Source organism: Natator depressus, chromosome 1 (assembly GCF_965152275.1).
Source record: "Natator depressus isolate rNatDep1 chromosome 1, rNatDep2.hap1, whole genome shotgun sequence".
NCBI lineage: Eukaryota > Metazoa > Chordata > Testudines > Cheloniidae > Natator > Natator depressus.
The window spans coordinates 4,893,878-4,965,966 of record NC_134234.1 but is presented as its reverse complement, the minus strand read 5'-3'; the positions used below and the strand labels follow the sequence as shown (position 1 = coordinate 4,965,966).

General features: G+C 44.3%; 3 protein-coding genes across 3 annotated transcripts; 1 reads left to right on the top strand and 2 right to left on the bottom strand.

The window, feature by feature from the left end:
• Positions 1-13,970: 13,970 nt before the first annotated feature.
• On the top strand, positions 13,971-14,945 carry LOC141977079 (olfactory receptor 52P1-like). Its single transcript, XM_074938403.1, has one exon. It carries the CDS (start codon positions 14,007-14,009, stop codon positions 14,943-14,945), a length of 939 nt encoding a protein of 312 aa, XP_074794504.1. The 5' UTR covers positions 13,971-14,006.
• Positions 14,946-31,509: 16,564 nt separating this feature from the next.
• LOC141977023 (olfactory receptor 52E2-like) lies at positions 31,510-32,448 on the bottom strand. Its single transcript, XM_074938266.1, has one exon. It carries the CDS (start codon positions 32,446-32,448, stop codon positions 31,510-31,512), a length of 939 nt encoding a protein of 312 aa, XP_074794367.1.
• Positions 32,449-47,281: 14,833 nt separating this feature from the next.
• Positions 47,282-48,211, bottom strand: LOC141981027 (olfactory receptor 52P1-like). Its single transcript, XM_074942843.1, has one exon. The coding sequence runs from the start codon at positions 48,209-48,211 to the stop codon at positions 47,282-47,284; it is 930 nt and encodes a 309-aa protein (XP_074798944.1).
• Positions 48,212-72,089: the final 23,878 nt, after the last annotated feature.

Sequence of the window (72,089 nt, the reverse complement as noted above, 5' to 3'; positions counted from 1 at the left end):
CAGGAAACTGTGGAAACTTTCTGGAATTAAGCAATTTGCTTTCATAGTATGAGGAATCATTAAAAGAAAACAGTAACAAAAACAAACAAAAAAACCCAGAGTGGGTTCTCTCAGTCTCACAAGCCAGTCAACTCAAAACAAGTTTTTACAAATTGCTGCTGATATTGTGAAAAGCAGACTAGTTCTAAAAGTTCAGGGGAATGGGTTTTGTAGTTTTCTTTTTGAAGAAGAAGAATGCAATTTTAGAGTTGAAGAAATGACAGTCTCTCTTCAGAGACTCAGAAACTCTGGAAAGAAAGGAACAATTCCTAGGATTTCTTGATTGTTCTGAATGAGGGGATGCCGGTGACATCTATCGTAATATTAAGCAGTTCTCACAAGAATCTGGGACTGCAAACTTGCTGGTAGTAGCACAGTGGTATGATGGGGCCGCTGTCGTGGCCGGTCCTATAAGTGGAGTAGAGCAAAAAATGCTGCAAGGTCACCCCACTGCCACATATGTGTGTATATGTGTATATACATATACACACACACTGTGCAGCTCATAAATTAAATTAGTTGAGGCCTGCAAAGTAAACTGGACAGCAAAAGGCTCTTTTACACTCTAGAGGGCTTGTTTACCTTCTTTGCACAGCCTGGCGCACACCATGCTTACTTAGAGGGCCAGAAGATGCTTGGAGTGAAACTGGAATTGTCTAGTTTAAGTGACAGAAGATGGGCATGCAGATGGAACAATGCATCTGCTGTAAAAAAAACTCCATGAGAGCACTTCTCAGCCGTTTGTTGGTACTGTAAGAGCGTCCCTTTATCGAAGCATTTGGTTTGTTAAAGAATGGGCAGAAAATAGATTTGGCTGCATGCTTCATGGGTTTTTACTATGTTTTTAGTATGATTCACATAACACACAAACCTCTGCAGACACGAGACTCGACACTGTCTCAGGACTGCAGTGTACAGCAGGGAACTGTCACAGCATTAGAGAGTATTCAAACCAGCACTCATTGAAATCTGGAAGGAAGCAGAAAAGTTCTGTTAGCATCAAGAAGAAGGTCAGGGAAAGTGTGGGACTCTTATCGAATGGGGGAGGCAACCTTGTGACAGATGATATTAATCAATGTTTGTTTCCTCGGTCATCACAGACAAGATCAACTCCCAGACTGTTGCCCTAGGCAACACAGTATGGGGAGGACGATTTAGAAAAGCTGGACATGCACAAGTCCATCGGTCCACATCTAAAGCATCCGAGGGTGCTGAGGAAGTTGGCTGATGTAATTGCAGAGCCATTATCTTTGAATATTCGTGGCAATTGGCTGAGGTCCCGGATGATTGGAAAAAGGCAAATATAGTGCTCATCTTTCAAAAAGGGAAGAAGGAGAATTGGGGGATCTACAAATCTGTCAGCCCCACCTCAGTCATTGGAAAAATCATGGAGCAGGTCCTCAAGGAATCCATTTTGAAGCAGTTGGAGGAGAGGAAGGTGATCAGGGACAGTCAACATGGATTCACCGAGGGCAAGTCATGTCTGACCAACCTGATTGCCTTCTATGAGGAGATAACTGGCTCTGTGGATATGGGGAAAGCAGTGAACGTGATATATCTTGACTTTAGCAAAGCTTTTGAGATGGTCTCCCACAGTATCCTTGCCAGTTAGTTAAAAAAGTATGGATTAGATTAATGGACATAAGATGGACAGAAAACTGTCTAGATCATCAGGCTCAATGGGTGGTGATCAATGCCTTGATGCCTAGATGATGGGATGGATTTTGCCCTCAACAAGTTCGCAGATGTCACTAAGCTGAGGAGAGAGGTAGATCCACTAGAGGGTAGGGATAGGGTCCAGAGTGACCTAGAAAAGTTGGAGGATTGGACCAAAAGAAAGCTGATAAAGTTCAACAAGGATAAGTGCAGAATCCTGCACTTAGGATGGAAGAATCCCATGCACTGCTATAGGCTGGGGACAGACTGGCTAAGCAGCAGTTCTGCAGAAAAGGACCTGGGGATTACAGTGGATGAGAAGCTGGAGATGAGTCAGCAGTGTGCCCTTGTTGCCAAGACGGCTAAAGACATATTGGGCTACATTAGTAGGACCATTGCCAGCAGATGAAGGGACTGTGCCCCTCTATTTGGCACTGGTGAGGCCACATCTGGAGTACTTGGCCCCCCACTGCAGAAGGGATGTGGACAAATTGGAGAGAGCCCAGCAGAGGGCAATGGAAATAATTAGGCGGATGGGGCTGTGATGTTGAACCCCATAATGCTTCATAGAAATATGCTTATGAGTGTAAATATGACATAATTGGAATATGTTTTATGCCAGATATGCCATGTAACATATCTTTGCAAGGTTATGATCTACTGAATATATTCATCCTATTTGTATCCATGCATCAGTTTTATACCTGAATTTATGAGCGTTTTGGGCCGCACACTACAAGAAGGATGTGGAAAAATTGGAAAACGTCCAGTGGAGGGCAACAAAAATGATTAGGGGACTGGAACACATGACGTATGAGGAGAGGCTGAAGGAACTGGGATTGTTTAGTCTGTGGAAGAGAAGAATGGGGGGTGGGATTGGATAGCTGCTTTCAACTACCTGAAAGGGGGTTCCAAAGAGGATGGATCTAGACTATTCTCAGTGGTAGATGATGACAGAACAAGAAGTAATGGTCTCAAGTGGCAGTGGGGGAGGTTTAGGTTGGATATTAGGAAAAACTTTTTCACTAGGTGGGTGGTGAAACACTGGAATGTGTTATCTAGGGAGGTGGTGGAATCTCCTTCCTTAGATATTTTTAAGGTCAGGCTTGACAAAGCCCTGTCTGGGACGATTTAGTTGGGGATTGGTCCTGCTTTGAGCAGGGGGTTGGACTAGATGACCTCCTGAGGTCCCTTCCAACCCTGATATTCTATGATTCTATGATGCAGGGAACCCAGGTCGCTCCTCTACTCCAGGTTCCAGCCCAGGGCCCTGTGGATTGCAGCTGTCTATAGTGTCGCCTTGAACAGCTGTGTGACAGCTACAACTCCCTGGGCCACTTCCTTATGACCTCCTCCCAGCACCTTCTTTATCCTCAGTGCAGGATTTTCTTCCTTGATAAAATTTGTACTCCTCTGTCCTCTAGCAGCACATCCTCTCACTCGCAGCTCCTTACATGCCCCCTCAGCAAGTGAAGTGATGTCCTTTTAAAACCAGGTGCCCTGATTAACCTCCCCATCTTAATTGATTCTAGTAGCTTCTTAAATGCTCCAGGTGTCCTAATTAGCCTGCCTGCCTTAATTGGTTCCAGCAAGCTCCTGATTGTTCTGGAACAGCCCCCGTAATCTTAGTCAGGGAAAAGGGGCCTGCTTAATTTGGGGCTAAGGTACTTACCTTCGAGCACTCTCCTGTAGCCATCTGGCCTGGCCCTGTCACATATTTCCCCCTTCTGCTCAACACCAGGGGGTTTTGCAATGTCATAAATATAAAAGGAATGATAACCACCTTTCTGTATACAGTGCGATAAAACCCCTTCTGGTCAGAGGCAAAACCCTTTCACCTGTAAAGGGTTAAGAAGCTAAGGTAACCTCACTGGCACCTGACCCAAAATGGACAATGAGGGGACAAGATACTTTCAAATCTGGAGGTGGGGAACAAAGGCTTTGTCTGGCTGTGTGATGCCTTTGCCGAGAACAGATCAGGAATTCAGCCTTACAACTCCTGTAAAGTTAGTAAGTAATCTACCTAGAAATGTGTTAGATTTTCTTTTGTTTAATGGATTGTAAAATAAGCTGTGCTGGAGAGAATGTATATTCCTGTTTTTGTGTCTTTTTTCTAACTTAAGGTTTTTCCTCAGTGGAAACGCCGTCCCCAAATGTATGAGCGTAGCTTTTCCAGAGCATAGACAATGGTGCAACATTCCTTTTCACTGATTGACCAGTGGCTTTCCTTCTCAGATAGTTTCTTGATGAGAAACACTACAGGATGGAACTCTTGATTCGGTCCTTCCTGCATTAAGACTGCTCCCACACCACGCTCGGACACATTTGTGGTTACTAGGAACGGTTTCTCAAAGTCTGGATCCCTTAGCACAGGGTCAGACATGAGTGTCGCTTTAAGCTGGTTAAAGGCCTTCTGACACTCTTCAGTCCACAAAACTGCATTTGGCTGTTTCTTTTTGGTTAGGTCTGCCAGTGGGGTGGTGATTTGGCTGTATTGCGGTACAAATCTCCTGTAATATCCGGCCAAACCTAAGAAGGATTGGACCTGTTTCTTTGACTTTGGGACAGGCCACTTTTGGATAGCATCCATTTTGGCCTGTAGAGAGTTGATAGTTCCTTGACCCACCTGGTGTCCAACGTAAGTCACTCTATTTAGGCTATTTCACACTTCTTAGCTTTAACAGTTAGTCCTGCCTGCCTTATGCGCTCAAAGACTTTTTGTAGATATTCCAGGTGTTCTGCCCAGAAATCCGAAAATATGGCCAAATTGTAAAGGTAGGCAACTGCATATTCTCCCAAACCCTCTAGGAGACCATCTACAAGTTTTTGGAAGGTGGCAGGTGCATTCCGCAGCCCGAAAGGGAGCACATTAAATTCATACAGCCCGACATGTGTGACGAAGGCTCTCCTTTCCTTGGCGGATTCATCTAGCGGTACCTGCCAGTACCCCTTGGTTAAGTCCAAGGTAGAGATAAACTGGGCCTGTCCCAGTTTCTCCAAGAGTTCATCTGTGTGTGGCATTGGATAGTTGTCTGGGTGAGTTACAGCATTTAGCTTATGATAGTTCATGCAAAAATGTATCTCCTCATCCGGTTTGGGAACTAGAACCACTGGAGATGTCCATGCACTGCCAGAGGGGTGGATTACACCCATCTGTAGCATATTCTGGATCTCCCGTTCTATAGCAGTTTTAGCTTGAGGAGACACCCGGTAAGGTTGGACTTTAATTGCGTGAGCATTACCTGTGTCAATGGAATGGTATGCCCGTTCAGTCAGTCCTGGGGTGGCTGAGAACGTTGGCGCGTAGCTAGTGCACAGCTCCTGGATCTGCTGTTGCTGCATACGCCTAAGGGTCATGGAGAGGTTCACCTCTTCCACGCCACCATCACTTTCCCCTTCGCAGTAGATACCTTCTGGGCACTCAGCGTCATCTCCTCCCTGGGCTGTAAACTGACAAACCTTTAATTCTCTGGAATAAAGGGGCTTTAGAGAATTAATATGCTACACCTTAGGCTTTCGGTTGGAGGTGGGGAATGCTATGAGATAATTAACAGCTCCCAGGCAATCTTGGACTGTGAATGGCCCTTCCCACGATGCTTCCATTTTATGGGCCTGGAGCACCTTTGAGACCACGACCTGGTCCCCTACTTTGAAGGACCACTCTCTGGCATGTTTATCATACCAGGCTTTTTGCTCTTTTTGAGCATCCTGTAGGTTTTCTTTAGCAAGGGCTAAAGAGGTTCGGAGGGTGTTTTGTAGGTTGGTTACAAAGTCCAGAATGTTAGTACCTGGAGAAGGTGTAAACCCCTCCCATTGCTGCTTCACCAACTGTAATGGCCCCTTAACCTCGTGGCCATATAGAAGTTCAAATGGTGAAAACCCTAAACTGGGATGCGGTACAGCTCTGTAGGCAAAGAGCATCTGCTTCAACACTAGGTCCCAATCACTGGAGTGTTCATTTACGAATTTAAGTATCATGGCCCCAAAGTTCCATTAAACTTCTCCACCAGGCCATTTGTTTGATGATGGCAAGGGGTGGCAACCAAGTGATTCACCGCATGAGCTTCCCAAAGGCTTTCCATGGTTTCTGCCAGGAAATTAGTTCCTGGATCTATAAGGATGTTGGAGGGCCAACCTACCCTGGCAAAAATGTCTGTTAGTGCCTGGCAGACACCTTTAGCCCTAGTATTGCTTAGAGCTACTGCTTCTGGCCATCGGGTGGCAAAATCCATGAAAGTCAGGATGTACTGCTTTCCTCTGGGTGTCTTTTTCGGAAAAGGACCCAGAATATCCATTACGCTATCCCGCTTTAACTGCCATTACCACCACATCCAATATAGAAAGAAATAAGAAAATATTTACAAAACACTCTGAATAAAAAACACTCTGTGCTCTTAAAACATGACTTTTCTTGCTTTAAGTTTTGAAAATTCAGTCACTAGTTCTTTTAGATCCAGTTTTCCAGCTATTTCATGCTCTATTGGCATTGTGCAAGTCCAACAAGTCTCTCTTGCACCATTGTTGAACGCAGAGATGTTTTTCTCAATTTTAACTTTGAGAAGCTACGTTCCCCACTAGCTATGGAAACTGGCAAAATCAAGAGAATGCATAGAGCTGTAAACATGTTTGGAAAGCTGTCTGTGAGTTTATTTTCACAAACAAATTCAGTACTTCTTCAGGAGTGGAATGTTTCTTACATCATCTTGAAAAAGCCTGAAGCTCACTGCACAAATATGTAGCATCAATGTCTTTTGAATTTTCCTGAGTCAATGCAGACACCAGTTTTATACAAAATTCTCTTATCTGTTTTGCTGTTTTCTTTTGCAAGCTGTGGGTATCATGTAGAAAGCCAAATATTGACTCTAGCTGCTGCATCTGTTGAAATCTTTCATCAACTGAGTGAATAGCAGTATCAAGGACTGTGAAGTAGAAATTCACTTTGAATCTTTGTTTTGGGTTCTGAATGGGTGTGTCTCATCTTTCATATCAAAACTGCTGTTTCTTTTGCCGAATGCAAATTGGCTCTGGTTCAAATTTTGTTGGAAAGTCTGTTTCTTCAGCAAGCTCGAGAGAATCTGCCAGTGTTCTTTTGAACCCGTCATCACTTCTGAATTCCTCCAGAATATTTTTAGTTTGCTGCAGTTTTTGAATAGCAGAATGTGTGTTCAACTTCTTTTTCTGAAGCTGCTTACTATTGAGGTTAATCTCAAAAAGGACATTATACCACCAAATGAGTGAAGTCACAAATTTGAACTTGAAAAGACCATTTTCAAGAGCTTCTGCATCTGAATGTGCCATATTGCCAGATGATCCAGTAAAGGTAGGGAAAGAGCCCACATGGAGACGCCTTCCCCCAAAACATCCCCCCAAGCCCTACACCCCCTTTCCTGGGGAAGGCTTGATAAGAATCTTCACCAATTTGTACAGGTGATCACAGACCCAAACCCTGGGATCTTAAGGACAATGAAAAATCAATCAGGTTCTTAAAAGAAGAATTTTAATTAAATAAAAGGTAAAAGAATCACCTCTGTAAAATCAGGATGGTAAATACCTTACAGGGTAATCAGATTCAAAACATAGTGTGACAAAGTTCCTGCTCTACCTTGGTAGGTCTTGGACTTACTGGCGGATTTGCTCACCTTGGAGCTTCACTGCAGCCCTCAGCTTGGCCGTTTTTCTGAACCCACAGTGCAGGTCTACTCCTCCTGTGTCTGACCAGGAGTTGGGAGGATTTGGGGGGAACCCAGGCCTGCCCTCTACTCTGGGTTCCAGCCCAGGGCCCTGTGGAATGCAGCTGTCTGGAGTGCCTCCTGGAACAGCTGTGTGACAGATACAACTCCCTGGGCTACTTATCCATGGCCTCCTCCCAACACCTTCTTTATCCTCACCATAGGACCTTCCTCCTGGTGTCTGATAATGCTTGTACTCCTCAGTCCTCCAACAGTCCATGTTCTCACTCTCAGTTCCTAGTGCCTCTTGCTCCCAGCTCCTCACACACACACCACAGACTGAAGTGAGCTCCTTTATAAAAACCCAGGTGCCCTGATTAGCCTGCCTTAATTGATTCTAGCAGCTTCTTGATTGGCTGCAGGTGTTCTAACCAGCCTCCCTTAATTGTCTCCAGAAGGTTCCTGATTGTTCTGCAACCTTCCCTGTTACCTTACTCAGGGAAAAGGGACCTACTTAGCCTGGGGCTAATATATCTGCCTTTTTTTACTCTCCTATCGCCATCTGGCCCTACCCTGTCACACTAGAGAATCCCTTAAGTTACAAAAAGACATAAAAACAGGAATATACATCCCATCCAGCACAGCTTATTTTACCAGCCATTAAACAAAAGGAAATCTAACGCATTTCTAGCTAGATTACTTACTAACTTATTAGGAGTTGTCAGGCTGAATTCCTGTTCTCTTCCTGACAAAAGCATCACACAGCCGGACAAACCCTTTGTTACCCCCCTCCAGATTTAAAAGTATTTTGTCCCCTCATTGGCCATTTTGGATCAGGTGCCAGCTAGGTTAGCTTAGCTTCTTAACCCTTTACAGGTGAAAGGGTTTTGCCTCTGGCCAGGAGGAATTTTATCGCACTGTATACAGAAAGGTGGTTACCCTTCCCTTTATATTTATGACAGGGTGTGGCATCATCTAATGTCTTCACTTTCACAAAAAGAAAAGGAGTACTTGTGGCACCTTAGAGACTAACCAATTTATTTGAGCATAAGCTTTCGTGAGCTTCATCGGATGCATACTGTGGAAAGTGTAGAAGATCTTTTTATACACACAAAGCATGAAAAAATACCTCCCCCCACCCCACTCTCCTGCTGGTAATAGCTTATCTAAAGTGATCACTCTCCTTACAAGGTGTATGATAATCAAGTTGGACCATTTCCGGCACAAATCCAGGTTTTCTCCTCACCCCCCACCCCCACACACAAACCCACTCTCCTGTTGTAATAGCTTATCTAAAGTGATCACTCTCCTTACAATGTGTATGATAATCAAGGTGGGCCATTTCCAGCACAAATCCAGGGTTTAACAAGAACGTCTGGGGGGGGGGGGTAGGAATAAACAAGGGGAAATAGGTTAGCTTGCATAATGACTTAGCCACTCCCAGTCTCTATTCAAACCTAAGTTAATTGTATCAAATTTGCAAATGAATTCCAATTCAACAGTCTCTCGCTGGAGTCTGGTTTTGAAGTTTTTTTGTTGTAATATGGCAACTTTCATGTCTGTAATCACGTGACCAGAGAGATTGAAGTGTTCTCCGACTGGTTTATGAATGTTATAATTCTTGACATCTGATTTGTGTCCATCTATTCTTTTACGTAGAGACTGTCCAGTTTGACCAATGTACATGGCAGAGGGGCATTGTTGGCACATGATGGCATATAGCACATTGGTGGATGTGCAGGTGAATGAGCCTCTGATAGTGTGGCTGATGTTATTAGGCCCTGTGATGGTGTCCCCTGAATAGATATGTGGGCACAGTTGGCAACGGGCTTTGTTGCAAGGATAGGTTCCTGGGTTAGTGGTTCTGTTGTGTGGTATGTGGTTGCTGGTGAGTATTTGCTTCAGGTTGGGGGGCTGTCTGTAGGCAAGGACTGGCCTGTCTCCCAAGATTTGTGAGATTGTTGGGTCATCCTTCAGGATAGGTTGTAGATCCTTAATAATGTGTTGGAGGGGTTTAAGTTGGGGGCTGAAGGTGACGGCTAGTGGCGTTCTGTTATTTTCTTTGTTAGGCCTGTCCTGTAGTAGGTGACTTCTGGGAACTCTTCTGGCTCTATCAATCTGTTTCTTCAGTTCCGCAGGTGGGTATTGTAGTTGTAATTCGCATTTGCTAATTACAACTACATTATAATTGTAGCATTTGCTCCAGCCCCTCAGACAGAGACAAACACCTACAAGATCTCTATCATGCATTCTTACAACTATAATACCCACTTGCGTAATCTTGTATCTTGTATATTAGGCTCAGTTTCCAGTTTTGTTACTTGCTAGGTTATCGGCATTGATTTGTTTCCTATCATTTTTAGTTAAACTTATTTTTTACTTTTTCAAAATCAGTGTGCCTTTGGGTGAACATCTCAGCTTCATTAACACAGGCTAGTGGCAAATCCTTCCCATATCAAGGGGTGGGCAAACTCTATGTACAGATTCCTATGGAGTGCAAGACAGTATAATTTTGGATTTATACTCAGTGGAGGGTGTGAGCCTGGGGAGGTAGGAAATTGGCTATCTGATGTTTGTACTTTGGTTGCATATGTAAGCCCTCGGATAGCTCTGGTTAGGTGTTACAGGGCCTGGAAAGGCTTAATTAGCCGAGTGAAAAAGGGCCATCCAAGCTGAGTGGTTAACGGGGTGCAGCAGTTCCCACAGCTCCCAGACTGCCTCCCCGGGATGAGTACCCATCACATTCATACCTCCTGGTGCTCAAATTAGGGCCCCAGGCACCTATGAGGCAAGCATGTGGGGGCGACTGTAGCTCAAAGAAAAGATCCAGATATTGCAGTTGTTTGATTCCTTTACCACTGTGTTCTCACCCCAGCAAGTCACATCTACTTAAAATAACACCATACTGAAATGACCCCAGGACAACTGATCAGGGAAACTCCATGGTTGTTCCCTCATAAAATGTGGGATACTCCAGGTCATTTTGCCCATGGGAGTGGTCAAGGAATCACACAATGAGTAGAGAAGTCCCATAGTATGAGTTTTCACGAAGGATAACACAAGCCGTTTCTGAATCAATTTCAGAAATATCAACACAGTATTGAAATTTCATGCTACCTGTTGCGGAGAGTGGATGAACTATTGGAAGAGTTTGAGCAGCGAGATATATATCCACTTCAGAGTTCACAAAGGGATACTCGCAAATATCTTTGATGCAAGAATTCAGAGAGAATTTTTTTTTCCATACCCTTCAACTTGCATCAATTCAGGATCACATCATTTTTCCTCCACATGGTGGCAGTGACTTTTCAGAGGCTAATGCAATGTACATTACAACTGCATGGGCGGTTGGAGTGGGATGTTGCTACAATCAATTGAATATGTTCCTTTTTTGCCCATATCTTGTGGCAGCATTCCCAAGCATAGTGCAGATGGAAGTACATTAAATACAGAAAAGAAAGCCATTGTCAATTGCTTGGCTCAACAGTTTGCAAGACTCAGTTTGCCTTGACAATCTGAGCCCTTGTTTTTGGCAAATTATTTATTCACTCCCAGGGGAGGCTCTCAGGCTGATGTTCTCCAGGGTCTAATTTTTTCTCAAGCCACTGCTCTCGGAGCCAAGGGAATTGCCTGTGAGTCCTGCCAACCTGAGAGTCCCCAGGGACTGTACAGGGAAATCATAAAGGTGGCTGTCCAGCAAGGTGAGTATCATACGTGAGACTCTGCTTTTCTGTTGCCAGAAGGTGATTTCCTCTCTCTGAGGAGTGGGACTGCGGTAAGTTGTCTGTTTCTACATTAAAGTTAGTGCTTAGGGCTCACAGGTTCAAGTCAAGAACCATCTGGGCAGAAATTCACTAGCACAGTGACTTGAACTATTTAGTATTGTCAAAAACACCAAGAGTTTTATCTGGTAAAATTGGAATTTCAAAAATATTGGAAATAGTTTAGACAAATATTTGATTTTAAGATCAGTTCCTTGTCGCCTCTGGTGTCCTTCTATCTGTCTCAATAGTTTCTTTTGTGTGTGTGTGTATGAGGATGGGGGGCTGAGCCGTTAGGTAGTACAGCCAAAGCCTTTGCAGTGGGTATCTGTGTTACCAGAGGGATCACAACAAGAATGGGCCACACACTGGCAAGTTTCTTCTCTGACATTCTATCTGCACAGGGTCATTGCAGATTGACACTGGCCTCTCTGAGAGAAATATCAGGGCCCATGTGTTTCACAATCTCCATCTTTCATGCCTGGTCTCGGAATGCCAAGTAAACTGGGAGTTTCCTTCAGACACTTTCACCACCCTAACAGAATAGCAGGATCCAAAGCCATGATTTTCATAGCTCGGAGCCAAACGTTTAACACCAAGAGTGAATCTGGTCCCATTGAAATCAATGGAAAAAGGTTCAAAGCAATCAGAATAACCATTTTTTCAAGGAGGAGAGGGGTCTTCCCGCTCTTTAGCCCTGCATCTCTGGGTCTGGAGAGGACAAGAAGCTCCAAAAGGCAGTACAAATAAAAACATGTTTCTGGCATAGAGGAAACCAGGCAGCATTGGAAATCTCACTAGGAGAGGTCCAGAAATGCACAGTGCCGTGGGGAAGTGGTGGAATGTGCAGTACCCAGATCACAGTGTCACAGAGTCCTAAAATTGGGTGAAATAGAGAATGCACACCCTGCCTAATGCACAGACCAAAAAGGCATAACGAGGCCTCCTGGGGTGGGGGGTGTCTCAGACTGTAACGGAACGTGGACCACACCATAGCAGACTGTCTCTGACACCGTCCCCCATCCAGACCATCCTTCCTCGCCTGGGCAACCCAGCTACAGCCTTGTGGAAACATCAGCAATTGCCAACATGGAAAAGCAGCCTCAGGAAGCTATGTCTGGGTTTCTAACAGGTTGCAATATGGTAAAGTTTGTGTCATTTTGAGGCAGAGTTACTCATGCTGGCTCATTTTAGTTTCCACGTCGTCTCTCCCTCCCGCTGGGTCTGTCCCTCTCTCCTTCCCTGCACAGGCTGAGCTGCTGCTGGGGTTCCCTTCACCCCCAGAAAGGCAGTTCAGGCTGATCTCCCCTTCTTCCCAGGTGCAGGCAGACACTGAGTTTAACCTCGTCTGAGGAGATATTTCTGTGAGCTGTCGCTATGGGGTCTGGCACCTGGTTTTGATCCTGTGTGATGAGTACCAATCTGTGGCATGGTGGGAAGTTGTGGGGGTGAGAAACATACATGAACAAGTGGCCATCACGGAGATTCTGGGGCAGGGAGTGAGATGTACCTGGGCAGGCAGGCGGTAATGAGCATTACGGGGGCAGGGAACAGGCTGTACACAGAGAAGCGGGCTGTGCTGGGGGTTGCTGCTTCTATCTCCCATCATACTCTGACCCCCTGTCCGTACTCTCCTTCCCCATCCCAGGGTGCCCCAATTCCAAAAGCACGCTGGTCGCCAGTGTCTTCTCCATGTTCCCCAGTCATCCCTGGCTCCCACAACCTCCAAGCCACCCCATGCTCCCCACAGCTCTTCCTTTACAGGGGGTGAGGTGTCGCCAGTCACACCTTCTCCACTGGCTGTGGGGTAATCAATGACTGTGTCTCTCCGGTGAGAAACCTCACAGAGTGGCAAATACCAGCACACCTGAGCTACTGATCTAGGTGCAGAACAGGAACAAATCACAAGCTGAGAATTATGCACACTATATAATGAGAGTGAGAATCTCTGGGACAAAGGAGGGCCTAGATAAATACAGGTGCCACGTGCAGGAGCCATTGGCAGCACTCAGAGACAGTGGGCCGCTGGAACACACACGTTAAACCCAGGATGTTCTGTGACCATTTGCTAGCCAGTCATTCATGGTGAGAGTTGTACATACATTCCACTGTGCAGAGATTTAATTTGGTCAAATCATTATTTTTCTCCCCAAAAACGTTCATCCATGCAGTACGCCATGGGATCCCTCAGGCTCCTGAAACGCACACCTAGTGTAACATTTTCAAGGCACCATGGTCACATGAGAATTTCTCCCCTTAGGATAAGTTCAACAGGGTCATGAATAGTAAAAATGCTTTCTGCACGCTCAGGCATGAGCTTGCAGGCAAAATGTCTCCAGCTGACTCCTGGGGAGAGGTCTGTATATTCCCAATGTCTTCTAGATCTTGTGTTATGAGACCCCAATCAATATTTTATAGACTTTTCTCATGTCCCTTTTTATTAATATCCTTTGTAAAGTAACAATCCCAGTCTCTCAATCTCTCTCCATACAAGAGTTTCCTCAGGCTCAGGTCCCTGTCCTGCATTCACACAGTAAAATTAGAACCTTGTGAAGTGTTTGAGGAGTTCAACTTTTCCCGTGAATGGGCATACACTCTGAAGTTATTGACATTAAAATTCATCTGCTATCCTGCTGCCTATTCACCTGGCTTGGTTAGCTCCTTCTGGGGACTTCTCTGGATTTGACTATGACCTACATAATCTGGTGCCATCTGCAAATGTTGCCACCTCACTGCTCATCCCCTTTCTAGATTGTTAATAACTATAAAACATTTACCATACCAACTGTTGTATAAAGTGTGTAACCCCCCCTCACTGTGCTTCTCTCCCTTCACAGGCACCTTGAGCATTTCTGAGGTTGATCGACACATTGATGATTTCATGGCAACTTTCAACTTCACCACATCTGACCGTTCAATATTCATCCTAATGGGTATCCCTGGTCTGGAAGCTGGACACATCTGGATTTCCATCCCTTTCTCTACTTCCTACCTTATCAGTCTTTTCGGAAATATTATGCTTCTTTTTGTTGTAAGTAAAGAGCAGACCCTCCACAAGCCAATGTACCTGCTAATCTGCCTGCTCGCACTCACAGACATCGCCACATCTACCTTCGTCGTGCCAAAGGCACTGTGTATATTTTGGTTCAATTTGAAAGGCATTACAGTGGGTGGTTGTCTCACCCAGATGTTCTTACTTCACACGGTTTCTTTTATGCAGTCAGCCATTCTCGTGATAATGGCCTTTGATCGCTATGTTGCCATATGTAACCCTTTGCGATATGCCACCATCCTCACCAATGCACGAATAGCTAAGCTCGGGCTCGTGGGTTTGATCAGATCTGTTATCTGCATGCTGCCTCTGCCCCTGCTCCTGAGCAGGTTGCCATTCTGTGCCAACCGCAGTATCCTCCAAACACACTGCGAGCACATGGCTGTGGTGAAGATATCATGTGGGGACATCACAGTGAACAGGATGTATAGTTTTGTTATAGTGTTTGTGGTCATTGGGATCGACCTGACACTCATTGCTCTGTCCTACAGTCTGATCATCAGGGCCATCCTCAGAATCTCCTCCAAGAGAGCCCACCAGAAAGCCCTCAACACCTGCACAGCCCACATCTGTGTGATGCTGATGATGTATACTCCTGGCTTCCTCACCAGCCTGACTCACAGGTTTGGTCATGGCATCGCTCCCCATGTTCACATCATCTTGGCCAACCTCTATTTGCTCCTCCCTCCCATGCTGAACCCAATCATTTATGGGATCAAAACCAAAGAGCTTCATGACAAAGTGGGCAAATACACCTGCAGAAGGTGATCAGCGCGGGCCACTGACTTTAAACCTGTGTGACAAGAGGGGGAAAGGATATCTCCTCATTAATGAAGGGTGTTATGTCCCAGTTTGGCTGAGTTCCGTAGCCCATTGGGAGAGTTTGCCTTTGTCATATTCACTGCTACTGTAGCCCAGCTCTATTATATTCACTGCTTTGCATTATATTCTGTTTTTCATTAGATTCAGTAGTAATGCAAGAAACTGACAGACCACTATCCTGTAAGATATTAGCTTTAACCAGTTATCATAAGTCTTGAGGCCTATGATCTTTAAATAAGCTTTGTAGAGACTAACAGTCCAATGGAAAACCTTGAATATTTGGGAAGCTGAAAATAGAGGTTAAGGGCCTCAGTACATCTGTAGGTGTAATGTGTTTGAGACAGACACTGTTTTGTGTGGCCTATAGGGAGGGGATTTACAGAATAAATCATCATCATCATTCCTGGTGAGGCTGACCAAGGGGAAGACTCTGACGAAGAGGGTGACCTATGCTGGAAACAGCCAATTTTGCATGGTAACCAATCAAAAAGGTACTAATATGGTCCCTTGGAGTGTACTTTCACAGACGCAAATTTGTTTTACTCCTATTGTGATATTATTTGTGGCACCTTAGAGACTAACCAATTTATTTGAGCATATAGCTCACAGCTGTAGCTCACGGAAGCTTATGCTCAAATAAATTGGTTAGTCTCTAGGGTGCCACAAATAATATCACAATAGGATGTAGCATTAAATTTAGAAGCTGTGACACTGGGAGACCATCCTTTCAAAACATCAAACCAATGATGGACTGTCAATTCTTCTCCTTCTTTCCCCAGGTTTAATGTTTGACCATTGTGCATCAGAATGTTGATTTTTCCCAGCTGAGCAGACTTAGATAGATAAATCTTTTGCATATTGCCTGTTTTTTTTCACTTTTATCGATCAATTTTCCCCGCTGTTCGCAATGTATCCCCAAATCAAAGGACCAATCTACATCTTTTGGTTCCCAGATAATGTCCTTTTATGGAAATAGAAGTCCTCAGTAAATAATCCCATTAATAATTACCTCTGTTACATTACATTTACATGATTCAATTGGGCCTTTTTCTGTCACACTTCCTCAAAATACATGTTTCTCAGTGGTTACCACACAAATACACCCATTGCCTAAATGACACACTCTTGTGCCACCAGAGGCTAAATATTCCATGGTACATTGTCCACTTGAATGATTCAAACGGCATCCCTCTAGGGACCACATTAGTTCTGGACACACCCATTTACTTCGTCCCCACTCTTCACAATGTTTCCTGAATTTTCCTAATTTAAAATCCTTTTCTTCTTGAATCATGTGTCCCACTTATTTCTTTTTGCAATAACTCTCCATTAATACTTTTTGGCAACACCCAGGCCATTATTGGTTTTCTTTGCTTCCTTGTGTTGTGTAACAGCATTCTGCCTTCCCACTCTCCCCTCAAGGGTGGTTTTATTCCAATTAAATTCCATATATTTCTTCTTTCCTACAATTCGTTGATTCCATATATGAGGATCTTTGAACCACTCAAAAGGCCACTGCCCATTATTTAACAGATTAACCATTCTCTCTATGTAATATAGCCCATAAATTGACATCTGTACACATCACATTGCTGGCACAGTTCCACTGTCAATCTCAGACACACCAAATATATTCACATTTAGAGATGTTGTGAAGGTTTGGGCTTGTTTGAATTGGAGTTCCCCACTTCTTATAACTTGTTCCGATAATGCACAAAAATTGGGCGTCACATCTTTCTGTACAGCCCTCAAAAATCTTACCCAAAGCTGACAGTTTCCCTTGTAAGTCTCAATATCAAATGAGTTTAAAACTCCAGCGCCAATGCCACCTACAATATATTCCCCTTTACCTCTTTTATTTTGTATTATACCATCTCCCCACTGTTGTTGCCATGCTTGTGATAGAGGTGCGGCATATGGCATACGCTCCGGATGTTGTGCACTTATATTTACTTGCGCTCTCTCCAACCCAATTATTTGATACACAATAGCTGGGGCTTCAATTACTTCTCCCCTCCATTACTTCTTGTCTGCCATGATTCCTGGTGCAATCTTGTTTACTGGGATCTGGTAATAAACATAAAAACTTGACTTATCCCTGAAAATATATTCCCCAATTAATTTTACTGAAGCAACTCAATCTTATCATCATGGAAGGATTTACCAATACCCCACATTCCCATAAACGGAGAGCCGTTGACTCATTCCGTCTGATGTATTACCCAATTCTTGTTCATTAGTCACATCTAGGGTGACTGTATCAAATCCCAAACTCAAAAAGGTACAGTTCAGAATACTCATATTCAGATTGTTCTCATAATAACTAAAGGAATGTTATTTAATCTTTAGGACACAACTTTAATTGTGATGTGTGGACTCACTTTCCCTTTTCACCCCTGTTAATCTTCACTACAGTAGGTGAAATTTTATCCAGGATGGAAAAAGGTCCAACCCATCTAGACTCCAGAACATGATTTTTCTCTATTAATTTCAAATACATTATTCTATCTCCTATTTTTTCATAATTTGCTGTCCTGAGCCACATAAGAATCCATGTAGTCTCTTGCTTTTTCAATAGTGGCATTCAGTTTTAATTCAATTTTCTTAAGTTCTATCAGTAACTCCCTTACCCATTGAATAATTGACACCTCTTCTTCTTCTGGATAAAATAAAGGGTTCCACAATCTCATAGCTCTTCCAAAAAGAATTTGATAAGGGTGGTAACCAGTACCCAATCAATCACTACTTCAGATGGCTGCTAACACCACTGGTAATTTATCATCCCAATCTTTGCCAGTTTCTTACACTACTTTGCGTAGAGCTTGTTTAATAGTTCAATTCTTTCTTTCTACTGTCTCTGATGATTGAGGATGATAGGGGATATGTAGTTGTTCTTTTACTCGATGAAGCTTTTAATAAATGTTTAATAAACTTCTCCTATAAAATGTGGCCCAGTATCTGATTCAATTATTTTTGAAGTCCTATATCTACTAAACACTACTTCCCACAACTTCTCAGGAATAGTCTCTGCACTATGATTTCTGGTGGGAATTGCCTCCACCCATCCAGAAAAGAATCTACTGTCACTAATAAATACTGATTTCCCCTTTGGATCTTAGGCAATTTATCAATATAATCATCCTGTATTGTACTCAATGGCCCCACAATTCTTTGGTGCAACAAGGGTCCCGAATTTGGTTGTCTATTCCATTTGCTGCTCATCTTATGCAGTTTTTAACAAAGTTTTCTATGTCCCCTTGCACATTAGACCATATTCCAAATTGTTTTACCTTAAAGAGATTATTCTCTATTCCTTGAGGGCCAGAGAGTGACACAAGTTAATAATCTCCTCTCTTTGAAGTTTGTAAGATGTCCCTTATCTCCCCTCTTTTCTTATTCTTTCCTCAGGTTTAACCTCCTGTTTTATGGCTTGAGCGCTAGTAACTACCATAACTCCCAAAGGTTCCTTTGCTGCTAATTTAGCTAAAGCATCCGCTTTATCGTTCCAATATTTTTCATTTCATTCTTGCTTTTTTTCACACATCACAAGCTGCTGGTCTGTGGCTGTTAATCTTCTAGACTTGTATGCTACTGGTATCAACTTCCTGTCAGTGTCTTGTATTAATACCACCGCTAGACCCTGTAGGGTCCCTGACAACTTAATCACAAATGGCTTATCTGTCTCAGGGAATTTCAATGCTGGAGCCTGCATCAAGGCTTGTTTTAAATTACAGAAAGCTTTTTCTTCTTCAGGCCCCCACTTCCATTCTACCTTATTTTTTTAGTAAATGACACAAAGGTCCTGTGATAATGATGAAATTCCAGACGTGTTTCCTTCAATAGTTGATCCTCCCAGCGTCACCCTCAATGCATGAGAATTCTCTGGCCTTAGTAAATTCATGAATGGTTTCACCTTTTGTTGATCTACCTGAATTCCTTATTCCCCTAGGGTCACCCCCCCCCAAATAATTCACTCTCCTATGCACTAGTTGGGCTTTCTCTCTAATAGCCTTGAACCCATTTCCTGTATGAGTCTCAACCCTTTTCTAGTCCGCTCAGTCACTTCCTCTTCAGTGTCCCCTCACACTAATATAGCATCTTCATATGAGGTGGCATTCTCTCGATACTCTTAGGATAATCCAGCATTTGCACCAGATGTAGGTGCATAAAAGGCAGAGCACAATGCAGGCCCTGGGGAATTTTTTTAAATAAGTATTGTTGTCCTTTAAAAGTAAGCATAAAGAGGGCCCAGTAATGAGGATGCAAGGGAATGGCAAAAAAAAAAAAAAAAAAAAAAAAAAAATTGCCAAATCTGTGATAAAATGTGGCTCCTTATCTGATTCTTCACCGCTAGTCCCTGGAGCCAATAGTGGCTCCCACTGACCCTAAGTGCATCTCCCTAAATTCCCTCTAAGAGAGGGGGCCCCTTCCTTCAGAGATCTATACTGCCTGCCGGCAGGGGGACACAACAAGCCCCTTCCCTGGAGCTAGCTGCTGCTGGCAGGGAGAGGGCTGTGGGGAGTCCTCTGGCTCCAGCCCCGGGGCAGCTTGCTTGCACCCCAAATTCCTTATCCTCAGCCCCCATCCCAGATCCTGTACCCCCAGTCAGAGCCCTCCCCCTCCCACTACATCCCAACTCTCTGCGCCAGCCCTGAGCCCCCTCCTGAGCCCTGAACCCCTCATCCCCGGCTCCACCCCCCAGTCCTCACTCCTGCATCCCACACATTGGCTCTCACATTGACACTTTTTTGCCAAAGTGGCTCCCACTTCAAAAATAATGAAGAGCACTGAGCTATGAGAAACTTGCATTCTCCTCTTTCTTTTTCTTGGTCAAATATTGAATTAACTGTTTTATTCCTATCACCTGATGGTCTAATTTATCTTTCTCTGTTTTAACCTTTTCCCAGTCCATCGTTCTTTTCTCCAATTCTGTATTTTGTTTCTCCATTAGTTCTAATTGTGTTTGCATTATCTGTGCCTGCCTCACTTCGCACTCCAAATTTTTTCTGGAAAATTTTAAAATTCTCTTGTAATGTTAGGTTTCAGCCGTGTTAATCTGTATTCCACTGCATGCATCCGATGAAGTGAGCTGTAGCTCATGAAAGCTTATGCTCAAATAAATTTGTTAGTCTCTAAGGTGCTACAAGTCCTCCTTTTCTTCTTGTAATGTTGTAACTCTGCACAGATTTCCCCTTTACATGCAATTTCTTTGTTTACAGCTTTCCACAACAGCCATTCTTCGGCTATTTGCTTTTTACTGGCATTAGGTTTGCACAACTGTACATATGTCTCAAACATATTTTCTAAGGTATCCATTATTACACTAGGAGCCCACCAGTGGCACGTCCCAAGTGCAATAATCTCCTTCTTGAACAGAGAAGGGGATTTAGCTTTAGTTTACTGGGGTGCCTCTTCCACCCCTTTAATTCTCCTCTTAAACAATGGTTTAAACAGTATTAAATTAACAGCACATGCAATCTCCCCATACTTTTTTTTCTCTCTCGCATAAATTTCTCACAAAGTTCACAAAGAAGGAGTCACCCATTTTAATCTTCAGTAAGGACTCTCCCAACACTGTAAGACCCCATCTCGAAATCCGGCACTCCTTAATATCTCTCCCTGCTCCACATTCTGGGCCACAGGTTACACCCTGCAATAGAGGTTTCCCTGCAGGATGGGAGCAGGCAGATAGCGGACACAGTCTTGGTACATAAGTCTCTAAATGCTCTTTTTTGATTTCAAAACAAACCTTCCTCAGTCCACAATCACACTCCAAACATACTAAAACATAGTCTCAAAAAGATCAGAATAGGCCCAATGGCCAGTCAAGATTCCTTCCAATCATAAGATCATAAGACGTGGGGAGCCAGAGAAAACCACATCTGTATCCACACGAGGTTCTGGATCAATAAAAGACTCCAACTTGAATAAATCACAAGTAACCATTTATAGACCATTCCCTTGGGTCATTGGTTCATTGTCTCTGTTTACTATGTTATCAGATTTGCCTGTTACTTTGGGGTATGCTCATTTATTAGTGTTACTCTTCTGGGGGTGGTTTCTGAAATTCTATCAATGCACTGCTTCTGTCACTTGTGTTCTCCTGCAGAGCTCTACTTCTCCCTTCTGCAAGTTCCCTCACAATGGAGCTATCCTGCAGATCCTAGGTTCCCCAGGGCTGAGATGTTCCAGCCCCCGAATCAGATGAACACACACGTGCGCACACACACACACACACACACAAATGCTTCTAAGATGACTGGATTAATCAGCAAAAAGAAAAGGAGGACTTGTGTCACCTTAGAGACTAACCAATTTATTTGAGCATAAGCTTTCGTGAGCTACAGCTCACTTCATCAGAAGTTCACGAAAGCTTATGCTCAAATAAATTGGATTGCCTCTAAGGTGCCACAAGTCCTCCTTTTCTTTTTGCGAATACAGACTAACATGGCTGTTACTCTGAAACCTGGATTAATCAGCACTCCCAAACTCATCCGTTATATGTACCTCGACTTAGTGGACTGGGTTATCAGCATTTCAAAACTGCCACCTTCATATGCCCCAGATTTGGCACGTCCCTATCCCCACTTTCAAGTTACAATAGTGCTAGTAGGAACCCATCTGATGAGCAAACCCCCCAGGAATTTTGAGCACTGCAGGGATTTTTAGCTTAGGTATGAGGAGCGTTGTTGCAGAGCAAATCGGGAAGCCAAAAACACGCACGAGGGGAAGAGAAAGAGAGAGAAGCAGTTAACCATGAAAGTTATGTATTGCCAGTTAATGGGAGATCCAAACAAATGAAACAATTATAGAATTAAACATATCTTAAATTGAATTACAAAAGTCAGATAACTGATCCCACAAGTCAGGGTCAGAAGGCTATACCTAGAGAAAGAAAGCGAGAGAGAGAGAGAGCGCAAAAGAGAGAGCTGGGTTCTCACCACTCCATGAAGCTTGATTTGATCGGGGTTCCTAGATGTTCCCAGCTGGTGGTGGTTGAGGGTCCAGCGTGCTGGGCCCCCAGCATGATCAGTCAGGAAAAGGTGAAGTCCCAATGGAACTGGTGCAGATTTTGGATCCAGGCACCAGAACACTTACTTGACTGTGGGTAGGTGTTTTTGTAGGGAAATAACAATGGTTCAATGGAGAACACTAGATTTGTTTGTGGGTAAACTGATGATTTAAGGGAGTATATCAAAGTTGTTTTGTTCAGGCTAGACAATAAGAACTGATCATTCCTGGGTTTGGGTAGTGGTCCTTCAAGGAAGCTTACAATGCAATCACACAGCTTCAGTATTTTGGATACTAAGAGAGGATTTTTTACTATAATTGTTCTGATAATTACTGAACTGGGTGTGTGCAGACATGGGTTCATTAACATCTGGAGCAGAGATTTCCCATCATTCACTGCTTCAGTGCTTTCCTAATCCCAGAGTTTAGTGCAGTTCTTGCCTTGGAATTTCTGTTCTCCATTCTGTATGCTAATGGAGATGCCTCCCTGTCCCATCTTTGATGCAAATGAAGCTAAGGGAGTTTCCTTAATCCTGTCACCCTTGTCTGGAGGGGCATAGGTGTATCTCCCTCTGCTTTTTCATTGCTTTTTGTAAGTCTTTCTTCTGATCAGTTTTGGTTTGATAAGAGGCTGGGAGGGTGTCCTGCATGAGTCAGAAAAGCTGTGTATGGTGTGCCGGTTCCCCAAGAACACAGAGCTGATAGGTAACAACTAGGCCTTCTACCCACACAATTCCAAAGAGACAACCCTTGTCGGGCCACCATGTCCTCCAATTCTTGTCAGTCTAGCAGTTCTTTCCTTTTCTGTTGGTTCTATGTATTTTTCCAGAACATAACGAGATTGTTTTTTGCATAAATAGTTCTAATAGTTCTTGACCTTAAGTTCTTGCTTCAGTTACTAAGTCACAACACACATATTCATCACAAGCATGTGTCAGTCATACCAGGCCTCAATGACCCATAACACATTACATGGCTATATAAATCACAATATATATTAATTCATGTGCATATTTCAAACACCAGTAAAGGGGTTTTGATTTTGAATTTGATTGTCATTTCATAGCTTTGTTGCTAATGTGGAAGAACTCCTGCTGGAGCTTCTAGCATTTTTTAAATTATTATTTAATCAACTCTGTACTAAGTATCTAATAATGTACAGACCAATGTGTTAATGAAAAAAAAAAATTGGTTCAAGAAATTGATTGGGCTACTTTTAGGTAACATTTTAAGGGACTTTGAGCTATTAATGCAGTAGAAATCTGGCAACTCCAGCCTGACCCAGATGGTCCAGAGACGCATCCAAAAAGTCAGAGCTCTTCCGGAGGCAGAGCAGCAGCACTAAGCCAGAAGAGCCGGAGCTGGGCCGGAGGCAGAGCAGCAGTTCTGAGGCAGAGCTGGGGAGCTGCAGCTGGAGCAGAACAGAACCGGGAGATGGGGAAGCACAAACCAGCTGTGCCAATGGGGAGCCAGGATAGTGGATGAGCTACAGTAGGGAGATGTGGGGCCAGAGCCAGGATAGTGGATGCCGGCCATGCCACAAATAACACGGCAGCCAAGCATGATGCACAGGTGGGGAGAGCAAGCTGGGACCATGGGCAGAGGGCCCAATGCTGGGACACATCCCCAAAGAGGAGGCCCTTGAAGGCTGGACCCAGAGGGTGGGATGTGGACCTGATGGGAAGGTAGATGCGGGGGAGAAGGGTCCTGTCACCTTGAGCCTGGGGCTGTGTGGCCACAGCAGGTATCTGACACCAGGTATCAGCACAGGGAAGCCAGAGCCTGGGCAGGAGGCCTGAGACGTATCAAGAGCAGACTATGAAGTTTTCTTATATCCCAGAGACGGCTCTTTGTGGTGTCCCTATCCCCACAGATCATTTCCCTTCATCTTTCCAGTTTTCCTTCATTTTTCTTACAGTTGCTGTTTAATAAACAGTATGTGGTCCGAACATCATGCAGTGATCAGCAGGTCAGGGAAGTGGCTGGTGCTGAACGAGAACCCAGAGGGAGGCCATCCTAGACCCTGTACTAAGTGTTCGCTATGACAGTGGGGTCAAACCCAGCACTGGCCTTTGACATGGGCAGTCTGGGTGACTGAAAAGGGGGACATAAGGAAGGGGGTGCGATTTGATACCTTCCATGTCACCTGACTTGCTGACCATGAGCCAGCTGGCTTTATGGAGGCAGGCAGGCAGGCAGCCACCCAGGCGAGAGACACACATGCAATTCACCATCCAGCGGTGCTGCCTCTCTTGCGAATGGTGCTGCCTAAGACAGAGAGTCCTCTCTGAATGCAAAGCTCCTCTTACCTCAATCTATATCAGTAGGCCTCTGCAGCTAGTGTGCCTCAACCTTCTCCCCTTGGAACCGTCCCAGGAAGGGGCATCGAGAATGTCCTTTTAATCATTGACCACTTCACTTGCTATTCTCAGGCATACTCTACTCGTGACTAGCGGGCATCTAATGTGGCCAAGGTGATGTGGAAATAGTTTATCTGCCATTATGGCATCCCTGAAAGGCTACATACAGACAAAGGGAGAAATTTTGAAAGTAATCTCCTTGTCCAGCTTTGGAAACTCTTAAGGACTTCAAAGAGCAGAACCACGTCCTGTCACCCTCAAAGGAATGAGACTACTGAGCGGTGCAACCGAGCACTCATGAATATGCTGGGAACCCTGCATCTGGACCAAAAGGAGAACTGGAAGGACTATGCTGAGCCCATGCCTCATGTTTATAATTACATCCAGAATGAGTCCACTGGGTTTTCCCATTCTTCTTAATGTTTGGCTGACACCCAGGGCTGAAGGTAGCTCTGGCCCTGGGTTTCCCCCACAGAGATGAGGGGGTAGTGGTGGAGGAGTACATCTCCCGGCTGGAGAGAGCATATCATCAGGCTGCACAGGCATCTGAAGCTAATTGTGCATTGGGAAGGATGATGATGTATCTCAAAGGGACACATATGGTGACATAGTGATCGAAGGCCATTGTCACGAGGATGGCTGAGTGCATCATAGAAACTGAATGAAGAAAGAACATCTGGCTGAGGCATCCACCCACAGTAATGCCTTTCAAATTGAACCAAAATATACACAGTGCCTTCGGCATGATGGACATAGATATGCCAATGTCTGTGAGCGCCAGCATGCAGAGCAGCAGGTACATCAGCTTATGCAGGGACTGCTCTTTGCCTACAACAAAAAGAATCATGAAATGTCCCAAAAGTCCAATAATATAGAACATTCATACCGCAAATATACTCTACCAGAACCCACTCAAATCAGAGATCCTGATGGTCATCTGGGGTTCAGTCCAGTCACAAGGTGCAGGGAATCCACGAATACCACACCTATATGCACATGGGGTTCTGGATCAATAAATGACTCTGATTTTCAGAAAATATAGACAATCATTTGTACTCCATTCTGTTGCGTTATCTGTTCTTTGCCTTTCTTTACTCGGCCTTTTACCAATTCCAAAGAGACAATCCTGGGCAGGCCTCCATGATCCAAGGCACGCCATTTACTCCCATTCTTACACATGTTCATAGCAATCCTTCTGGTGTTTATTTGCATATCTGTTGATTATTCATTTTTCCAGAGGCACTTTAAGTTGTTTTGATCGCTTGACCTTTATGTTCCTGCTTTGGTTGCCAAAATGCAGGTCATGCACTCATGTCCAAATGCACTTCAACCACACAAGGCCTCATGGCCTGTAACATATTACATGGATATACGGATTATTGTGCACACATCCCAACAAATAGAGTTCACCCTGCACTTGATATGGGAAGAATATACAACAAGCCTGTGTTAGCCAAACTGAGATTTTTCTGACACTTCATTCAAAGGCACACTCATTTACATAAGCCAAACACAAGTTTATCTACAAAAAAAAAAAAGAATTAAGTGATTATAAGTGATAGCAAACAGATCAAAGCAGAGTACCTAGCAAATAAACAAAACTACAAACTAAGATAAATAATAGAACTGGAAGGGACCTTGAGAGGTCATCAAGTCCAGTCCCCTGCACTCATAGCAGGACCAGCACCATCTAGACCAACGCTGGCAGGTGTATGTCTAACCTGCTCTTAAAAATCTCTAATGATGGAGAGTCTACAACCTCCCTAGGCAATATATTCCAGTGCCTAACCACCTTGATAGGAAGTTTTTTCCAAATGTCCAAGCTAAACCTTCCTTGCTGCAATTTAAGTCTATTGCTTCTTGTCCTACATCAGAGGCTAAGGAGTAAATTTTTTCTCCTTCCTTCTTGTAACAACCTTTTAGATATTTGTATATGGATATCATGTCTCCTCTCTGTCTTCTCTTTTCCAGACTAAACAAAGCTAATTTTTCAATCTTCCCTCATAGGTCATGTTTTCCAGGCCAGTAATCATCCTTGTTGCTCTTCTCTGGACTGTCTCCAATTTGTCCACATCTTTTCGGAAATGTGGTGCCCAGAACTGGACACAATACTCCAGTTGAGGCCTAATCCGCGCAGAGTAGAGTGGCAGAATTACTTCTTGTGTCTTGCTTACAACATACCTACTAATACAGCCCAGAATGACGTTTGTTTTTTTTTGCAACAGCGTTATACTGTTGACTCATATTTAGCTTGTGGTCCACTATGACCACTAGATCCCATTCTGCAGTACTCCTTCATAGGCAGTCTTTACCCATTCTGTGTGTGTGCATCTGATTGTTCCTTCCTAAGTGGATTTCCTATTTTGCATTTGTCCTTATGGAATTTCATCCTATTTACTTCAGACCATTTCTCCAGTTTGTCCAGATCATTTTGAATGTTCATCCTATCCTCCAAAGCACTTGCAACCCCTCCCAGCTTGGTATCATCTGCAAACTTAATAAGTGTACTCTTCATGCCATGATCTAAACCGTTGATGAAGACATTGAAAAGAACCGGACCTAAACTGATCCGTGTGGAACCCCACTGGTTATGCCCTTCCAGCCTGATTGTGAACCATTTATAACTACTCTCCGGGAGCGGTTTTCCAACAAGTTATGCTCCCACCTTATAGTAGCTCCATCTAGGTTGTATTTCCCTACTTTCTTAATAAGATAGCTTTCTTTGACAGGGTAACAAGCCTTGTGGATGGGGGGAAGTGGTAGATGAGGTAATGCTTTTAGTAAGGATTTTGATACAGTCTCACATGACCTTCTTTCAGCTTGGAACCATAAAATTTTGAATGGTGTGGAGAGCATGAATGAGGAAGCCTTGTTTACTTCTTCACATAACACAACAACCAGGGGTCAGACAAGGAAATTAATAGGCAGCCGGATTAAAACAAAGAAAAGGAAGTACAACATACAACACAGTCAACCTATGAAACCGGGGGATGTTGTGAAGGTTAAAAGTATAATGGGGTTTGAAAAAGAATAAGATAAGTTTATGGAGGATAGGCCCGTCAATGGCTGTTAGCCAAAATGTTCAGGGATGCAACCCCATGTTCTGGGTGTCTCTAGCCTCTGACTGCTAGATCATGGAACTGGACAACAAGAGATGGATCCCTCAATAATAACCCTGTTCTGTTCTTTCCCTCTGAAACACCTGGCATTTGGCCCCTGTCAGGATACTGGAATAGATGGACCATTGGTCTGACCCAGAATGGCCATTCTTATGTTCTTATCTGAGTCTCCTTTTTCTTATCTGAGTGCTGGACATCATCGCTAATGAGGCCCAAATGCTTCTTTGTCTCAAACGGTCCCTTCCATGGAACCAGTAATTTGAACAAGCTCGACAGTCAGAATAACACTCATTCCACCGGTTTGAACATTCAGAGCTGGATCCCTTTCTTACAGGCCTTTTCTTGTACCTGTGCTGCATTTAGCAAAATTGTTCTAGAAACGTCCACAAAATCTTGAGGTGATTTCTTAATTGAAGAATATATTGGACTATGTTCATCACCTGGGGTCTTTGCTCTTCTATGTTTCTCCAACGAGGTCTGGAAAACCACAAGGCTGCTTCTCAGACAGTGATTCAAAGGGAGAAAACTTGGAGGCTTGAGGCAACTTCCTGATACCAAAATGGAGCTGGGGGAAGAGTTGGTTCTAGTGGTTGCAATCCGAGCATACAAATTTCTGCCACGTCACCACCAAAGTTTTGTGAAATCACTCTACCAACTCATCACTTCTTAATCATAGAATATCAGGGTTGGAAGAAACCTCAAGAGATCATCTAGTCCAACCCCTTGCACAAAGCAGGACCAATTCCCAATTTTTGCCCCAGATCCCTAAATGGCCCCCTCAAGGATTGAACTGACAACCCTGGGTTTAGCAGGCCAATGCTCAAAGGACTGAGCTATCCCTCCCCCAAAATGTCTTTACCCTCAGTAGATCACACAGTTATTTCATGAGTTGTAATGTGAAGTTGGGTCCTTGATCAGTAAGGATTTCTTGGTGTAATACCACCTGGGAGAGGAATTTCATAAGCTCATTTGCTTATTTGGTTCATAGCCAGGGTGCTAGGGCTGTGGCAAGAGGTCAATAAACTTGGCTGGGTGCATTTGTCACCAAACTGTTCCTGTGGTCTTTCTTTATGAATAACTTTGTGGTCTGCTGAATGAGCAGGCTTCCTTATCTGCTGATACTGATAACATTGGAGCGCCAAGGACACAAGGACTGAGCAGGCTGAACAGTGTTACTGAAGCAATGACATTCATGTCATGGAGTTCATGGATTCCATGATTTTCAGAGACCTTCATGGCATTTTTCACTTAAACTCTGGAACAGCTGAGCCAGAGCTGTCAGCTGGTGGAGGACCCTGAGCTCTCAGCTCCCAATGTGTTCAAGGACCCAGCAGCTCTTTGCCACCTTGGGCAGTGGGGGTACCTGGAGCTCTGAGTTGCCCCTGCCCATCCTGGCTAATAGCCATTGATGGACCTATCCTCCATGAATTTATCTAGTTCTTTTTTGAACCCTGTTGTAGTCTTGGCCTTCACAACATCCTCTGGCAAAGAGTTCCACAGGTTGACTGTGTGTTGTGGGAAGAAATACTTCCTTTTGTTTGTTTTAAACTGCTGCCTATTAATTTCATTTGGTGACACCTAGTTCTTGTGCTATGAGAGGGCATAAATAACACTTGCTTATTTATTTCCTCCACACCAGTCATGATTTTGTAGACCTCTGCCATATCTCCCCCTAGTCTTCTCTTTTCCAAGCTGAAAAGTCCCAGTCCTATTAATCTCTCCAATATGGAAGCCGTTCCATACCCCTAATCATTTTGTTACCCTTTTCTGAACCTTTTCCAATTCCCATATATCTTTTTTGAGATGAGGCAACTGGATCTGCATGCAGTATTAAAGATGGAGGCATAACGTGGGTTTACATAGAGGAAATACAATATTTTCTGTTTTATTATCTATCCCTTTCTTAATGATTCACAAAATTCTGTTAGCTTTTATGACTGCCGCTTCACATTGAGTGGATGTTTTCACAGAAGTATATACAGTGACTCCAAAATCTCTTTCTTGAGTGGTAACACCATATCTAGACTCCATCGTTTTATATGTACAGTTGAGATTATGTTTTCAAATGTGCATTACTTTGTATTTCTCAACACTGAATTTCATCTGCCACTTTATTGCCCTGTCACCCAGTTTTATGGGATCCCTTTGTAAATCTTTGCAGTTTGCTTTGGACTTAACTATCGTCAGTTGTTTTGTATCATCTCCAAGCTTTGCCACCTCCCAGTTTACCCTTTTCCCAGATCATTTATGAATATGTTGAATCGTATCCTTCCTAGTATACTAACTGGTCTTGTCAATTTATTACTTTTAAATGTGTGTATTTGCTCCAAAACCTCTTCTAATGACACCTCAGTCTGGGAGAGTGTTAGGATATAGATATTCAGGCCTGTCTGTAAAGGCCTGTTCTTTAAGAATTTAGGGGTATTCTTATCACTTGGCTAGTTCTAGAAGTATAAAAGAAAGAATCAAAATCACTGTCTGCTGGTGTAAGGGCCTTCTCTTACTGTGACAGTCTGAGGCCCTGTTCTTAGGCTAAGGCCTTTGGCTAAGCAGCAGAGGCAGCCATAAGCTAGGAAGCGACCGGTCACCTCCTCACATCCCAAACTAGTCACATTGAAAGAAGGTGCTATTGGGCTGTTAGGAATACAATCCTGTCCTGATAATGCGTATCGCCTCCGGAGAAAGGGAAGTGCCTAGAAAATGTAAAAAGGAAACAGCATCCTGTCTGGCAAGAACTCACTTATCAATACTGGGATGTGAAATCCTCACTTCTGTATTGTTTTGTCATTATAGTTCCTACTTTGCTATTGTTTGTCTGTATAATCTCTGTCTGGTTCTGTGATTGTTCCTGTCTGCTGTATAATTAATTTTGCTGGGTGTAAACTAATTAAGGTGGTGGGATATAATTGGTTACGTAATCATGTTACAATATGTTAGGATTGGTTAGTTAAATTTCAGGAAAATGATTGGTTAAGGTATAGCTAAGCCAAACTCAAGTTTTACTATATAATCTGTAGTCAATGAGGAAGTGGGGGGGCCTTGGTGGGAGGGGGTGGGTGTGTGTAAAGGGGGAAATGGGAACAGGGAATGAGGGTAAGGAAATTGGAACCATGTTTTGCTAAAGGGGGAAATGGGAACAGGGAATGGGAGTAAGGAAACTGGAATCCTGTTTGGTTAAAGGGAGAAATGGGAACAGGGACACAGGTGTAAAGCTCTGTGGTGTCAGAGCTGGGAAGGAGGATACTAAGGAAGGAAACTGGAATCATGCTTGCTGGAAGTTCACCCCAATAAACATCGAATTGTTTGCACCTTTGGACTTCGGGTATTGTTGCTCTCTGTTCATGCGAGAAGAACCAGGGAAGTAAGTGGGTGAAGGAATAAGCCCCCTAACACAGAGTTCCTGAGACTTTCACCTAAAAAGAAAGGCTCAGATTTGGGAATCTCCCTCTTATCCTCAGCCATGAAGACTGATGCAAAGAATTCATTTAGTTTCTGTGTTATTGTCTTTAAGTGCTCCTTTATCATCTCAATCATGCAGTGACCTCACTAGCTATTGAGTAGGCTTCCTGCTTCAGATGTAGTTAAAACAATTTTAGCTGTTACTTTTGGAGTCTTTGGCTAGCTGTTCTTCAAATTCTTTTTGGCCTTCCTAATTCTATTTTGACACTTCATTTGCCAGAGTTTATGCTCTTTTCTATTTTCCTCAATGGAAATTAACTTCCACTTTTTAAAAGATGCCTTTTTGCCTCTTCTTTTTCTTTGTTGTTTAGCCACAGTGGAAGAATATCCACAAGATACTGCGAGTGATGCTAGTCAATGTCCATATTTTGTATTAAATTACTTTGTTACTGTTAGTCTTTGGTTATCCTCCAGGCTTCCTGAAGTATTGGACATGGAAAAAACAGGTAACATTTCCCACAACGCTGAGCTGAGCCAAACATGGGCAGAGCACTCTGGATTAATGAGGACATATACTTTCTAATTCTTGTCACAAAGATTTCAATCAGTGACCCATGGTGATCATTTTCTGCAGATGTATTTGCCCACTTTGTCGTGAAGCTCTTTGGATCTGACCCCATAAATGATAGGGTTGAGCATGGGAGGGATGAGGAGATAGAGGTCAGCCAAGATGATGTGAATGTGGAGAGCGATGCCCTGACCAAACCGGTTTGTCAGGTTGGAAAAGAGGCTGGGAGTATAATACGTCAACATCACACAGATGTGGGCTGTGCAGGTGTTGAGGGATTTTTGGTGGGCTTTCTTGGAGGGGATTCTGAGGACAGTCCTGATGATCAGACCATAGGACAGGGCAATGAGTGTCAGGTCTGACATGTTGACTACAAAGAATAGCACCAGGCCGTATATCCTGTTCACTCTAATGTCCCCACACGACATCGTCACCACAGCTGTGTGCTCGCATTGAATGTGGGGGATAATGCGATTTGCACAGAATGGCGGCCGGCTCAGGAGCAGGGGCAGGGGAAGAATGAAGAGAACAGCTCTTATCAGTCCCACGAACCCTAGTTTAGCGATACATCTGTTATTGACGATGATGGTGTATCTCAGAGGGTTACATATGGCAACGTAACGATCAAAGGCCATTGTCACAAGGATGGCGGAGTGCATAAGAGAAACAGTGTGAAGGAAAAACATCTGGGTGAGACAGCCACCCATAGTAATGCCTTTCAAATTGAACCAAAATATACACAGTGCATTTGGTATGACACAGGTAGGTGTGGCAATGTCTGTGAGTGCCAGCATGCAGAGCAGCAGGTACATTGGATTGTGGAGAGTCTGCTCTTTGTATACAACAAACAGAACTGTAAAATTTCCAAACAGGCTGATAATGTAGAATATAAAGAAAGGGATGGAAATCCAGATGTGGGCAGCTTCCAGGCCAGGGATGCCCATTAGGATGAATGTTGAATGGTTAGAGTGGGTGATGTTGAAAACTGCCATTAGGTGGACAATGCATCAATTGGGCTCAGAAGTGCTCAAGGTGCCTGTAAAGGGAGAGAAGCACAGTGAAGGGGGGTTATGCCCTTTATAGAAAATAGTATGATAAATATTTTATAGTTAACAACAATCTGGAGGTGATCAGTGAAGTGGCAACATTTACATGTGGCACCAGACTATTTAGGTCAGAGTCAAGTGCAGAGAAGTCCTCTGAGGGAACTGAACAAGCCAAGAGAACAGGGAGCAAGATGGCAGATGAATTTCAATGTCAATAAACTGTGATGTATATGCCCATTGGAGGAAAAAGCTTGAACTAAGCAAAACATTGGGGTCCAGGAGGAGTGGGTTAGGAAACCATACAGAAAATACAATGGCATGAGATCAGTCAGTCAATATTTCACCCTCCTCTGGTCTCCTCTATGTAGTACTGGGCACCCTTCTCACACAGGATATTGCAGAACTAGAGGGATTCGTGCAAGGGCAATGAGAATGATCAAGGGCCTGGGGAAACTGTCATACGGAGAGAGGTTGAAAAGACTGGGATTGTTATGTTACAGAGGAGATGAATAAGAGGAGATATGAGAAAATACTCACTGGTAGAGTAGATGGAGAATAAGTTCTCCCTGTCTCATAACACAAGGTCAAGAGGACATTCAACTAAACTGAAATGTGGTAAATTCAAAACTGATAAAAATAGAATGCTTTCTTCCCCCAATGCCTAAATAGAATGAGGAACTCCTTGCCACAAGATGTATTTATAGCCATGAGCTAAGCAAGAATGAGGAAGGGTTTGGACATGTACATGGATACTGAGGCTTTACACCTTCAGCCTCTCCCAACAAACCACAGTGCTGCCTGCTTCTCTGTGTAGATCTCCCTACCTACTCCCACAACCCTCAGCACTGCCTGCTTGTCCATTTATACCCTTCTCCCCACCTCCATAACACTCAGTACTGCCCACATGACTATATATCCCAGTCCCTGCCACAGAACCTCCAGTGCTGGCCACTTGTCAATGTATGTTCCCCACCTCACAACTTCCAGCCCTGCCACACAGTGCTACCCCTCAGCCGGGATCATCAGCAGGTGCCAGATCCCACAGAGACAGCTCCCAGAAATACATCCTCAGACTAAGTTAAACTCAGTGTCTGCCTGCACCCGGGAAAAAGAACCTATTCAGTGAAGGGAACCCCAGCAGCAGCTCAGGCTGTGCTGGGAAGGAGAGAGGGACAGACCCGGTGAGAAGGAGAGAGACGTGGAGACTAGAAGGAGCCAGTGTGAGTAACTCTGCCTCAAAACGACACAATGCTTTAACATGTTGCAGCGCATTAGAAACCGAGACACCCCTTCCTGAGGCTGGTGTTCCATGTTGGCAATTGCTGACATTACCACAAGATTGTTGTAGGGCTGCTCACGGGAGGAGGGATAGTCCAGACGGGGGATTGGTCAGAGACAGTCTGCTACAGTGAGGTCCACATTCCATTACAGTCTGAGACACCCACTATCCCAGGAGGCCTCATTACGCCTCTTTGCTCTGTGCATTAGGCAGGATGTCCATTCCCTATTTTGTCCAGTTTCAGGTATCTGTGCCACTGTAATGTGCATACTGCACGCCCCCCTCCCACCAACACACACAAACATTGTGCATCCCTGAACTGCCCATAGTGAGATTTCCAACACCGCCTGGTTTCCTGTAAGCCAGAAACCTGCTTTTATTTCTCCTGCCTTTTGATGCTTCTCATCCTCTCTATACCCAGAGATGCAGGGCCACAGAGAAACCAGACCCTCCCTTTGTCTCTGAAAAAAAAAATCCTAATTGTTCATTTACAAAAATGATTAGGAGACCAGGGCACTTGATTTATGAGGAGAGGCTGAAGGAATTGGGCTTGTTTAGACTGAAGAAGAGGAGAGTGAGGGGGGATTTGAGAGCAATGGTCTCAAGTTACAGTGGGGGAAGTCTAGATTGGATATTAGGAAACACTATTTCACTAGGAGGGTTATCTGGGGAGGTGGTGGAATCTCCATCCTTAGAAGTTTTTAAGGCCCAGCTTGACAAAGCCCTGGCTGGGATGATTTAGTGGGGTTGGTCCTGCCTGAGCAGGGGGTTGGACTAGACGACTTCCTGAGGTCTCTTCCAACCCTAATCTTCTATGACTTTATGAATCTCTAAGGATTTCAGCAACTCTCCTGTCAGTTCCTCTTTGGTTCAAATGAGCTCACTCCATCTTTAGCAGTGACAGGACAACTCCAGTTGAACTCACTGGAGGTTCATGGCCGGTGTGAATCAGGACATTCATTTAAGTCCTTACTTGAGGACTTAGGCCATGCTGGGAGTTCTGCCATTGAACTCAATGGTACAATATTTCACCCTTAGTATTTAATTTTGGCCCCCGGCTGTGAAAATCACTCCCAGCTTCACATCCTGCTACAGAGAGCACTATTATCTACGGTGCTGGAAAAGTTTGAAGGAAACCCCCAATTTATGTGGCGTTCTGAGACAAGGCATGAGAGATGGGGATTCCAAAACACACAGGGGCTCTGATTTTGCTCTCAGGGAGGTCAGTGTAAATCTAGAGTGACCCACCAATGGCAGAATGTGAGAGCAGAATATTTCCACTGTGTGAAATCCTGTATATTCCATTCTTCTTGTGAAACATCTGGTAACACAGATACCCACTGCAGAGGCCTTGGCTGCACTTCTTAAGAGGCCAGTGAAGTTGCTGAATTGTAAGACTTGAGTGAACCAGAGGAAAAAACACATAGACCAAAAAAAAAGGAAGCTACTGAGACAAATAGAAGGACACAGTAAGAGACAAGGAACTGATCTTAAAAACAAATATTTGTCTAAACTATTTCTAATAATTTTTTAGTTCCAACTATTCCAGGTAAATCCCTTGGTGTTTCTGACAATATTAAGCAGTTCAAGTTGTTTGTGCTGGTGAATTCCTGCCCACATGATTCTTGACATGAACCCTGGAGCCCTCCCTCAGCCCTCAGCACTAAAATTATTGCAGAAACAGGCAACTTACCGAAATCCCAATCTGCAGAGAAAAGGAATCTCCTTATTGAGACAGAAAGACAGAGCCCAAAGCATCAGTGTATGAGTCTCACATGTCTGACACTCGCCGTGCTGTACAGCAACCTTTATGATTCCCCTGTACAGTCCCTGAGGACTTTCAGGTTGGCCAGGACTCCCAGGCAATTCCCTCAGCTCCATGAACAGCTGGAAGAGCAGAAAATAGACTCTGGAGAGCTTCAGCCTGTGAGCCTCAGGAATAAGAAATGATTTGCTGTTAACAGGGGCTCAAATTGTCAGGGCAAAACGGAATATTAACATTTAGATGAATCTTGGGTGAAATAAGGTCATTGTCTAGATGTGTCTTTGAAATTTGTGCTGATAGTTTGCCTAATGGATAAATTGCCCTTTGTTGATCTGTGTAACTTATTATCGGTAGTGTTTAGAAAACAGAAGGGTACATCTAAAACCTATTGTTTACCCAGGACTGTATGGTCAAGTAGATGCTAGAAAACTGTATAAAAGGCCCTTGGGTCTTGATCCTGTTTATCTCAGATCTAATTGAGAATTCATGCAGGGAAATCTAAGCCACAAGGACTGAGATCCCAGTTCCGACTGTACTGCCCTGAAGTATAAACTTTGGACTATAACCTATGGACTATTTCTCAAAGAAGTCTTTGCAACTACAAAGCTCACTGTCTCTGCTGTGTATCTGAACTTCAAGAATTGAATTCACATCTGTATATATATTGATCCTTTAACCTGGGCGGCTCCACCACTTTTACCACCCCAAGCAGGCGCTGCCGAATTGACGCCGCGCCCGGACGGAAGGGCGGCAGAGCTGACACGCCCGGAAGAGCAGTGGAGCTGCCGCCCAAAAGCTGCCGCTGCAGAAAGAGCGGCGGAGTTGCCGCCGAATTGCCACCGCGGGACACGGACTGCCGCCCCATTCTCAGTGCCGCCCCAAGCACCTGCTTGGAGAGCTAGTGCCTGGAGCCGGCCCTGCTTTTAACCATACACTCTCTTTTTTCTTTTAATAAATTTTAGTTTAGTTACTAACTGGCGGTAAGCATGTATTTGGATAAGATCTGGAATACTCAATAACCAGAGAGGTAATGTGTCCAATCCTTTGGGATTGGTAGAACCTTTTCTATTATATGACTAAATGAGATTTTCAGTAATCTTTATCCTATTTGACTTGTGTGCCTAGGTGGAGGTCTGAGGTGTGGTTATTTTAAGGGAACTGTGTTGCTGGCTTCTGAGTAACCAGTGAGGTATAATAGAAGCTGTTTTGTGCTGGCTTTGTAAATCTAAATATTGGAATATCCGCCAGCCCGCTGGAGGATTGCCTGCTCCATTCTTTGCAGTTCACCCTAATTGAGTGACCTCAGCTGGCCCCCAATGGGAGCCCGGTCACACCATAGAATCATAGAATCATAGAATATCAGGGTTGGAATGGACCCCAGAAGGTCATCTAGTCCAACCCCCTGCTCAAAGCAGGACCAATCCCCAATCAAATCATCCCAGCCAAGGCTTTGTCAAGCCTGACCTTAAAAACTTCCAAGGAAGGAGATTCTACCACCTCCCAAGGTAACACATTCCAGTGTTTCACCACCCTCCTAGTGAAAAAGTTTTTCCTAATATCCAACCTAAACCTCCCCCACTGCAACTTGAGACCATTACTCCTCGTTCTGTCATCTGCTACCACTGAGAATAGTCTAGAGCCATCCTCTTTGGAACCCCCTTTCAGGTAGTTGACAGCAGCTATCAAATCCCCCCTCATTCTTCTCTTCCGCAGACTAAACAATCCCAGCTCCCTCAGCCTCTCTTCATAAGTCATGTGCTCTAGACCCCTAATCATTTTTGTTGCCCTTCGCTGGACTCTCTCCAATTTATCCACATCCTTCTTGTAGTGTGGGGCCCAAAACTGGACACAGTACTCCAGATGAGGCCTCACCAGTGTCGAATAGAGGGGAACGATCACATCCCTCGATCTGCTCGCTATGCCCCTACTTATACATCCCAAATGCCATTGGCCTTCTTGGCAACAAGGGCACACTGTTGACTCATATCCAGCTTCTCGTCCACTGTCACCCCTAGGTCCTTTTCTGCAGAACTGCTGCCTAGCCATTCGGTCCCTAGTCTGTAGCGGTGCATTGGATTCTTCCATCCTAAGTGCAGGACCCTGCACTTATCCTTATTGAACCTCATCAGATTTCTTTTGGCCCAATCCTCCAATTTGTCTAGGTCCTTCTGTATCCTATCCCTCCCCTCCAGCGTATCTACCACTCCTCCCAGTTTAGTATCATCTGCAAATTTGCTGAGAGTGCAATCCACACCATCCTCCAGATCATTTATGAAGATATTGAACAAAACAGGCCCCAGGACCGACCCCTGGGGCACTCCACTTGACACCGGCTGCCAACTAGACATGGAGCCATTGATCACTACCCTTTGAGCCCGACAATCTAGCCAGCTTTCTACCCACCTTATAGTGCATTCATCTAGCCCATACTTCCTTAACTTGCTGACAAGAATACTGTGGGAGACCGTGTCAAAAGCTTTGCTAAAGTCAAGAAACAATACATCCACTGCTTTCCCTTCATCCACAGAACCAGTAATCTCATCATAAAAGGCGATTAGATTAGTCAGGCATGACCTTCCCTTGGTGAATCCATCCTGACTGTTCCTGATCACTTTCCTCTCATGTAAGTGCTTCAGGATTGATTCTTTGAGGACCTGCTCCATGATTTTTCCAGGGACTGAGGTGAGGCTGACTGGCCTGTAGTTCCCAGGATCCTTCTTCTTCCCTTTTTTAAAGATTGGCACTACATTAGCCTTTTTCCAGTCATCCAGGACTTCCCCCGTTCGCCACGAGTTTTCAAAGATAATGGCCAAGGGCTCTGCAATCACAGCCGCCAATTCCTTCAGCACTCTCGGATGTAACTCGTCCGGCCCCATGGACTTGTGCACGTCCAGCTTTTCTAAATAGTCCCTAACCACCTCTATCTCCACAGAGGGCTGGCCATCTCTTCCCCATTCTGTGATGCCCAGCGCAGCAGTCTGGGAGCTGACCTTGTTAGTGAAAACAGAGGCAAAAAAAGCATTGAGTACATTAGCTTTTTCCACATCCTCTGTCGCTAGGTTGCCTCCCTCATTCAGTAAGGGGCCCACACTTTCCTTGGCTTTCTTCTTGTTGCCAACATACCTGAAGAAACCCTTCTTGTTACTCTTGACATCTCTTGCTAGCTGCAGCTCCAGGTGCGATTTGGCCCTCCTGATATCTTTCCTACATGCCCGAGCAATATTTTTATACTCTTCCCTGGTCATATGTCCAACCTTCCACTTCTTGTAAGCTTCTTTTTTATGTTTAAGATCCGCTAGGATTTCACCATTAAGCCAAGCTGGTCGCTTGCCATGTTTACTATTCTTTCGACTCATCGGGATGGTTTGTCCCTGTAACCTCAACAGGGATTCCTTGAAATACTGCCAGCTCTCCTGGACTCCCTTCCCCTTCATGTTAATCCCCCAGGGGATCCTGGCCATCTGTTCCCTGAGGGAGTCGAAGTCTGCTTTCCTGAAGTCCAGGGTCCGTATCCTGCTGCGTCCATGCCCGTCCTTGAGACATACTTGAGTTATGTGAATAATTTAACTGATATCGAGGTAGCTAAATCCACTTACTGTGGTGTCTACATCACGCTGTGTCCATGGGAGACACTCTCCCATCGACTTACCTTATGCTTGTCAGGGTGGAGGAGTACAGACATTGACGGGAGTGCGCTCTCACATTGATTTAGCGTGTCTTCACCAGACCTGCAAAATCGATGCCGCTGCATCAAGTGCAGCAGCACCAAAACCGTGCCCCCAGGGAGGACACTCCATCAGCGGCCTCGCAGTGAGCAGCTGCCATGGGGAGCAGGGACTGCAGAGAGCTGAGAATGGTTCTGTGGATGGACGAATCATCTTATGGGCCTGTGTCTTGGTGGCCAGCTGCTCAAAAGTGTCATAGAATTATAGGGTTAGAAGGGACTTCAAGGGTCATCTAGTCTAACCTACTGCCAAGAAGTCTTTCTGCAGAGCTCTGTCGTCCTCCCTCAACTTCCAGCCATGTTCCAGGAACCATGCCCCCATTCTCTCCTCCAGCTGGGCTACCTCCCTCATTCTCTGCAGCTGCCTCTCCTCCCTCTCTCTCTCTCTGGAGCTCCAGCTGTTCCTCTGCCTTGGCCACACTGTCCTGCAGCATTTTGTCCTTTTCCTTCTCCCACACTGGTTGAGTGTCTTGTCCCCCAGGCTCCTGGTTCCTTTTCTCTGCCCATCTGAGGTGTGTTAGTGAATATTAGCTTTTTATGATTTTTTTGTATTTTAAGTTTTTGTATTTCTTTTAGATACCAACCAAAAGCCTTTTTATTTTGTGATTTTTTTTTAGATGGGGCCACCAGATCTGCACACAGTATTCAAGATGTGGACATACCATGGATTTATAGAGAGGCAATATGATATTTTCTGGCTTATTATCCATCCCTTTCCTAATGATTCCCAACAGTCTGTTCACTTTTTTGACTGTCGCTGCACATTGAGCAGATGTTTTCAGAGAACTATCCACGATGATTCCAATATGTCTTTCTTGAGCGCTAACAGCTAACTTAGACCCCATCATTTTGTAAGTATAGCTGGGATTATATTTTGCCATATCAACATTGAATTCCATCTGACTTTCTGTTGGCCAATCACCCAATTTTGTGAGATCCCCCTGTGGCTCCTTGCAGTCATTAATTATTTTGAGTAATTTTGTTTTTTTACCCCTTTTTCCAGATCATTTATGAATATGTTGAACATGCATTGGTCCCAATACAGACACCCGGAGACACCACTATTTACCTCTGTCCATTCTCACCATTGGTTCCTACCCTTTGTTTCCTATCTTTTAAATGGATACTTGGCAATGTTTTCCTTCCTTTGTTTATAAATGAACTCCCTGCTCCAAAGGGAAAGCCAGGAGCAGCACAAGCTCTGCTGCATTTAAGAGCTCCGTTTGGGGCTTAGGACTTGCACTTTAAGCAGACCTCAAGTATGAAATTCAGAGGTTCAAGGTGCGGGCTATAGGCTATGTAAGTGGTGCCCCTGATCCCTGTATTTGAAGTCCCTCTTAACTTTGATGTTCAAGCACTGAGGATTGAACAAGTAGCCAGCTGTCAAAAAAACAAAACATTTTCCCAGATATTGGACCGACACACCATAACATTTCACAAAGTCTTTCCGGAGACATTCAGCAGTGGCTGACAGCATCTCAGTTTTCAGCTTTGGATCTGACAAATGTGTTATTCTTCCATTGCTGAACTTTCTCAGAATATTCATTATGGCATACACTTCACATGCCATCACACTCTCATTTTCCAAGCAGAGCACAGTATCACTGAAGACTTTCAGGGCATTCTGGAGGAAAAGCAGATGAACCTCAACTTTGCTAGGCCCTTCACCTTGTTCACCATTTTCCATGTCGGAAAACAGCATCCATAGAGATTTTGGATACTCATCAGTGCCCAGACAAAGCCTGCCATGTATTTACAAGCCTGCTTACAGCTGGGAAAAGACTGAACCAGTGTGTCAGAATGTGGTGCAGTAAAGTGGCATAGTCCATATTCACAAAGTCAAACACATCCTTCAACACTGCTACTCTCTTAGCAGAACGGCAGAAATGATTGAACGTCTTAATCACCAGAGTCTAGATATCAGGTTGCAGGGTATTGATAGCTTGTTTCATGGCGTTGTGCACATCGTGGGCTGAGCAATTTGCAGGCAAGGTACACTGATTGTCACTTTCCATAATTCATGTTTGCACGATCGAAACAGTAGTAAGACACTTTGTTCATGTCTAGTTTGTGTGTCGAGTTCTTCAAGTAATGTGCTGTTTGTTGCCTCTGCAGTCTCTTCGCTTTGCTCATAGAATCGAACAGTTTATCTTGCACCCTGCGTTCGGGTGTGCAGTAGCTCAGCGATACCGAGTAAGTTCTCACCTTGCCCTTGTCAGATGCCCTTGTTACATAGGGACCATCTGGCTCCCTGGGGGCTTCTGAAAATTCTCTTGAGAGCAGTGACAGAACGTTTTTGATGAATGTCTCCGCTGTAGTCCAACCGTATTGAGGCATTACAGGGGGGCATGTCAGACTTGGGTAAGATTTTGGGGCTATACAGACACATGTGAAAGAAAATTTTGGTGCATTCTCCAAGCAAGGAATAAGAAGTGTGGAGCTCCATGTGACACAGAGCCGAGGCTTAAAAAGTCTCTAAATGTGAATTTATTTGGTGTGTCTGAAATTACCAATGAAACTATATTAGCAATATGATACGTACAGATGCAAACTTATGGGATACAATACAGAGGAAGTACGGCCAATGTGTTCAGTAATGGGCAAAGGCCTTTTGAATGGCTCTGGCCTCAGACTCCCCACTGTAGCTGTCATAAATATAAAGGGAAGGGTAAACCCCTTTAAAATCCCTCCTGGCCAGAGGAAAAATCCTCTCACCTGTAAAGGGTTAAGAAGCTAAAGGGAACCTCGCTGGCACCTGACCAAAATGACCAATGAGGAGACAAGATACTTTCAAAAGCTGAGAGGAGGGAGAAAAAATAAAGGGTCTGTGTCTGTCTGTGTGATGCTTTTGCCGGGGATAGAACAGGAATGGAGTCTTAGAACTTTTAGTAAGTAATCTAGCTAGGTATGCGTTAGATTATGATTTCTTTAAATGGCTGAGAAAAGAATTGTGCTGAATAGAATGACTATTTCTGTCTGTGTGTCTTTTTTGTAACTTAAGGTTTTGCCTAGAGGGATTCTCTATGTTTTTAATCTAATTACCCTGTAAGGTATCTACCATCCTGATTTTACAGGAGTGATTCCTTTACTCCTATTTACTTCTATTTCTATTAAAACTCTTCTTGTAGGAAAACTGAATGCTTTTTCATTGTTCTCAGATCCGAGGGTTTGGGTCTGTGGTCACCTATGCAAATTGGTGAGGATTTTTACCAAACCTTTCCCAGGAAGTGGGGTGCAAGGGTTGGGAGGATTTTGGGGGGAAAGACGTGTCCAAACTACGTTTCCCAGTAAACCCAGTTAGAGTTTGGTGGTGGCAGTGGTTATTCCAAGGACAAAAGATAAAATTAATTTGTACCTTGGGGAAGTTTTAAGCTAAGCTGGTAAAAGTAAGGTTAGGAGGTTTTCATGCAGGTCCCCACATCTGTACCATAGAGTTCAGAGTGGGGGAGGAACCTTGACAGTAGCGCAGCCCTAGCTCCCCATTGGCGCAGCTGGTCTATGCTGACCCAGCTCCCTGTTCTGGTCTGCTCCAGATGTAGCCCTCCAAGCTGTGCCTCACCACCGCTGCTCTGGCTCCAGCCCAGCTCTGCCTTCTGGGCTGCTTCTCTGGCCCTTGTGTTTCTGACTCCTGCTGCTCTGCCTCGAATTCAGCTTGAGTTGCTGCTCAAGTTTTCCAGATTTCTACTGCATTAATAGCCTATAATCACTTAAAACTTAACAGAAAAGTAGTCCCATCTATTTCTTGAAACAAAGGGGTTTTTATTCACACATTCATCTAGACATCAAATAAAAATTGAAGCTTTCATTGCATACCTACTACAGATTTGATTTTTTTTAAATAGGTACAAGTCCCAGCAGAAGTTTGTCCACATTAGCAACAAATTTATGAAACAAAGAAACTCAAAATCAAAACCATCATACTGGTACTTGTATCTCGATTGAAGGTTGGCAGGGGTTGCAAACAAAAAACAGCAAATAATGGTGTCAAAAAAGATCAAAAGTAGCCCAAAATATATGTAGTGTAAAAACAACAACATTATTCAATTATTTATTTCTATTTGCTTTCAATGACAGTCGTGCGTGTTCATATTTTGAGTTGAATTAGTTTGTTACTGTTTTGAGTTGAATTAGTTTGTTACCATTAGTCTCTAAAAGGCAACATTTCATCCTTACTGTCTTTGTCGGAAGTAGAATGCTTCTGCTGCTGGTCATACATATCAGCAGTGAGCAGTGCAATCATTCCTTTCGTTGCTGCAAATTGTTCATAATAGATTTTATGTTGCAGCATGTACATTCCAACATAAAGAATGTTCTCTAAAACTTATATCTTGTTGCACTGTTTAGTTTTTATCAAGTTCATCTGAATAACATCCAACTGCAGCATTGCTAAAAGGTAGCGACACCAATGAAAAAACAAACAAGCCAAGTTTACAAAAGTCTTTGTCCTTAGCAGCATCCGCGTGTTCGAGAAATTCAGGCCCAAACTGCTAAACTTTGTTGTCCTGAGTATGAGGCCTCTGAACCATAGACAAAACTCTCCACTGCTGCTTCAACTCTCCAAGGTCTCCACAAAACAACGGCAAAAATGAAATATCAACCATTCTAGGTCGAGAAGGTCTTAGTACTGCAAACGATTCAATCACCTGGACTTTTGGTGGGAATCTCTGTTTAATCCATTTCAGACACTCCAAGATGACATCTCAACACCTACTTTTGATGTCTTTGACAACGGGAATGGTTTGTGTGTATTTTGAAAGTTCCAGCTGAAATCATCTCCAAAATCAACTGTGCAAAGTGGTAAGTTTTGGACCCCAAGGCGAGGTCATAGTTCAAGACAGCAGTCTGTAACCTGGGGTTTCCAGAATCCCCAGAAGGGGTAATTTAACAATTTACTCCAGGAGGTCTCCGGAATAAATCAGTGGGAACCCAGCAATTCCGTCTGATCATGAATCAAATGCAAGTAATCATGCAATCATCTAACTCTGCAGTTTATTAGATTTAAGCATACACAGAGATAAGCAATAGGTTTAGAACATCCCAATAATTTTACCTAACATCTGGAATGGTGCTGAGTAATTAACAGCAGGTTCCCAGTTGCCAGTTGCTCACCTGCTGGGGAGAAACAATGTCCGGAAAAAAATGGTTTTAGAGTAACAGCCGTGTTAGTCTGTATTCGCAAAAAGAAAAGAAGTACTTGTGGCACCTTAGAGACTAACCAATTTATTTGAGCATGAGCTTTCGTGAGCTACAGCTCACTTCATCGGATGCATACTGTGGACACTGCAGAAGACATTATATACACAGAGACCATGAAACAATACCTCCTCCCACCCCACTCTCCTGCTGGTAATAGCTTATCTAAAGTGATCATTAAGTTGGGCCATTTCCAGCACAAATCCAGGTTTTCTCACGCTCCGCCCCCCCCCACACACAAACTCACTCTCCTGCTGGTAATAGCCCATCCAAAGTGACCACTCTCCCTATAATGTGCATGATAATCAAGGTGGGCCATTTCCAGCACAAATCCAGGTTTTCTCACCCCACCCCCCCGACACACAAACTCACTCTCCTGCTGGCAATAGCTCATCCAAACTGACCACTCTCCTTACAATGTGCATGATAATCAAGGTGGGCCATTTCCAGCATAAATCCAAGTTTAACCAGAACGTCGGGGGGGGGGGGTAGGAAAAAACAAGGGGAAATAGGCTACCTTGCATAATGACTTCGCCACTCCCAGTCTCTATTTATGCCTAAATTAATAGTATCCAATTTGCAAATGAATTCCAATTCAGCAGTTTCTCGCTGGAGTCTGGATTCGAAGTTTTTTTCTTGTAAGATAGCGATCCTCATGTCTGTGATTGCGTGACCAGAGAGATTGAAGTGTTCTCCGACTGGTTTATGAATGTTATAGTTCTTGACATCTGATTTGTGTCCATTTATTCTTTTACATAGAGACTGTCCAGTTTGACCAATGTACATGGCAGAGGGGCATTGCTGGCACATGATGGCATATATCACATTGGTGGATGTGCAGGTGAACGAGCCTCTGATAGTGTGGCTGATGTTGTTAGGCCCTGTGATGGTGTCCCCTGAATAGATATGTGGGCACAGTTGGCAACGGGCTTTGTTGCAAGGATAGGTTCCTGGGTTAGTGGTTCTGTTGTGTGGTATGTGGTTGTTGGTGAGTATTTGCTTCAGGTTGTGGGGCTGTCTGTAGGCAAGGACTGGCCTGTCTCCCAAGATTTGTGAGAGTGTTGGGTCATCCTTCAGGATACGTTGTAGATCCTTAATAATGCGTTGGAGGGGTTTTAGTTGGGGGCTGAAGGTGACGGCTAGTGGCGTTCTGTTATTTTCTTTGTTAGGCCTGTCCTGTAGTAGCTGACTTCTGGGAACTCTTCTGGCTCTATCAGTCGGTTTCTTCACTTCCGCAGGTGGGTATTGTAGTTGTAAGAATGCTTGATAGAGATCTTGTAGGTGTTTGTCTCTGTCTGAGGGGTTGGAGCAAATGCGGTTGTATCGCAGAGCTTGGCTGTAGACGATGTGAGGAGAGTGGTCACTTTGGATAAGCTATTACCAGCAGGAGAGTGAGTTTGTGTGTGTGGTTTTTGGAGGCGGGTGGGGTGGGTGAGAAAACCTGGATTTGTGCTGGAAATGCCCCACCTTGATTATCATACACATTGTAAAGAGAGTGGTCACTTTGGGTGGGCTAGTACCAGCAGGAGAGTGAGTTTGTGTGTGGGGGGGGGCGGAGGGTGAGAAAACCTGGATTTGTGCTGGAAATGGCCCAACTTGATGATCACTTGAGATAAGCTATTACCAGCAGGAGAGTGGGGTGGGAGGAGGTATTGTTTCATGGTCTCTGTGTATATAATGTCTTCTGCAGTGTCCACAGTATGCATCCGATGAACTGAGCTGTAGCTCACGAAAGCTCATGCTCAAATAAATTGGTTAGTCTCTAAGGTGCCACAAGTACTTCTTTTCTTTTTGTCTGGAAAAAGTCTCTCAAGATGACTTCAGAGGACTGCTCTAAAGTACATTGCGTTAGCTAATCTTTAATAACTTCTACAAAACACATAGGATCATCACTTTTCCTAATTTTCAATAAACTTCTAATATAAGAGGTGTCTAGACTGAAGGTTTTTATGCATTTATCTTCTTTCATTCTCACTTACTGACTTGTCTGTCCACTCCTCCCATTTATATTGGCAAAAACTGCCAGCTATATTTTGACCTTGCATATAAAAGCCTGCTTTTCAACTAATCCTAAACTATGTGGTATTCTATTTTTGTAATTCATAGTGGCTGAGTGCACATCTTATGGTTGCAATTGGCTTCATCACATTCTGTGGTACACACCCCTCAAATACAGGGTAATACAGTCCAGTTCTCAAAAACACACCGTTCCAGAACTCTCCCTAATAAGCTGTATAGAATGCCCTCAATTCCTGCTGCAGATTTCCTGTATTAGCACTTTCCCACAGAAACTTCTGGTTTATCTTCCAGGCCTCCTGAAATATTGGACATATAGAAATCAGGTAAAATGTGTTCACCAGATCAGTGTATATATAACAAAAAAGTTCAGCATTGTAGCTGATTTCTTTGTCTTTGGCTATCTGAAAGTGTAGCTTCTGTTCTTTAAATTGATCAAGAAGCCTTTTTCAAACAGGGACTAATGGAAAGACACCATGCATCAGAAAGCTGCAGTCTCTCTTGGTGATCTGGAAGTAACAGACAGGATGAGTGAAAGGTGTGTGTTGGGGGGGAATCAGGGCTGATGGGTGATGCTGAAAGTGGTCAGGTGATGGTGAGAGCAAGGGAGATCAGCCATCGAGAGGTCAGTGCTTGATGATGGAGTGATAAAACATTAGATGAGATGAACTTCTCAGACTGTGAAATCCCACAATGCTGAGCTCAGCGAAACTAGGAGAGAGCACCTGTGATTAACAAGGAGATATCCTTTCCCCTCTAGTCACACAGGTTTAAAGTCAATAGTCCCCAGTGATCACATTCTTCAGGCATATTTGAACACTTTGCCGTGAAGCTCTTTGGTTTTGACCCCATAAATGATAGGGTTGAGCATGGGGGGGACAAGTAGATAGAGGTTGGCCAAGATGATGTGAACATGGGGAGAGAAGCCCTGACTGAATCGGTGTGTCAGACTGGAGAAGAGGAAGAGAGTATAAGATGTCAGCATCACACACATGTGGGCTGTGCAGGTATTGAGGGCTTTCTGGTGAGCTTTCTTGCAGGATATTCGGAGGACGGCCCTGATGATCAGACCATAGGACAGGGCAATGAGTGTCAGGTCGAACCCAATGATTACAAAGGCCATCACCAAGCCATAAGTCCTGTTGATTGTGATGTCCCCACACGACATCTTCACCACAGCCATGTGCTCGCAGTAAGTATGGGGGATAATGTGGTTGGCACAGAATGGAAGCCTGCTCAGGAGCAGGGGTAGGGGCAGAATGATGAGAACAGCTCTCGTCAAACCCACGAGCCCTAGCTTAGCTATTTCAACACTGGTGAGGATCGTGGCATATCTCAGAGGGTTACATATGGCAACGTAGCGATCGAAGGCCATTGTCACGAGGACAGCTGACTGCATAGTAGAAACTGCGTGAAGGAAGAACATCTGGGTGAGGCAGCCACCCACAGTAATGCCTTTCAAATTGAACCAAAATATACACAGCGCTTTCGGCATGACGGAGGTACACATGCTGATGTCTGTGAGCGCCAGCATGCAGAGCAGCAGGTACATCGGCTTGTGCAGGGTCTGCTCCTTCCATACAACAAAGAGAACTATGAAATTTCCCAAGAGTCCCATAATGTAGAACATGGAGAAAGGGATGGAAATCCAGAGATGGGCAGGTTCCAGGCCAGGGATGCCTGTAAGGATGAATGTTGAAGAGTCAGAGGGGGTCAGGTTGAAAACTGCCATGAGATGTTCAATGCATCGATTGGGCTCAGAAAAGCTTAAAGTGCCTGTGAAGAAAGAGAAGCACAGCAAGAGGATTACAGACTTTAGAACAAATAGCACAGCAAATATTTTATAGTTATTACCAATCTACAAGGGGGTGAACAGTGACATGGTAACATCTGCAGATGGCAGCAGAATACTTAGGTCACAGCCAAGTGCAGAGAAGTCCTCAGAGGGAGCTAACGAAGCCAAACGAAGTGTAAGTAACTGCAACTTTTGTGCCCTTTGGAGGGAAAACTTGAACTGCTCAAACACCTTACCGAGTTCTGATTGAACAGTATGGCCTCCAAACAAAAATCTGGGTGTCATGGTACACAGCTCTGTGAAACCCTTTTCAGAACACAAGCACAGACAGAAACTAAGCAAAACACTGGGATCCAGGAGGAGTGGGATGGGACAGCATACAGAAAATACAATGCCATGAGATCAGTCAGTCAATGTTTCACCCTCCTCTGGACTCCTCTGTGTAGTACTGGGCTGTGTAGTACTTCTCACACAGGATATTGCAGAACTAGAGGAGTTCAGGGAAGGCCAATGAGAATGATCAATGGCCCGGGGAAACTCTCCTATGGAGAGAGGTTGAAAAGCCTGGGATCATTACCTTTACACACTACAGGAATAAGAGGAGACATGAGAAAAGCCTAGAAAACACTGACTGGTAGAGAGTAGGTCAAGAATCTGTTTTCCCTTTCTCATAATACAAGATCAAGAGAACATTCAATTAACTTGAAATGTAGCAAATTCAAAAGTGATTCAAAAAGAATACTTTCCTCAGTTTATGCCTAATGAGGAATTGCTTTCCGAAAGTAGTTGTCGCCATGGGCTAAGCAAGAATCAGGAAGCGTTTGGACATTTACAGAGGTAGTGAGACGATCCAGTTACTATTCTTACAGATAAATAAACATTATGGAAAGGCTATATGCCCATATGTTTCAGGGCACAAGTCAATCTCTAGTTGTTAGCCATTAGGGTGACACTGTCAGGACCATTAGGTCATCCCCCCATCCACCTACTGCTGTTTCCTTACACCTTCTTCTGCAGCTCCTGGGGCTGTCACAGGCAGAGAGAGGACACTGGACTAGATAGAAAATACATCTGATCCATGCTCAAATTCATATCTTGTAAAGGAACCAAGTTTCCCCATGGAACGTTCTGCCAAGACTATAACATGGTTAAAAAAAGAACTAGATAAGTGCATGGAGGATAGGTCCATCAAGGGCTATTAGCCAGGATGGGCAGGGATGGTGTTTGTAGCTTCTGTTTGCCAGAAGCTGGGAATGGGCGACAGGGGATGGATCACTGGGTGATTCCCTGTTCTGTTCATTCCCTCTGGGGCATCTGGCATTGGTCACTGTCAGAAGACAGGACGCTGGGCTAGATGGACCTTTGGCCTGACCCAGTATGGCCGTTCTTCTGTTCTTATGAAACAGACACTATCATGCTGGGCTATGACTTTGTGCTCAAAAGAATGGGCACAAAGGGCACAAGGGTCTTGGTATTTAGGGGTACAGGCCTGCACTTCTGTTACTACCCTTGATTCGTTTGGTAAGACACTTTCTTGCTGGCAACCAGCTCTGTCTCAGATGTAAATTACAGGTATTAAGTGACAAGTGTAAGCAGAGACAAGTGTCTGCAACTCAACTCCTAACCCTTCACATGCCTGAATATCAGTGAAGTTTTCAGATGACACCAAAATTGGGGAATTGTAAATAATGAAGAGGACAGGTCACTGATTCAGAGCCATCTGGACTGGTTGGTAAACTCGGTCAAATCATACAACATATATTCTAATATAGCTATTCAGACATCTACATCTAGGAACGAAGAATATATCTGATGCATACAGGCTGGGGTACTATAGTAGGAAAAGTAATGACTCTGAACAAGATTTGGGGGCATGAAAGGAGAATTAGCTTAACCTGACCTCCCAGTGTGACCATATGGCCAAAAGAGCCAATTTGATCTTTGCATGATAACCAGGGGAATCTCAAGGAGAGGTAAAGAAGATATTTTACCTCTGTCATTGGTGCAGGTCACAAGAATTATAATAAGATTAGAAACCCTGTATTATAGTGATAGACTCAAAAAATCTCAGTTTTTTTAGTTTAACAAAGATCATTACGGGTGACTTGAAAACTGTCTGTAAGGACCTATATGGAGTACTAGTATTTCATAACAGGCTTTTCAGCCTACCATTCAGAGGTGCAAAAAGTTCCAAGGGCTGGAAGTTGAGTGAAATAAATTCTGACTGGAAATAAGGCATACATTTTTTTTAAAAAGGTGAGAGTAATTAATCATTTTTTTTCTGTTCATGACCATATTCAATTTAGCTCTATGGGGAGAATTTCTCACATGACTGCAGCACCTTGGGAATATTAAAATAGGTGTGTATATCACAAAGCTGAGGATCATGTGAGGCACTGCATGGATGAACGTTTTAGGTGAGAAAAATAACGACTTGAGCCCATAAAGTGTCTGCAGTGAAGAATGAATGTGCAACCATCACCATGAATGAGTAACAGAACCCGCTAGTAAATGGTCCCAGAGTATCCTGGGTTTAACGTTTGTGTGCCAGCGGCCCACTGTTTCAATCACCTACCAGTGGTTCCTGCACATGGCAGCTGTATTGATCTAGGCCATCACATGTCCCAGAGTTGCCCGCTCTCACTTTATAATGTGCATACTTCTCAGTTTGTGAGTTATTCCTGTGTAGCAGTCCTTGAAACACCACACACTGTGTAAGGATGTAACAAGAGAGGCCATACAGGTGCATGCCTTGGCATTTGCCACTCGTGAGATTTCTCACTGATAAGAGACAAGCACTGATCTCCCCACTGCCCCACCAGCCGAGGGAGCAGTCCTGATGGGAGGCACCTCACCCTCTGCAGGGGAAGAGCTGTGGGGACCATGGGGGAGCTAGGCGATTGTGGGAGCCAGGGGTGACTTGGGAGCATGGAGAAGACACTAGCAACGAGAGTGCTGTTGGAATCGAAGCAGCCTGGGATGGGGAAGGAGAGTTCGGAAAGGGGGTGTCAGAGTATTATGGGAGATTGAAGCAGCTGAGGAGCAAAGTGTGACGGGTTCCCCCCAGGGTGACACCTGGAACTTGGGTACCACTGATCCCTCTGACTCATCAGCCAGGGCTCCCTCTCTCAAAGCGCTGCTGTGACAAGCTGCAGACCGACTCCTGGTCCTACACCTTCAGCAGCATTCACACAGGCAGGGACACACCAAACTGCAGTTACGTGCAGGCTCTTTGACCAGCCACTGCATGAACCAACAATAGAGAGGCTGCAGCCAAAATAGCCACCAGCTCCCTAGCCTAGGAGCCCAGAGCTGTACCATCCTGCCATGGTCCAAACTGCAACCACTATGAATTTGTTACCCAGTTCATTCCTCCCTCAATGTGGGGAGCACAGTGTAAACTTGTGGTAACCAAGCTGAGATTTTATCCCTAGACATTTCACTTAACAGCATACTGGGGTTAGATTAAATCATAAAGCAAGTTTTTTTTAACTACAACAGATAGTTTTTAAGTTATTATAAGGGATAGCAAACAGATCAAAGCAGATTACCTAGCAAATAATCAATAACACAAACTAAGCTTAACACAATAGTTAGATTGACTATGACTTAGCAGTGTATCAACCTGATTGATGATACAAGCAGTCTGGCACATTCTCAAGGCACAAGCTGCATTTGCTTTGCAGCTTGGGTTTCTCAGGTTTCCATACACAGGCTAGAAATCTCTTTAGCCTGGGTCCAGCACTTCTCCCAGTTCAGACTTTTGTCCTCAGGTGTATCCAGGAGTCTCCTTGGGTGGGGAGTAAGGAACCACAAAGATGTCACTCCCTGCCTTATATAGCTTTAGCATATGGCAGGAACCCTTTGTTTCAAAACTTGGTTCCCAGACCAGTTTGTGGGAAAATATAGACTCCCCAAGATAGAGTGCAGAGTTATGTGTGCTGGCCACATGCCCTTGTAGAGTCATAGCATCCATTTCTTAAAGGCTGTTCTCAGGAAGGCTCACCAGGTGGAAGGTAAGTTTCTAAGTTTCTCCTCAGACCTATTGTTCTCCCTAATGGCTCATTGCCCTGAATAGGCCCTTCCCAACCAGCATCTTGCCTAGTGGGCAGTACCCAGGTGTAACTATATTTGAAGTACAGATACATAGTCAATATTCATACATTCATATCCAAAAACGATAAGTTCACACCAGTAGGATAATTGTATTCAGAAAATCATAACTTTTCCAATGACATCTTACAAGACCTGTCTTGCACAAAATGCATGATAATTTTGCCATAATCATATCATAATTATATCTCTATGAAGAATACGGGGTGCAGTGTCACCCAAAGATCAATGGTTCTTTCCACCGGCGAAAGGCCTGAAGTTACATAACAACAACAACACCGAGAACACCTGGAAACAAACGCTGAGCAAAGGTTGTGACATCCAGGCTGCAGTTCAGTGGCTTGCCATGGGAAAGAGACCCTGAGACCAGCCCAAATGCACATTGGACCAGGAAAGATCCCAGCACTGGCCTTGGACCAACAATTAGAAAGACAAATTCAATTTCAGCAGCGCTGCCCACCACTCCAGGTACATGCACTCCCTACCCCCACAAACCCAGCGCCCCTGCCTGCCTCCACACATCTTATCACTGCCTGCTTCTCTGTGTACACGTCCCTCCCTGCCCTCACAACACACAGCATTGCCCATCTGTCCATGAACACCCGGTTCCCCGCCTCCACAGCGCTCAGTGCTACCCCCTGCCCATTTATACCCCGCTCCATATCCCAGAACCCCGCAGTGCTGGCCACTTGTCCATGTAGATTCCCCAACCCCCATAACTTCCAGCTCTGTCACACAGTGATGTCCCTCACTCAGAATCAAAACCAGGTGCTAGATCCCACAGCACCAGCTCATAGAAATACCTCCTCAGAGGAGGTTACAGTCAGTGTCTGCCTGCACTGGGGAAAAGGGGGAGATCAGCCTGAACTGCCTTTCTGGGGGTGATGGGAACCCCAGCAGCAGCTCAACCTGTGCAGGGAAGAAGAGAGGGACAGACCTGGCGGGAGGGAGCCAGGACATGGAGACTAAAAGGAGCCATTGTGAGTAACTCTTTCTCAAAATGACACAAAGCTTTAACATATTGCAGCCCGCTGGAAACCCAAACACACCTTCCTGAGGCTGTTTTTCCATCTTGGCAATTGCTGACGTAACCACGAGGCTCTAGTGGGGCTGCTCATATGAGGAGGGAGGTTCCAGATTGGGGATGGTGTCAGAGAAAATCTGCTACAGTGTGGTCCACATTACGTTACAGTCTGAGACACCCCCTGCCACGGTAGGCCTCATTACGCCTCTTTGCTCTGTGCATGAGGCAGGATGTCCATTCCCTATTTCACCCAGTTTCAGGACTCCGCACAACTGTGATCTGGATGCTGCACATTCCGCACCCACGCGCAAACACACACACACACACACACACACACACACACACACACACACACACACACACACACACACACACACACACACACTCTGTGCATTCCTGGACTCTCCCCATTGAGATTTCCAACACCGTCTGGTTTCCTCTAAACCATAAACATGCTGTTCTTTTTACTGCCTTCTGGGGCTTCTTGTTCTCTCCAGATGCAGAGATGCTGGGGTACAAGGAGACCAGACCCGTCTCCCTCCCTGAAAAAAAATTGTTATCCTAGGAGTTCTAAACCTCTAAGCCCCTGAGTCAGATATTTTAGCAACTCTCCTGTCAGTTCTTCTTTAGTGCAAACGAGCTCACCCGTCCTTAGAGGCCACGAGACAACTGCAGTTGAAGTCGTTGGAGAGTCATGGCCACTGTAAATCAGGCCATTTATTTACATCCCCACATGTAGATTCAGGCTGAACTCCTGACCGTGTTGAGAGCTGATCTCAATGGGACCAAGATTTCACCCTCAGTGTTTAACTTTCAGCTCTGAGCTGTGAAATCACGGCTTCAGGTCCTGCTACAGAGAGCACTACTCTGTTAGGGTGCTGAAAGTGTCTGAAGTAAACCCTCAGTTTTTGTGACATTCTGAGACCAGGAAGGAAAGACAGGGATTCCAAAACACCCGGGTCCTGATTTTGCTTTCTGGGATGTTAGTGTCAATCTGGAGTGACCCACTGAAGGCAGAATGTGAGAGCAGAATCTGGCCAGTGTGTGACCCATTCTTGTTGCGAACCCTCTGGTAACACAGATACCCGCTGCAGAGGGTTTTGCTCCACTTTCTAACAGGGCAGTAAAGTTGCTGAATTGGAAAACTTGACTGAACCAGAGGAAAAGCCACATAAAACCAAAAAAGCAAGCTACTGAGACAGGTAGAAGGACACAGTCAGACACATAAGAACAAAAGAACATAAGAATGGCCGTACTGGGTCGGACCAAAGGTCCATCCAGCCCAGTATCCTGTGTACTGACCGTGGCCAATGTCAGGTGCCCCAGAGGGAGTGACCCTAACAGGTAATGATCATGTGATCTCTCTCCTGCCATCCATCACCACCCTCTGACAAACAGAGGCTAGGGACACCGTTCCTTACCCATCCTGGCTAATAGCCATTAATGGACTTAACCTCCATGAATTTATCCAGTTCTCTTTTAAACCCTGTTATAGTCCTAGCCTTCACAACCTCCTCAGGCAAGGAGTTCCACAGGTTGACTGTGCGCTGAGTGAAGAAGAACTTCCTTTTATTTGTTTTAAACCTGCTGTCCATTAATTTCAATTGGTGGCCCCTAGTTTTTATATTATGGGAACAAGTAAAATAACTTTTCCTTATTCACTTTCTCCACACCACTCATGATTGTATATACCTTTATCATATCTCCCCTTAGTCTCCTCTTTTCCAAGTGGAAAAGTCCTAGCCTCTTTAATCTCTCCTTATGTGAGACCCGTTCCAAACCCCTAATCATTTTAAAAAAAGAACAGGAGTACTTGTGGCACCATAAAGACTAACAAATCATTTTAGTTGCCTTTCTCTGAACCTTTTCTAATGCCAGTATATCTTTTTTGAGATGAGGAGACCACATCTGTACACAGTATTCAAGATGTGAGCATACCATGGATTTATAAAAGGGCAATAAGATATTCTCTGACTTATTCTCTATCCCTTTCTTAATGATTCTTAACATACAGTTTGCTTTTTTGACTGCCACTGCACACTGCATGGACATCTTCAGAGAACGATGAATCCAAGATCTTTTTCCTGACTAGTTGTAGCGAAATTAGCCCCCATCATATTATATGTATAGTTGGGGTTATTTTTTTCCAATGTGCATTACTTTAAATTTATCCACATTAAATTTTATTTGCCATTTTGTTGCCCAAATCACTTAGTTTTGTGAGATCTTTTTGAAGTTCTTCACAGTTTGCTTTGGTCTTAACTATCTTGAGCAGTTTAGTATCATCTGCAAACTTTGCCACCTCACTGCTTACCCCTTTCTCCAGATCATTTATGAATAATTTGAATAGGATTGGTCCCAGGACTGACCCTTGGGGAACACCACTGGTTACCCCTCTCCATTCTGAAAATTTACCATTTATTCCTACCCTTTGTTCCCTGTCTTTTAACCAGTTCTCAATCCGTGAAAGGATCTTCTCTCTTATCCCATAACAACTTAATTTATCTAAGAGCCTTTGGTGAGCGACCTTGACAAAGACTTTATGGAAATCTAAGTACACTATATTCACTGGATCCCCCTTGTCCACATGTTTGTTGACCCCTTCACAGAACTGTAATAGATTAGTAAGATGTGATTTCCCTTTACAGAAACCATGCTGACTTTTGCCCAACAATTTATGTTCATCTATGTGTCTGACAATTTTATTCTTTACTATTGTTTCAACTAATTTGCCCGGCACTGAGGTTAGACTTACCAGTCTGTAATTGCCAAGATCACCTCTAGAGCCCTTCTTAAATATTGGCGTTACATTAGCTATCTTCCAGTCATTGGGTGCAGAAGCTGATTTAAAGGACAGGTTACAAACCATAGTTAATAGTTCCGCAATTTCACATTTGAGTTCTTTCAGAACTCTTGGGTGAATGCCATCTGGTCCTGGTGACTTGTTACTCTTAAGTTTATCAATTAATTCCAATACCAATTCAATTAATTCCAAGACAAGGAACTGATCTTAAAAACAAATATTTATCTAAATAATTTCTAGTACATTTCTAGTTCCAGGTAAATCCTTTTTTACATTTCACCAGGTAAATCCTTTGGTGTTTCTGACAATACTAAACAGTTCAAGTTGCCGTGCTGGTGAATTCCTGCCCAAATGGTTCTTGACTTGAACCCTGTATCCTTCCTGAGCCCTTAGCACTAACTTTAATGCAGAAACAGCCAACTCACCAAAATCCTGCTCAGCAGAGAGAGGAAATATCCTTATTGAGACAGGAAGGCAGAGCCCTCAGAATCAATGTATAAATCTCATGTCTGACACTCGCCATACAGGACAGCAACCTTTATGATTCCCCTGAACAGTCCCTACAGACTCTCAGGTTGGAAGGCCTCCCAGACAATTCCCTCAGCTCCATGAGCAGTGGGACAAACAGAAAATAGACCCTGGAGAACTTCAGCTTGAGAGCCTCCCCCGGGAGTGAAGAAATGATTCACTGACACAGGGGGCTCAGATTGTAAGGGCCAACTGAGTCTTGCAGACTGTTCAGCCAAGCAGTTGACGATGTTTTCCTTTCTGTATAGGAATCTGCACTATGTGTGGGAATGCTGCCAGAAGATACGGGACAACAACCATTTTCAATCGCTCGTAGCAGCACACCACTGAATACTGCCCATGCAGTTGTAATATCCAGTCCATTAGCCTCCGAAAATTCATAGCCGCCCTAAGTACTTGAAAAAAGGCTTTCTTCACCCAGGATTGTGGAATCAAAGATATTTTCCAGTATTCCTTTATGAGGTCTAAAGTGGATATATATATATATATATATATATCTGGCAGCTCAAACTGTTCCAATAATGCATCCACTCTCTGCATCCGGAAAGCATCACATTTCAATAATGTGTTGATTTTTCTGAAATCGATGCAGAAACGGGTTGTGCTATCCTGAGTCGGAAGTAGTACCGTGGGAATTCTCCTCTTATTGTGTGATTCCTTTACCATTCCCAGAGCCCAAATGACCTGGAGTTCATCTCACACGGTATTCCACTTTTCAGGAGGGAACAGCCACAGAATCTGAAGGCTGTGTTGCTCTGTGACCATTTCAGTTTGGTGGTATTTTTAGTAGGTGTGCCCCACTGATAACACAGGGATAAAGGAATCAAACAATTGGTATATCTTCGTCTTTTGTTCAGGCTACAGTCCCTCCCCCATGATTGTGTTACAGGTGCCTTGGGGCCTAATTTGGGCTCCAGAGAGTATGAGTGTGATAGGTTATGACCCCTGGGGTACAGTCTGGGAACCATAAGAAGTGTGGTGCCTCTCTAACCACCCAGCTGAGCTGGCCCTTTTCCACACTGCTTTGCTGGTGATTCAGCCTCTCCAGGCCCTGTTATCACCCAAGTACAAACATCAGATATCAGCTAATTTCCCAGCTCCCCAGGCTCAACCCCTCCTCCCCCCGCCCCCACACACTGGAATATAAACCCAAAATTATACCTTCCTGCATCTGTATAATGTAGGGAAGGGATCTGTATAATGTAAGCTCATTCATAGAGTTTGCCCTCTCCTCGACATGGAAAGGACGTCTATGTTAACCAAGAAACTAGTGAGGAAAATAGAAAGGAGTATAAACATTGGCAAATGAAGTGTAAAAATGTAATTAGGAAGGCCAAGACAGAATGTCAAAGACTCAAAAAGTAATAGCACAAAAATTAAGTACATCAGAAGCAGGAAGCCAGCTAAACAATCTGTGCGCCCCCCGGGCAATCAAGCTGCTAAACGAGCACTCAAGGATGATAAGGCCATTGTGGAGAAACAAAATGAATTCTTTGCATCAGTCTTCACGGTTGAGGATGTGAGGGAGATTCCCAAACCTGAGCCACTCTTTTCAGGTGACAGATCTGAAGAACTATCCCAGATTGAGGTGTCATTAGAGGAGGTTTTGGAACAAATTGATAAAGTAAACAGCAATAAGTCACCAGGACCAGGTGGGATTCACCCAAGAGTTATGAAGGAACTCAAAGATGAAATTGCAGAATTACTAAACTGTAGTCTGTAACCTGTCATTTAAATCAGCTTTTGTACCAGATGACTGGAGGATAGCTAATGTGACACCATTTTTTAAAAAGGGCTCCAGAGCCTACACAGACTACTTCAGGAGTTTCAGGGAGAAAAAAGGTAACCTGGCTTGATGGAAGGGGTATCTGGCTCCTTCGTTGTCTCTGAAAGGTGTTTCATCCCCATCCGTTCAATACTCTGAAACAAAAACTGAAGATGAGATGCAGGATGATAACGGACAAGTGTCAAGATCAAGTGATAATGCATATCTTAACTGTGGAAACCTATTTCTTTAAGAGCTCTCAGTATTCTCCCCTTCTTAAAGGTGGGCAATTTAGTCTTAGTCCAAGTAATTTTCTCTGAAAAATAAACAGAAATTTGCTTTCACTGAGGTATAGTCAAATCAGCCCTTGTGAGAAGGCAAACTCCATTAAATAGTTTCTATACCATATGGAATGCTGGTTCTTCTCAAGAGGTTGTAAATGCTTTGCCTTTCACACCATTAGACCTCAAGACCTTAGGAAACATTTGTCCCAATAAATCATCTTTGGCTCAGGATTTCTGCCATGAGCTCTTTAGTTGTCCTGCATCTTGCTTCATCTCTCACAGATGTAAGCCTGATTTCAGTACCGGGCAAACTGGTTGAAAGTATAATAAAGAACAATATTGTCAGACATATAAATGAACATGATCTGTTGCGGAAGAGTCAACATGGTTTTTGTAAAGGGAAATCATGCCTCACCAATCTACAAGAATTCTTTGAGGGGGTCAACAAATGTGGAGAAACTGGATCCAGTGGATATAGTATAAAAAATCTTTGACAAGGTCCCTCACCAAAGGCTCTTAAGCAAAGTAAGCTGCCAAGGGACAAGAGGGGGGGTGCTCTCATGGATCTGTAACTGGTTAAAAGATAGGAAACAAAAGGTAGGTATAAATGGTCAGTTTTCATAATGGAGAGTAGTAAATATCGGTGTCCCCGAAGACTCTGTACTGGGACCAGTCCTATTCAACATATTCATAAATGATCTGGAAAAAGGGGCAAACAGTGAGGTGGCAAAATTTGCAGATGATACAAAATTACTAAAGATAGTTAAGACCCAGGCAGCCTGCAAAGAGCTACCAAAGGATTTGGTGACTGGGCAACCAAATGTCAGATGGAATTTAATGTTGATAAACGCAAAGTAATGCACAGTGGAAAGCATAATCCCAACTATACATATGAAATGATGGGGTCTAAATTAGCTGTTATCACTCAAGAAAGATAGCTTGGAGTCATTGTGGATAGTTCTCAGAAAAGGTTCACTCAATGCGCAGCGGCAGTCAAAAAGGTGAACAGAATGTTGGGAATAATCAAGAAAGGGATAATAGGACAGAAAATATATTGCCTCTATATAAATCCATGGTCCGCCCACATCTCTTATACTGCATGTAGCTGTGGTCTCCCCATCTCAAAAAAGATATACTGGAATTGGAAAAAGCTCAGTAAAGGACAACAAAAATTATTAGGGGTATGGAATGGATTCCGAATGAGGAAAGATTGATAAAACTGGGACTTTTCAGCTTGGAGAAGAGACGACTAAGGGGACATATGATTTGTTTGCCTGAGTTCTCTATACTTAGCTCTTCTTAGGAATGTGATTTTCTCAAGTATCAGCCCTGTTCTTGCCAGATTCTGTGAGCAGGGCCTGCCTCATACCAGGCCTCTGTTACAAAGGCTTATGTCTCAGGCTCTCTTCCTACTACACCAGTATAACATCGGGTTCTGATGATATATTACTGTTTAATTTATCCATTTGTTCCAAAACCTTCTGTCATAAATATAAAGGGAAGGGTAACCACCTTTCTATGTACAGCGCTATAAAATCCCTCCTGTCCAGAGGCAAAATCTTTTCACCTGTAAAGGGTTAAGAAGCTCAGGTAACCTGGCTGGCACCTGACCCCAAATGACCAATGAGGAGACAAGATACTTTCAAATCTGGAGGGGGAGGGAAAAGGCTTTTGACTGTCTGTTAGTGTGATACCTTTGCCGGGAACAGATTAAGGATGCAAACCCTCCAACTCCTGTAAAGTTAGTAAGTAATCTAGCTAGAAAATACTTTAGGTTTTCTTTGTTTTTTTGGCTTGTAAATTCGCTGTGTTGGAGGGAATGTGTATTCCTGTTTTTGTGTCTTTTTGTAACTTAAGGTTTTGCCTAGAGGGATTCTCTTTGTTTTGAATCTGACTGCCTGTAAGATTATCTTCCATTCTGATCTAACAGAGTTGTTTTCTTTTTTTGTTGTTGTTCTTCTAATAAAGTTCTGATTTTTAAGAATCTGATTTGTTTTTTGTGTCTTAAAAATCCAAGTGGTTTGTGCTCATCTTGTTTATTCTCAAGCCTCCTGAGGAAAGGGTGTGTTAGGGCTTGGCAGGATATTTTGGGGAAATAGGAACTCCAAGTGGTCCTTTCCCTGTCCGTTGTCTAAAATACTTGGTGGTGGCAGCGTTTTACCTAATCTAAGGGCAAAGACTTTGTGCCTTGGGGAAGTTTTAACCTAAGCTGGTAGAAATAAGCTTAGGGGGTCTTTCATGCGGGTCCCCACATCTGTACCCTGGAGTTCAGAGTGGGGAAGGAATCCTGACATGGTGGCAGAGTGATGGGATCATTCTGAACCAGAAGCACAGCAGGATTTTAAAAGGTGATTACAGCTGCAGGTTCTGTCTCGTTGCCTGGGGACAGAGCAGCTCCACAACAAAAGGAGTTTTCTGTAGGCTGGGAACACTTATCAGAGACAAAGGTATCAGGTTACAGCACAGCAAATTTTACAAGACAGGTTGTTGGGTTTTTTTTCTAACTCTCAGATATAGCTAGGTTAAAAACAGAGAGGCTAAGATGACAAAAAGCAATGCCCAACAGAAACTGGAAATAGTCAGACTGGAAGCAGAAGAGAAAGAAAAGGAACACCAGAGACTGGTCAAATTAAAACAACTCGATATGGAGGCAGAGAGAGAGAGGCAGAGAAAGTGCAGGAGGTTGCCCACAGGAAAGCTAAGGAGGCAGAGGAGGCTGCTCACCAGAGAGCTATGGAGGCAAAAGCAAAAGAAATGGGGACAAAAGAAAAAGAAATGGAGGAGAGGGAAAAAGAAAGGAAACATGCACTGGAGATAGAGAAGGCAAGGGCTCAGCAGAATATACCAAATAACTCTAACAATCCTTCCCCAACAATCCACAAATGGGAGCGACTATGTCCACAGTATGATGAATCCAGTGATATTGCTGAATATTTTCTCACCTTTTACAGACTGTGCACACTCCATCAAATTCCTAACGCTCACAAGATGACCACATTGGTCGCAAAATTGACTGGAAGAGCGCTGGACGTATTCAATAAGATGCCTATTGATGAGGCTTCTTACTATGATAAATTCAAGGATTTGGTTTTAAAACAATTTCAAGTTACACCTGAAACTTACAGAGTAAAATTTTGAACCCTTAAGAGAGGGCTGGACTAAGGAATGTGAGTTATGTAAACCAGATGAAGGATCTGTTTGATAAATGGCTCAAAAGGTAACTAGCTTTGGAGGAATGCGTTATTTGACGATACAGGAGCAATTCCTGAGTATGTCAAAGGATGATATAAAACAGTGTTTATGGGACAAGAAAATGGACTCAGCAGGAAGTCTTGCTTCTTATACTGATCAATACGAGCAGTCCCAGACCACCAGAGAGGTGGGGCAAACCGGTACAAAACAGGTGAAGGGAGGAGAGAGGAACAACCCTGGTCACAGTTTCAGCGGATACCAGAAGGGACACCCTCAGACAACACCCTACTACCGGGGACAACCCAAAGCCCCAACTACACCCCAAGAAAAACCCCAGACACCTTATTGTCTCACCACACTGTTCTCCTGCAACCCACCTTGACCCAGTGACCAGTCATCTGGGCGATGTTTTAAATGTAAGGAGCTGAGGCATGTAAAGGCCAACTGCCCCAAGAACCCCAACAGATTACAGTTCATTGCACCGGGGTCCCACCAAAGGTCCTCAGGCCCAGATGCCTCCCAGATATCCTCAGAGTGGAGGGAAACTGTGAGTGGGGTGGGAAGAAGGCTACAGCATGGAGGGACACTGGAGCACAAGTGTCGGCTATCAACGCTTCCTTAGTGGACCCCAATTTAATCGACCCAGAGTCCAAGTGACGATTCAACCCTTCAAGTCAAACCCTTTTGAGTTGCCTACAGCCAAGTTGCCGGTCCAGTACAAGGGCTGGTCAGGAACATGGACTTTTGCAGTCTATGATGATTATCCCATACCCATGCTGCTGCGGGAAGACTTGGCCAATCATGTAAAGCTAGCCAAGAGGGTGGGAATGGTCACCTACAGCCAGGCTAAGCAAGCTGTCACACTTAACTCTGTTCTGGAGACATCTACCAGGACCCGGTCAGAGGTGATGGAACCTGACCCCATGCCAATGTCTGCAACAGCAGTAGTGGATCCAGTCACAGAGACCCAGACAGAGCCAGTCCCAGAACCAAAACAGGTGGAACAACCAGCACCAGACACATTGCTAGCACTGAATCCGGTGCTTGGAACCCCAACACCAGAGGGCCCCACCGAACCTGAACCGGCAGCAGCCCATAACCCTACACAAGAGGCTCAGTTGGAGCCTGAACCCCAACATAGTGCACCAGCGGAGAGCGGTTCACAGTCAATGGAGACAGCCCCATCCCCTACATCGCTTCCAGAGGGACCAAGCCCAGATCCACAATCCAATGAGGAACTGATGTCTCCAGCATCAAGGGAACAGTTCCAGACCGAACAGGAAGCAGATGAAAGCCTCCAGAGAGCTTGGACGGTGGCATGGAGCAATCCACCACCTCTCAGCTCTTCTAATCGATCCAGGTTTGTTGTAGAAAGAGGACTTTTATACAAGGAAACTCTTTCTGGTGGACACCAGGAAGACTGGCATCCTCAGAGACAGTTGGTAGTTCCAACTAAATACCGGGCCAAACTCTTGAGCTTAGCCCACGATCACCCTAGTGGCCATGCTGGGGTGAACAGGACCAAAGACCGTTTGGGGGGGTCATTCCACTGGGAGGGAATGGGCAAGGATGTTTCTACCTATGTCCAGTCTTGTGAGGTGTGCCAAAGAGTGGGAAAACCCCAAGACCAGGTCAAAGCCCCTCTCCAGACACTCCCCATCATTGAAGTTCCATTTCAGCGAGTAGCTGTGGATATTCTGGGTCCTTTTCCGAAAAAGACACCCAGAGGAAAGAAGTACATACTGACTTTCATGTCCTTATTATCCCTAAGTGCTCCATCATCCCATGGCCTCACTAGTTTTTTTAATTGGCTTCCTGCTTCGGATGTACTTACAGCAATTTTTGCTGTTCTTTTAATACAGGGCAACCTTTCATCCTGTCAGAAAAAGGGGCAAATAATTGCGTCAACTTATGGAGTGGCCTGGTTCTGTCAATGTAGAAGGCCAGAGCCCTCCGGATGCCCAAGGCAGGTAGCCTACACTCCTCTGATTTATGTGGCTTAGGAAAGAAGACTGGTAAGTCAATGTCCTGACTCGAATGAAAATGAGAGATGACCTTGGGAAGAAATTCCCTGTTCTGCCTGGGCATGAACCCATTCACCTGGAGAGTTCTCCATGTGTGGAAGAGTGAATTAACCACCTCCAGATGAAGGGACCACTCCTGGCGAGGTGAAAATGTTCTGCTGAGGTGCTCAGGATACAAGTAGAAGTACTGGGGTTTTGATTTGAATCTGATTGTCATCCCGTAGCTTTGTTACTAATGTGGACCGACTCCTGCTGGGGCTTGTGGCTTTTTTTTTTTTTAAATCAAACCTGTATTAGTTGTCATCAGACATCACAGGTGTGGTGCTCTGCTCTGTCCAATGTTGATACCTTTTCTGCTGCATGTGTGTGCTCCCTCTGTATGCTGACCTGGCTCTGCGCAGATAGCCAGAATAGCAGGCCCTGAGAGAACCCCCAATGACAACAGACTCTGATAAGGTACGAAGGCACCCGGCCAGGTTTATTGCCAAACGAAGCACAGTGATAGTTTCCCGCAGACTCTGCAGGACATATTCTGAATATGTGCCTTCTGACAAAGGACCAGTGGCAGGATTCTCCACTGCTCCCGAGGCCAGACAAAGACAGCCCCTCAGAGGTACATTGTTATACAGAGGTACAAACAAGTTACACATCACTCCTGACGTACTGAGGTACAACCCCTCTACATGACATTGGTTCAACCAAAACAACTCTATCCATTATATTATCCTTTTGACCCTGTCTTCAGGATGGGTGGGCATGTTCCTGTTATCAGTGGGGAATGTACTTGTGCTGGAGTATTCTGGTACCCTCCTGGCATTTGTTTCCATCACTTGTGCCCAGTACCTTTTAGGTATATGTATTTCTGTAGCATCAGCCCTGTTCTTGCCATATTCTGTGAGCAGAATGCCTCTGCCTCTTGCTCACAGCTTAACTTTGCTTTATATTAGCAAGGTCTTGACCATTACTTCAGCTCAGGTCTCAGGCCTCATACCAGGCCTCTGATACATGGGCTTATGTTTCAGGACCTCATCGTACTACACCAGTTATCTAACAAAATCTTTCCTTTATTACTTGTTGTAATAGACCAATATGTTAAAAACTAACCAGATCTGTTTCTTGAAACAAAGTTGTTGGTTTTTTAAGTGATTTGGGGGCTATTAATGCAGTAGAAATCTGACAAACCTGCAGCACCTCAAGCTGAGCTGGAGGCAGAGCAGCAGCAGACGGAAACACGAGGGCCAGAGAAGAAGCCCAGAAGGCTGAGCTGGGCTGGAGCCAGGGAAGCAGCACTGAACCAGAAAAGCCAGAACTGAGCCAGAGACAGGGCAGCGGTTCTGAGGCAGAGCTGGGGAGCTGCAGCTGGGGCAGGCCAGAATTGGGAGATGGATTGGCACAGACCAGCTGTGCCAACGAGGAGCCATGGCCAAGGCCAGAATTGGGGGATGTGTCATTTCCACATTATACCTAAAACCCTGCTAGCAGCAAAAGGTTCACCTGCAGGATGGATGGGGCTGGAGCGGGTGTGGGAAAGAGGCAGCCAGGACTGTCACTGCTGACCCCCACTGGCAATTCACCTTTGGCAGCTTAGGCAGAGCTACTGTGGAGGGAGCCCAAACGTCTTGCTCCATGGTTTACTCCTCACCAGCAAAAGGAAAACCCGTTAAAGTTTTGGAGAGACATGGAGATGCACCCCAGGGAATGAGACCCACAGCATAGACTTTGAACTGGTGAGGCAGACCTCCCATTCTTATAACAGAACTTGGTTATTTTTCATAGTACTTAGACCATCCACTTTCTCTTTCAGGTGGATGCTGTACTGGGCAACTGTACCGGATGGGAGATTCTGAGGGAATATTATGTATAATTCTCTTGTGCTCCCCTTTGTCCTGCACCTCAGTTTTGCCCTTGGTTGGGGCCCAGGCCAGAGCTCTGTCTTTCCAGGACTGTTCAGACATTTCACAGAGTGAGGCCTTGGGGCTATTGTATGTAAAATAGTAATAGTGATACGACCATACAGCTAATAATGGAGATTCTCTACATCCTAGGAAGGAGGAGAAGACAGAAGATGATAACATACAAGTAGGATCTGATGAGAAACAGTCAAATGAAAAAGAGCCCCCAAATAATTTCTTCTTGAATCATGGCCTGCGTTCGCGTCTGCTATGACCAAGTGCAGATGCCGCCTCCAGCGATTGTCACTGCCCACTCTACCAGGGTGCAGGCCTCCTTGGCAGCTTTTCTGACCCATGTGCCTATTCAGGACATCTGCAGAGCAGTCACCTGGTTGTCTGTCCATACCGTTATGCCCCACTGTGCGCGGACCCAGCAGGCCCAGGACAATGCTGGGTTTGGCAGGGCAGTACTGCAAACCACTAAGCTGTAAACTCTGAGCCCACCTCCAGGGACACTGCTTGTGAGTCACCTACAATGGAATCAACATGAGCAAGCACTCAAAGAAGAAAGAAACAGTTACCTACCTTTTTTTTTTTTTTGGAACTATTGTTCTTCAGAGTATTTTCCATTTACCACCCTCCTCCCCCTCTGTCAGAGTTGCAGGAAAGAAGGAACTGAGAGGGCGCAGGGCTGTCGGTGCCTAATATACCACCCATGGGAATGCCCCTCCAGAGGGTGCCACAGCCGACCCTAGGGCAGAAATCTCTGACAGCTGTGCACGTGGGTGCACACATACCGACAATGGAATGGACGTGAGCAGCACATCTCGAAGAACAACAGTTACGCCAGGCACATAACAGGTTTTTCTCCAGATCAGTTATGAATATGTTGAACAGCAGTGGTCCCAGTTGTTCTCTGATATTTGGCTGTATATGTGTGTTCTCCATGTGTGCTGCTCCAGCTCTGCACAGATTTTGGCACAAAATGCCCAATGACCAGAAGCTCTGTTAAGGTACAAAGGCATTCAGCCAGGTTTGTTGTTGACAAAGCTTGGTAATTGCACTTGGCAGACTCTACAAGAACACTAAGACTTGTATGCTCATGACAATGGATGCAGTTCAGTCATGGGCTGGGACTTTCCACTGCCCCCTGGGCTGGCCAAAGACACTCCCTCTGAGATACATCTTTACACCCTGATACAAGCAATTTATGTCCTGTCATCCTGACCTTATCTTTTAGCAGGGGTCAGTGCGTTCCTGCTGTCCTTGGAGAATGTTTTTGTACCATCCTTGATATTGGGATGTTCTGGTATCACTGAATATCAGAATGTGTTTGTAAGGGTACTCTGTACTTAGCTCTCCTTAGGAATATGTATTTCTGCAATATGAGCCCTGTTCTTGCCAAATTCTGTGAGAAGGTCCTGCCCCATTTCAGGCCTCTGCTACAAGGGCTTATGTCTCTAGCTCTTTTCCTACTACACTAGTATATCATCTGGTCCTGGTGATTTATTACTGTTTAATTTATCCATTTGTACCAAAATGTCTTCTAATGACACCTCAATGTAGGACAGTTCCTCAGATTTGTCACCAAAAAAGAATGGCTCAGGTTTGGGAATCTCCCAACCATCCTCAGCTGTGACGACCAATGTAAAGAATTTATTTAGTTTCTCCGCAATAGCCTTATTGTCCTTGAGTGCTCCTTTAGCATCTCCATCATCCAGTGACCTCATACGTTTTTTAGCAGTGTTCCTGCTTCTGATATACTTAAAAAAATTGATGCTGGTGCTTTTAGAGTCTTTGGCTACTTGTACACATTTCCTTTTTGGCCTTCCTAATTGTATGTTTACACGTCATTTGCCAGAGTTTATGCCTCTTTCTATTTTCTTCACTAGGATTTAACTTCCACTTTTTAAAGGATGCCTTGTTGCCTCTCACTGCTTCTTTTACGTTTTTTGTTTAGCCATGGTGGCGTTTTTTTGGTCTTCTTACCGTGTTTTTTTAATTTGCAGTACAGATTTAAATTGAGCCTATTATGACGTCCTTTAAAATTTCCATGTGGCTTTCAGGGATTCCACTTTTGGCACTGTACCTTTTAATTTCTGTTTAACTAGCTTCCTCATTTTTGTGTAGGCCCCCTTTCTAAAATTAAATGCTACTGTGGTCTACTGCTGTGGTGTCCCCCACCCCACTATATTCACCTCTTGGACTAGATCCTGTGGTCCACTAAGGTCTAAATCAAGAATTGCCTCTCCTCTTGTGGGTTCCAGGACTAGCTGCTCCAAGAAGCAGTTGTTTAAGGTGTCAATAAACTTTCTCTCTGTATTCAGTCCTGAGATGACATGTACCCAGCCAATATGGGGATCGTTGACATTCCCCACTATTATTGAGGGTTTTTTAACATTTTTATAGCCTCTGTAATCTCCATGAGCATTTCACGGTCAATATCACCATCCTCGTCAGGTGATATCCCTACTGCTACACTCTTATTGAAGCACAGAATTACTCTCCATACAGATTCTATAGCACAGTTTGATTCATTTAAGATTTTAACATTATTTGATTCTATCCCAGCATGACCTGTTCTGTCCTGCTGATAGATTTGTGTACCCTGGTATTACTGTGTGCCATTGATTATCAGCTTTAAATTTCTGTGATGCCTATTATATCAATATCCTGAAAAAGTACAAAGTACTCAGATTCACCCACCTTATTATTTAGACTTCTATCATTTGTGTATAAACACTTAAAAATGGTCACTCTTTAGCTGTCTGGCATTACATGATGTAATTTAATGGTGCTCTTTTGCGTTTGACTCTTTCTCACCAGATGCTACTTGTATTTCCTCATCTTCCATCCTCTCCCCCTTATTAGAATATAGAGATTCTCCATTAAACGATGTACGGTTCTCTCTTCTCGAAACTGACCAAGAGCTATTACCTTTAGTATTTTATATAAAATAGAACCAAGGTTTAAATTTTTGAAACACTTTCTGAAAAGTCCTGGAAAGTCAGAGCTCTGGCCTGGGCTCCAGCAAAGAGCAAAACTGACGTATAGGACATAAGGGAGTTATACATAATATTGCCTCCAAATCCCCCATCTTGTACAGTTGCCCACCTGAGACTGGAAGTGGACGGTCCAAGTGCTATGAAAACTCACCAAGCTCTGTTCTAACAATATGGGACCTGCCTCACAGGCTCAAAGCCCCTGCTGGGAGTCTCAGACCCTGGGGTGCTTCTCCACGTCTCTCCAGTACTTTAACAGGTGTTTCTTTGCTTGTGAGGAATAAAACATGGAGCAAGACAATTGGGCTCCCTCCGTGGTAACTCTGCCTAACGTGCACAAGGTGAATTGCCGTGTGTGTGGGGGGGCCGGGGGACTCAGCAGTGACAGTCCTGGCTGCCTCTTTTATGCACCCACTCCAGCCCCATCCATCCTACGGGTGAAATCTTTGTTCCTAACAGGCTTTTAGGTATATTGTGGAAATGACGCTTCCCTGAATTCTGGCCTCCAGCAGCCCCTGTTGGCACAATATCCTCTGCCCGCTCAGCATATGTGCGTCTGCTGTGTGGGGGATTGTGGGTTTGGCTGGAGTTTGTTGTTAGGTTCCAAATGCTGGGAGCCAGACGCACGGGCAAAAAGGAGGCAGTTGTGGAGGGATTTGGTGCCTTGTTGAGGTGCTGATGCTTTGATGAGGTTCTGAGCCAAGCTCATCCTGGACACTGATTCCAAGTTCTGAGGAACAAGACTCCAGTTGGGCCCATTTGACATCCCTCAGTGAGCTGGTCTGATACTCTGTAAGATGTATCTTGTGCACCACAATCCCAGCTTGAATTTAAAATCAACAAACCTGTGAATCTGTAGCGCTTCCATTGGCAAAGGGACTTTCCCCATCATAAGCCAAGTAGAACAGGTGCAATGCTGTACCTTGGCTGACTAGCGCCTAACACACATACCACTATTGATATCATTTCTGCATTTGGCCTCCAGTCATTTGCAGACAGTCTGAGAGAATTTCTGTGCCCCTGTGCATCCTAAAGCCCAGCAATGATCCTTGAAACAAGTGACCTTGTGAACTATTCCATCGTTAAAGGTGGCAGAGTGGGAAGAGTTTGTATAATGGAGATATCCACAAGGTAGTGTGAGTGGCACCCAACCTCTACACAAGGGCAGCAGAGCCCACAGACTCTTGGAGGCAGGGACTTTCTTCCCAGAATCTGCCCTCCCATTGGATTCTTGCCCCGCCCCCCGAGTCCACCATTTGAGGCCGTCTTGTCAGGTAACATCTTCCTGTGCTGGGCTCCCTCCCATGGCCCTACCTTACTCTCTACAGCTGTTTATTGTGCTTGGCTGCCATGTTATTTGTGGTACGGCCAGCATCCACTATCCTGGCCTGCAGCTCCCTGCTGTAGCTCAGCCCTGGCTCCCCATTGGTTCAGCTGGTTTTGCTGCCCCATCTCCTGGCTCTGGTGTGCTCCAGCTTCATCTCCCCAGCTCTGCCTCAGCACTGATGCTCTGCCTCCGACCCAGCTCAGCCTTCTGGGCTCCTTCTCTGGCCCCTCTGGTTCTGGCTGGAGTTGCCAAATGTCTACTGCATTAATAGCCCAAAGTCACTTAAAAACTAACCAAAAAGTAGCCCCAGCTATTTCTTGAGACAAAGGGGTTTTTTTTATTCACACATTCCTCTATATATCAAATAGGAAATGAAAGATTTCTTTGGATACCTACTACAAATTTGACTTTTTAAAAAAAGCTACAAGCCCCAGCAGAAGTTTGTCCACCTTAGCCTCTTCAGATTCGACCTCATTTTCACTGGCATTCACTATATTAGACGTCCACTCACCACAAACCTTCTTGGTGAAAAATTAAACAAACAAGTCATTAAGCAACTCTGCATTTCCACATTTTCTTATATTATCACCCCCCTCCCCCCTTGAGTGATAGGCTTTCTTCTTGGTATTCCTCTTGCTTCTAATGTATTTGTATATTATTTTCTTTTACCATTTATGTCTCTGGCTAGTTTGATCTTGTTTTGTGCCTGGACTGATTTTGTCCCTACATACTTGTGTTATTTGTTTACACTCATCCTTTGTAATTTTGTAGCACCGACAAACCCCGGCCGTCAGTAAGCAGGATCGAACCTGAGAGCTCTGGAGCTTAGTGCATGAGACTCTACCGAATGAGCTAAAAGCCAATTGCTTCTTTGCTAAGGCTGTAGAAAAAACTCATTTTATATATAACCCTCTCTCTTAGTAGTCTCAGTGCCGGACATGAGATAGGACAGAACACCTCACCCAGGAGGTGTGTGGGTTACAATTTGACCTAGTTTCAACTTTTGGTAGGACTCTTTTTTATTTTTGGATCATTGACGATCTCCTGGTTAAGCCAGGTTGATCTCTTGCCATACTTCCTTTCTTTCCTACACAGTGGGATAGTTTGGTCTTGTGTCCTTAATAATGTCTCTTTGAAAAACTGCCCACTGTCTTCTTTTTCCCCTTAGACTTGGTTCCCATGGGATCTTATCTACCAACTCCCTGAGTTTGCTAAAGTCTGCCTTCTTGAAATCCATTGTCTTTATTTTGCTGTTCTCCCTCCTACCATTGCTTAGAATCATAAATTCTACCATTTCATGATCTCTTTCACCCAGGCTGCTTTCCACTTGCAAATTCTCCACTTGTTCCCCCATATTTGTCAAAACTAGAAGAGCCTCTCCCCTAGTAGCTGTCTCCACCTTCTGAAATAAAAAAAAAAATGTCTGCAATACATTCCAAGAACTTGTTGGATAATCTGTGCCCTGCTGTGTTATTTTCCCAACAGATCCCTGGGTAGTGGAAATTCCACATCAGCACAAAGTCCCGTGCTTTGGATGTTTTTGTTACTTGTTTAAAAAAGCCTCATCCACCTCTTCTTCCTGATTAGGTGGTCTGTAGTAGAGCCCTACCATGACATCAAGGTTTGTTTTTTCCCTCTTTATCCTTACTCAGAGACATTTATCAAGTCTGTCTTCTATTTCTGTCTTAACCTGAGTCCAAGTGTATACATTTTTCATATATAAGGCAACACCTCCTTCCTGTTCTCTCTGTCTGCCCTTGCTGAGCAAGCTGTACCCTTCTATAGCAATATTCCAGTCATGCGTATTATCCCACCAAGTCTCCGTGATGCCAACGATGTCATAGTTGTGTTTATTTACTAG

Bases quoted from the DNA above. Each gene is read 5' to 3' on its own strand.
- LOC141977079 (XM_074938403.1), top strand. From the start codon at position 14,007: ATGGCAACTTTCAACTTCACCACATCTGACCGTTCAATATTCATCCTA.
- LOC141977023 (XM_074938266.1), bottom strand. From the start codon at position 32,448: ATGGCAGTTTTCAACATCACCCACTCTAACCATTCAACATTCATCCTA.
- LOC141981027 (XM_074942843.1), bottom strand. From the start codon at position 48,211: ATGGCAGTTTTCAACCTGACCCCCTCTGACTCTTCAACATTCATCCTT.